The sequence below is a fragment of the Taurulus bubalis genome (assembly GCF_910589615.1).
Source record: "Taurulus bubalis genome assembly, chromosome: 17".
Lineage (NCBI taxonomy): Eukaryota > Metazoa > Chordata > Actinopteri > Perciformes > Cottidae > Taurulus > Taurulus bubalis.
This window is the reverse complement of record NC_136605.1, coordinates 10,705,632-10,762,624: the sequence shown is the minus strand read 5'-3', so window position 1 is coordinate 10,762,624 and position 56,993 is coordinate 10,705,632. Positions and strand designations below refer to the sequence as shown.

At 42.5% G+C, this 56,993-nt stretch overlaps 6 protein-coding genes and 1 long non-coding RNA gene across 7 annotated transcripts; 5 read left to right on the top strand and 2 right to left on the bottom strand.

Moving 5' to 3' along the window:
- Positions 1-2,596: 2,596 nt before the first annotated feature.
- strada (STE20 related adaptor alpha) lies at positions 2,597-5,578 on the top strand (the record flags this gene model as incomplete). The annotated part of the gene is made up of 9 exons (XM_079233455.1): positions 2,597-2,663; positions 3,042-3,163; positions 3,412-3,520; positions 3,644-3,767; positions 4,259-4,430; positions 4,603-4,707; positions 4,880-5,133; positions 5,225-5,267; positions 5,423-5,578. Exons 1-9 carry the CDS (start codon positions 2,612-2,614, stop codon positions 5,576-5,578), a joined length of 1,137 nt encoding a protein of 378 aa, XP_079089581.1. The 5' UTR covers positions 2,597-2,611.
- An 886-nt stretch (positions 5,579-6,464) lies between these two features.
- rnf113a (ring finger protein 113A) lies at positions 6,465-9,529 on the bottom strand. Its single transcript, XM_079233781.1, has 10 exons — positions 9,402-9,529; positions 8,491-8,570; positions 8,315-8,407; positions 7,753-7,860; positions 7,492-7,601; positions 7,265-7,371; positions 7,062-7,151; positions 6,887-6,980; positions 6,706-6,812; positions 6,465-6,611 (listed from the first exon to the last, which is right to left on the bottom strand). The coding sequence occupies exons 1-10, from the start codon at positions 9,505-9,507 to the stop codon at positions 6,544-6,546; spliced, it is 963 nt and encodes a 320-aa protein (XP_079089907.1). The 5' UTR covers positions 9,508-9,529; the 3' UTR covers positions 6,465-6,543.
- A 1,120-nt stretch (positions 9,530-10,649) lies between these two features.
- On the top strand, positions 10,650-23,659 carry rundc3aa (RUN domain containing 3Aa; the record flags this gene model as incomplete). The annotated part of the gene is made up of 11 exons (XM_079233344.1): positions 10,650-10,756; positions 19,467-19,582; positions 19,772-19,905; positions 20,020-20,105; positions 20,353-20,442; positions 20,880-20,960; positions 21,047-21,212; positions 21,328-21,485; positions 21,927-22,043; positions 22,208-22,311; positions 22,701-23,659. 11 exons carry the CDS (start codon positions 10,650-10,652, stop codon positions 22,841-22,843), a joined length of 1,302 nt encoding a protein of 433 aa, XP_079089470.1. The 3' UTR covers positions 22,844-23,659.
- LOC306749977 lies at positions 12,931-17,195 on the bottom strand. Its single transcript, XR_013771190.1, has 2 exons — positions 16,519-17,195; positions 12,931-14,565 (listed from the first exon to the last, which is right to left on the bottom strand). It is a non-coding gene; the product is annotated as an uncharacterized lncRNA (long non-coding RNA).
- A 1,923-nt stretch (positions 23,660-25,582) lies between the features above and the next one.
- On the top strand, positions 25,583-34,455 carry fam117aa (family with sequence similarity 117 member Aa). The gene is made up of 8 exons (XM_079233844.1): positions 25,583-25,757; positions 27,343-27,488; positions 29,824-29,919; positions 30,128-30,241; positions 31,262-31,378; positions 31,843-32,074; positions 32,192-32,366; positions 33,160-34,455. The coding sequence occupies exons 1-8, from the start codon at positions 25,637-25,639 to the stop codon at positions 33,371-33,373; spliced, it is 1,215 nt and encodes a 404-aa protein (XP_079089970.1). The 5' UTR covers positions 25,583-25,636; the 3' UTR covers positions 33,374-34,455.
- Positions 34,456-35,679: 1,224 nt separating this feature from the next.
- On the top strand, positions 35,680-41,145 carry slc35b1 (solute carrier family 35 member B1). The gene is made up of 9 exons (XM_079232604.1): positions 35,680-35,807; positions 36,734-36,837; positions 36,934-37,064; positions 37,168-37,198; positions 37,619-37,779; positions 37,936-38,062; positions 39,623-39,729; positions 39,846-39,999; positions 40,449-41,145. The coding sequence occupies exons 1-9, from the start codon at positions 35,683-35,685 to the stop codon at positions 40,499-40,501; spliced, it is 993 nt and encodes a 330-aa protein (XP_079088730.1). The 5' UTR covers positions 35,680-35,682; the 3' UTR covers positions 40,502-41,145.
- Positions 41,146-42,654: 1,509 nt separating this feature from the next.
- Positions 42,655-44,624, top strand: ndufa4a (NDUFA4 mitochondrial complex associated a). The gene is made up of 4 exons (XM_079233152.1): positions 42,655-42,777; positions 43,503-43,591; positions 43,823-43,883; positions 44,322-44,624. Exons 1-4 carry the CDS (start codon positions 42,736-42,738, stop codon positions 44,376-44,378), a joined length of 249 nt encoding a protein of 82 aa, XP_079089278.1. The 5' UTR covers positions 42,655-42,735; the 3' UTR covers positions 44,379-44,624.
- Positions 44,625-56,993: the final 12,369 nt, after the last annotated feature.

Below are 56,993 nucleotides of genomic sequence, written 5' to 3'. Positions count from 1 at the left end.
GCATTTTCTCTCTTCTCTCCATGTCTGTTATTCCCTCTGTGTCTATCAGCGTTGGGTATCTGAGAAACTGAGTGTGGAGAGCCTGCGAGATTTGGAGTTATTTGGAGGTAAGGTCCAAAGCACACTAAGATACAACAAAATGGTTCAACTTTCCTAAACCACTGCTTATACATTAGGACCTTCATGAGCACAAACTGAAAAGCAACAATCTGCTCTAGTTGAAGCTCTGATCTGGTACTCGGATGGCATCGTCAAATTACAATTATAAAGGTTTTCCATCCAGTCAATTGGTCATCTGTTACCTGTCTTTAGCGTTACTGCCTCAGTATTTCTGTTTGCTACAATGATTTATCAGAGGACAAACAAAATCAGTCTGAAGAGCTTGCATACTTGTTTTTTCTGAAAAGTGTAGGGTGAATCCGAAGACCATCATTATAAACATGTTCATACAAACAGACAATGTCTGACATTGTTTCTGAAAATGTGAATACCACAACTATGCAGATTCTGAAGGTTTAGTGTCTTACATTCTCCCAACTTTTGAAGTATGTGAGGTTCCTTACTTTTTGCCTCATCTTTTTCAAGTAGCCTGTGAATTGAACCATCAACTGTCCAGTCATACATCTGTCCTGTAGACTACTGCAGGGCTGATTTGATTGTTTGTATCTTCATCAAAGTAAAAATTAATAATTATGATGGGCTTGGTCTATATGTTATTAGATATCATGTTTGTTGCTATTTGTTAGTGGTTTGTTTATCCTTTCAAGTGCCGGGTTTCGCCTCTGAACAATACATTTTGGATTTGGGTTGCTATATTTTATTGCCTGATTTTTATTTCCTTGCTGGTGGATCATTGGTCAATGTTGCATGCTTGTTCAAGTGGATCATTTCTGTTTGGGCTGTGCTCTATTTCCATGGCCTTACATAAAATCCGGAAAGATCCTGCAGGGCATCACTTGATTGCTTTTTCCGTTGCAGTGTAGTTTCAGGTTAAACATATTCACAGAAGTTATCATGAAAATCGTTTGTATTTGTAATTATATGTCACTTCGTGGGATGGCCACGGAAAGACAAAGCTGCTTTCGGTAATCTGTCAAATTCTGCAGCCTGCTGCAAACTCCCACTGCCAGATGCTGCGATTCCCAGTTCAAAAGCTGCTTTAAACACAGATCCTTCTCTTGTTTTGTGTTTGTACATGTCTTTATGTCATTGATGTGATTTTTCTACCCCAGAGCAAGCTCAGGGATTCTCTCACAGGAAAGTAAGTGTGGTACTCCTGTCATCATCACCCCCAATTTGCTCTTTGTGTATGTGCGTGCATGCATGTGTATGTGCGCACACAGATTTATATGTAGAGGAATCCATCCCCTCCCTGAGGCTTTGCACATTTACTTATGCATGAGTGTCTAGCTCATGACACGCTGTACACGCGCGTAGTTTAGAAGGTCACCTCCCTCACCACTGCTTCTGTTGGGAATTAGAAAGAACAAACACGTTTAATCGGTGTGTTGTTAACTTGCTTTGCTCCAGGTAACTGCAATGATTTTGGATTTTGGTGTGTCTTTGTCACCTCACTAAGAGCCTAATTTTGTGCTGAGTGTTTTGTGTTTTGACACTGCCTGTCTGTGCTGACGGCCGGTTGTTGTGTTGATGGTGAACTGACGTTTCACACTTTGATGTCAGGCTGGAGACGAAAAGAGTTTCATGTGCTCAGCTTTAGCAAAGGCATGGCAGCCCCTTCGGAATCTGATCACGCTGGCAGTTTGTACAGTGATTGGATCCAAATTTACAGACGTTCCCTTAACTGACGGCTGCCACGGCATGTTTGGCTTTGCTGTCATGCCAGTTTTTATGTCCAGTAAAATTTACACGGAGCAAAAAGCACCGTTTGACTTCACAGCCGGAGAGAACTCCACACATGGAACAACTCTTGGTTTCAGAGTTGTGCATGTCTCAGATCTTGCTCTTAATCTTAAAGCTACCTCTGGCCCGTATGATACAGTTATGCACTAATCTAATTTTAATGTGTCTTCATTCTGGTCACCATAAAAATTATCCAAATATTCATTCAGCTTGCCTTCATTGGCCTCCACAGCTTGCTCCTGCAATCTGTCCATTTACATCTTGGCCAAAAACCGATGTAATTCAGGAGTCCTCACTGCCAGGATTATTGACTTTTCTCATGTGATTCTAAAACATTTTCTTATGTGTAGGCAACACTTTGTCTCCCTGTATTTGCTATTCTGTTTATAATACTGTTTGTATCACTAGACCTTCAGTAGATGCTTGTATTCACAAATAATGTTGCCGGTGAGGGTTTTTGGGCCAGTATGTGTTACCGATGTCTTACAATTCCTCTTTTTTTTTTTTGGCTACTGCTACGGCGGTTCACGCTAACACACCTCAGCCTCTCCTTTGGTGGTCTTTTAACCGTTTTCACACATACTGTATGAACAACCCTCCGGTAGTCACTCACAAGCTCCTTAACACAGTCCTGCACTGTAATGAAGTCAAGTGTCTTCAGTCTTCAGTCGTTCTGTTTCCTCTCCTCTTCCTCCAGGCCCATGAGGACAGCCAGGAGAGTCTGACCTCCCTCCCACGCCGGGACACCATGGGCGGCTTCCTCCCTGACTGCCGCTCCTACGAGCTCCTCGCTGTTATCGGTACGTGAAGACCAACACACGCATGACCTGGCCGCTTCAGTTTCATTCCGTTTGTTTCTCGTATAATTTAGTAGTAGTTATACAATAACGTTGGTTAACGCACAGCTGCTTGTGACGTGACATACTGTCTTTATAAAAATAGTTCACTGCACCTCCACATTAAGAGGAAGGATGCAAAGTGAATGGTCTCCAATTGGTGAAAATGTTATTATTTCACTTTGCAGTGTAGTTTTTGAACAGTGGATAGACGGCACTATTGCCATGTTATGTTTGTTTTTTTGCAACATCTTTCCAACATAAATATTCAGAAATCAAGGACTGGAGGATACTTGTGAAACAATGACACAAACAGCTTGTTAAATGAGGTCTGTGTTTTAGGCCGGGGCTTGGACGAATTGATGACGGTGAACCTGGCTCGATACCGACCCACTGGGGAGCACGTAGCCATCCGACGGATTAACTTGGAGTTGTGCTCTAATGACATGGTTGCCTACCTGCAGGTCTGCACTGGACTCCATCACTACCACGACTCAGCTCCCCGTAGTCTTTCATCTCTCCTGCTTAAAATATAATCTCCCTTCTTTCATCTCACCGACGCACTGGGAATACTTACGTAACCCTTGTGTCTGTGTTCTCATTAACTTTCCTACATTTACTGCTCAGCCTCTGATGCCTAATTAGATCGAGAATCATCTTTTTCTCTCTGCTTGTCGACTTGACTTGTAATTTCCTTTTCTCTGCCTCCCAGTGCGAACTACATGTGTCAAAGTTGTTTCACCACTCCAGTATTGTACCCTACAAGAGCATCTTTATAGCTGACAATGAGCTGTGGGTCATCGCCCCCTTCATGGCTTATGGTAAGAAATATACTTTAATGTCGCTGTGTTTTACCATACGTCATAAACAACAGTTTAGAAGTAGCCAATATTTATAGAGGCCAGCGTTTTCACGGTGGTTGTCTGTGTTTGATGGTCTTTCAGGGTCGGCCAGAGATCTGATCTGCTCACATTTCGCTGATGGAATGACTGAGCTGACCATCGCATACATTTTGCTGGGCATGCTGAAAGCCCTGGAATACATCCACCACATGGGATATGTGCACCGGTAAGATACACTTCCACAGGTTTGAGTTTTTATGCCTTTTTGTATTAAAATAAAACGTTGAAGATGCGTTAAATGTTTCTCGTGGAATGTGTAACACAGAACGTGAGGCATCCCGGGACTCGAAAACTCTCCCCTGAAAGACAAACTAGGGATTTTAATGGAAGCGTTTCTCTGGTCAGCATCAAACACATTCACACAGTTATCAGGAATCTAAAAGAAAAGGCTACATAAGGTCATCAACCATTGTAGTATAACTTAATCATTGACAGTACTAACTGGTATGGGAAGGAGTCATTATGTCATATTTGGAGACAAGACAATACCTCTGTCTTGCATAATGTAGTTTATTATAGTTTTTGTGGTGGTTTCTGGATCTGAGCTTACACTGGGTTTTAATAAATTGACAATATTGATAAACCAACATGCTCCTCTACTTGTAAATACAAGTCAATGTGATGTTTGATGTCTTAAACGTCTTTGGATGTGTGTAGGAGTGTGAAGGCCAGCCATGTGTTGATCTCAGCCGACGGACAGGTCTGTATGTCAGGTCTGCGGAGCATCTTCAGTCTGATCCGTCACGGCCAGAGGGCTAGAGTTGTCCACGACTTTCCCCAGTACAGCGTCAAGGTGCTGCCCTGGCTCAGCCCCGAGGTGCTGCAGCAGGTACCGTACTGCATTCCTCCACATTCAAACATTACATTGTACTTTAGTTAAGAGTTAATTCTGTATGTGCTGCCAAAGGTCAAGCGTAACAGTTTTCCAAGACGCATTTAGCTGCAGAATTGGAAGTAGAATAGTGAAGTAAGTATCATATGTGAATGTTTTTTTTTCTCAGAACCTGCAGGGCTACGACTCTCGGTCAGACATCTACAGCGTCGGCATCACAGCCTGTGAACTGGCCAACGGACACGTACCCTTCAAAGACATGCCAGCTACACAGGTCAGAAGATACCTAGCACCTGTTCCTCTGCATCACAGTATTCGTTTGTAGCAAGAGATTTTAGCCACAAATAAGACAAACTATGATTAAACTTTCTTAGTTTAAACATTTTTTTATATGTAATGGTTTTTCAGATAAACTAACACAGTCCATATCCTCTTCACTCCCACAGATGCTGCTGGAGAAGCTGAATGGGACAGTGCCGTGTTTGCTGGACACCACCACTATCCCACCAGAGGAGCTGTCGATGAAACCGTCTCGCTCCGGGGCCGACTCTGGCATCTGCGAGGGTCCGGTAGCCGGAAGTGTTCGCCACTCCAACGGGGAAGCCTCCTCCTCGACAGGCGGACACCCCTACAACCGGACGTTCTCCCCGCACTTCCACGGCTTTGTCGAGCTGTGTCTGCAGCGAGACGCAGAAAAGAGGTTGGCCTCCCTCTTCCTTTATGCTTAAATATTGTTTGGAACAAATGTTACGTACAAGATATTCATTATTTTTCCTGTTTTTGCTTTTCAGGCCGTCTGCCGCCACCCTCATAGGCCATCCACTGTTCAAACAGGTGACGTATCTGTTCCTTTTTAACTTGCTGTACTTTTATTTGAAACAAGACTTTGTGGCGTTAATACAGAACCGCTTTGTTTTGTATATTTACTGTGTGGCGACATTGGAAAAGTAAGATTGTCCTCAATGTTTTTTTCATTTCCTCCCTCTCAGATCAAACGCCGGCCCTCAGAGGCGCTGCCTGAGCTGTTGCGGCCCGTGTCCCCAATCAGTAGCTTTGAGAGCTCCCAGATGCACGAGTCTACCTCTGGACTGGCCAGTCTGGAGTCGGATCTCAGCCACCTGGAGGTGGACGACTGGGACTTCTGACGGTGGAGGACGAGGTGGAGAGATGCTCATGGGATTGTGATGGAAAACTCTATGTGCATACTGGACAAGATGTGTTTTTGTAATGGTCCCTTTGTAAATAATTTAAACCGCAAACTAAAAAGAGTTGCTGTTCTCAGACAAAAGGTTAAAAAAAAACAGCAGCCATCTTGCCTCTTTTTGGAGTCTCTCACACGCTTCTGTTCTCTAGATAGGCTCAGACTCTTGCATTGCACTGATGGCCTCTCTATTTCTCACACACACACAAAAAACACAACAGGACTCCTTCTTTCCTCGTGCTGCTGCTGCGGTTTCAGAGGAATATCTGTGGGTGTAGATGTAGCCGAGACCTAAAGATTCTCATGAAATGGATCAGTGGGAAGCTGCTACTAAATATTCAGAGAGGACGCTCTACCTCTCTGCACGTGGCCGCTTGCTGTAGCCCATCTGCTCAGTGAGACCACCATAAGGGTGAACACCAGTCTTCACAGCTCACTTTGCCTTCTGCACACCAGATGGAAAGTTTCCTTTTTGTCCTGAGGGTCTGCTAGATTAACAGCATGCATGCGCATTTCTTAACTCTCTGCCTGTGTTGAAGTGTAAACTACATCTCGTGCTTTACACATTCTTTTTGTTGCACAGAGGTTAAATAAGCATGGCATCTGTTTAAATTTAACCTTCAGAGCAGTGTGTGTTTTCTTGAACTTACTCTGGGTGTTATGTTACTTATGTTAGAAGTGAATGTTGCATTGGTGCTTGTTTTGTCTGCATGGACATGTGAAAGTGGGGGCAAATGTTAGTGTTGCAAATGTCATGCTTAACTTTTAACAATAAACGTTGTTCACTTTCATGGTTTAACTTGATGTTACCACACGTTGAGGCACTTAACTGTCTTAAAATAAGTAATTTTATTCCAAATGTACACAGACAAACACATAAGAGGGAGGGGTGAAAGGGTTCTGATTCTGCTAATCTTCCTCATCTGATGGGGGCTGGTCTGCTTCGGCCTTACGTTTCTCCATCTTGACCATCAAATCTGGAATAACAAAATATTAGATTGAAGGGAATCGTCAATGAATTTCTGAGAAGAGGTTTATTCCCCCGTCTCAAAGGTGACGGAGTCGACTTACCCTTCGCAGGGTTGAAGACACCGTTGGTTTGAGTGTTGCACACATAGCAACGCTTGGACTTGCGGTAATGCTGAAGAGCACAAACCTCGCAGAAGTAGTGCTTACACCTGGGAGATAGTTCACTGGTTAGCACATTGCAACTAGTAGTAAACCGTGAAGAAGCAGAGGATGAGAGGCTCACTTTGTGATGATGGGATTCTTAAAGGACTCCCTGCAGATGAAGCACTTGAAGGGCAAATCCTCATCGTCGCTGCTCACCTCGTAGTTCTCCTCATCTACATGATAGCACAGTGTTGTTCAGAGAATGCTGACGCAGACATAAAACAACGGACATGAATCCCCACACCTGAACTCACCATTGGCTCCATATCTGCCCTCTTCCAGTTCCCGCTCAATCTGCCAGCCATGTTTGTAGTCTGATCTGTCGTGGAGGAACTTGCAGCTGTCTGAAAGCAGGAGAAAGAGGCGCTAAAGTTAATGCTCAAGATGGGAAGTTATTAAGTTTGAGCTATTCAACAGATGACTTTGATATTTCAAATGGTACAAGTAGCATGCCCACCTCCAAATCCACAAAAACCAGTCTCCTTGTAGTCTTTGCAGATGTCCGGCTGGTAGTCCCACCTGACTGTGGCTCTCAGGTGTTCAGGGGCTCGGATTGGTCCTTTTCTGTTAAAAAAATATATTTAAAAAAAAGACACGTACCAACACTAACGGATTAAATAACATTCATATGAGGAGTGTCTCATGAAAAGCATGTGTTAAATATTGTCTGGCCTTAGTACTGACCTGACCATGCCAGAGGAGGCATTGCCCATGGTGGTGTCTTTGGGCTTGATGAATTTTTGGTAGTTGTTGATGCCACGGTAGATTTTATCATCTTCTTTACCCTCCTGTTCCTGTTGAATGAAAAAAAAAAAAGAGCAGGAAACATCAATATTTACAATACTGAGCAAAGAAAATATTAAAAAGTAGGAGGAAACACTTTATGAATATTGATTAAACTATAGGTTTTTACAAAAATGTGCCATGAAGAGTAATCTCCTGTACCTCTTGGATTTTCTGACTCCTCTCAAAGATCGCCTGAGCGTCGTTGTCTCTCTCTGTGTCCAGCTCATATGTAGCAGTTGCACCCCTGTCATCGGGTCCCTCTGGTTTCTTTTGTGGGGCAAGATTGAGAGAATGGCAAAGAGTGAGAAAGATTTCTACAGCATTAAAACAAAATGACTGTGATTACACAAAAACAGTCAAATCATCAGCGCTCTGACAAACATGGATGCAGACGGAGAACCAAACATTTCGTCCACTGAGCAGCGCCACATCAGTAGCTGCACAATTAATCAAGACTTCGGCCTACTGCAATTTTGAAATCTCAGGAAGGAGCAATAATTAAAAAAGGCAGAATGTATGTATGCTGTTTAAATATAAATAGTGTGCTACACCAACACATTGTACACAGAGTTAAGAAAATATCGTTGTTTGGTAAATACTTGACAATAGTTACTGAAGGAGAAGTGTGTTTCCCATTGCCTTTCCCTGAGATGGGAATTCAAACCATTGCACTTAATGGTTGCTTCTGCTCTTATAAAATGAAAGAAAAGTCTGTACTCACTGCTGACCGTGTGGACTTGTAGGCAACAGTGACCTTCTTCTCCTCTTTTTCTCCTTCACTGGAAGATGCATCATCTTTCTCCGCCTTATTTGACTGAACAGGGACGAGACCAGGGTCAGGTTCACCTCACTAGTAAACTCAACATGGATTTTTAAATATTATCATTAGCAGGGTACCCTTTGAATCATGGGGTTGACGCGACTGCCCTTCTTTCCTTTTCGGACCACAGAGCTCTGATCCTCATCACTGTTGCCATCTGAAAGAAGGAAGTTTAACTTATTTTGTAGACTTGTTTCTGATAAACTGAGGGATGAAGTATTCCTTTATGTGTTTTCTGATACTTTATAAGCTAAATAGACTACATCAGAATCAGAATCCGTTTATTGCCAGGAATGTTTGCACAAACGAGGAATTTTGTTAGGCGGAAGGTGCATACATTAGACAATAGACGAGACAAACAACAATCAACAGCCAACGACAGATAAAGCACTACATAGAAACCCTCTTGGATCTACAGCAGTAACATGCAACATACACATTAATACAGTGGTAATATTTCAAAAACATTAAAAGTAAAATCCTGAAAGGGAACATTTAACGTTACTGCACAATGAGTATTGCTAACTTTTTTGCTGACTGTACTTAATAAGTAAAGGTTTGAATGCAGGACTTTTACTTGCATTTGAGTAATTTTAAGTGGGTATCATTATTATTTAAAGGATCTGAATGCTACTTTTTTTCCACTACTGCCAATGTATGTAATAATTGGTACTAAGCGCTCAGCAATGGATTCTGCGCGAAAAGGTCGTAACCCCCTGAATTCCGAGGGACCGGGAATGCAGCACACATGAGGAAACTGGTACTTGTATGCGACAACAAAAAAAACAACCTGCATCCAGTTTATAGAGTGACTCTCATTTGTTGACTATTGTGGCTCTTATCGGGTTAATAGCATTGTTGTTTTTAAAGACAAGAACGAAAACAATTAGCAGTTCAGCTTGTTGACAAAGCCGCAGCGTTAACAGCAGCACAGAGATCTCACATCCGGAAAAACACAACAGACACGAGCCAAATGATAAAGCACTACCTTGGTCGCTGTCGCTTGCTTTTCTCTTTCGTCCGGAGAATTTCCTTGTAGATTTTTTGAAAAGAAAAGTGCAAGGACCCGCTTTTGTCTCTTCAGACTCCGCCATCTTCACTCTCACTGCAACATAAATAACCGTGTTCGTCACCACAGCGCCCCCTGGTGTCTGGGAGTCTTAGCAGGTGTCCTCCTGCCGGGCGAGAGGAGAATTACTCCAAAATTAATTCACTCTAAACCCAAAACATGGTCTTAATATTGATACATTTACCATATTCAAAGTACTTCAAATTGAAGGTACTTTTCCTTACAGAAGATGCACACGGTGTATGATGCCTTTACATTCAGTGTGTTCATTTTTTAAATGATTGTACACCTGTCTTCCAAAAATAGGAATGCTCTTTTATATATTTTATGTTTCATACCTGTATAGAAAAAGAATACATAAAATACTGCATATATGTTATGTCTTCTTTTTCTTTTGATTAATATTCAATGAGCATTGTTAAAGGGAGCCTGGCAGCTCCTTTTCTGTAGTTGTTGTGCAAATGACAACAAATAACTTGAAACTTGAATCTTCACTGCCTACAGAAAGTGTATGGTTGTACAATTGTGCTGTTTATTGATGCATTGTATTTCATGTGACACACACGTGTTCAAACTGGTGCTGGGCGTCTGCCATGTGTGGACTATGTTTTTACTGTGTATATTTTATAATGTACGTTTGTGCCCATTTTCCCTTCTGCATACACAATATCATCAATTCATTTGGTGTTCATGTTGGCCCACAACATCTTTTTTGATGAATATCTTTTTGAACATGCTATTTTCGACAGATAAAAGCTTGTTAGCACGAGCGGATAACAACAAAACCAAAAGTGTATACATATTAAAAGCTATTTTGTGCGGGTATACGTGAAGGCGTCATTTCTATCTGCTGTGCCAAGTGCATGACGTATGCTGAATGAAACCGGAAATAAAGATGGAAATAAAAGTATTATCATTGGGCAATCAGCATAGTCAAACGCAAATAAGCGAGGGTGTTTTATTTTGAAATTTCTAACCGGAACCGGTGCATTCAATCATCTCCTAATTGACGCTGTTTGCCGCCGTCCTGTCCTCCTCCTCCAGCAGCAGCAGCAGCATCCGTGGCTCCCCGCAAAGGACAGCGGGTGTTTGTAGGACACAGGGCCCGCGGAGGGAGGGGACCTGGCCTGGGCACGGATCCCGAAGAGGCCCCGGGGCCGCCACTGGATGGAGTCGGGCTGCATTCACACAGCAATGGCTATGGGTCTGACATCGAAAAAGGCGTCTGTTCGGAGCGTCGGTGTGGAGCGAAAAAACCTCATCACGGTTTGCAGGTATATATCACGACACCATCGAGCTACAGCATTATCTGCAAGAAGTCCACCAGTCCCTGCATGCTGTTCAGTTATGTTTTAACAAGCTTACCATCGTGGAGGTTGGTTATTTATTCCTTGGATGAAACAGCCGGAAGCTGGACAAAATCATGCAGAAAAATGTGACTGACATATTTCTAGAAATTCTATGGATGAAGAGGAGGCAGGTGCATTTTCACCTTCACATACCCCTGCCATCACACTCGGCTGTAGACCTACAACATTCCCTTAGTCTTCAATGTGCTCCTTTGCATTTCCTGGCTGCACTTTGCTGTAACATTCATTTGGTGTGTGGCATCCATGCAGGATCTCTCAGAGGAAAGTTCGTTTTATATTTAACATCCTGAGACACCTGCTCGATTCCTGTTTGTGCTGATAGATGCAGCTCCAAAGGGGGAAAAAATGAGACTAGTGGGGATGATGTTGTTTATAATAAAGCCGGAGAGAAAAAACAACAGCAGGTTTCCTCCTCCATCACGCGGAGGTTGAGTGGCTGAATGGGACAAGGGCATTGGGAGCAGTGCAAGGACTCCTCCCTCCATCAGTGTCTCCAGCCTCCACATTGCAGCGAGTGCTATGGACTGGGATGTGCAGTCTCATAAATCTCTCTCTCTCTTCGGGCTGTAAACTCATGTGCATCAGTGAACTCATCTGATGTCCAGTTAATATTATCTCTTGAATTTAGTGTTCAAATGTTACCCAGCGAGTAATGAGGCTTCTTTCACATGGGTGTCCGTTTTATGCCCATCATTTATATTTAAAGTAATCTGTTGTGTATCTCAGTGTGGTCTAAATAAGTATAGTCTTCTACCTTTTTTTTTTGTCTTCTGACCCCCTAAAATTTAGGGTTGTCTATTTAATTGCAGGTTGGGTCCGTAATGTGAACACAATTGGTGTGTAGTTTGGCCAAAGATATATATATATATATATATATATATATATTTATTTATTCATTTTATTTTATTTTAATGATTTTTAGGGGCCCAGAGGATGTGAATGTGTTAGTAGGGCTGGGCGATATGGCCAATATATCTTTTTGCCCGATAAGGGTAATTTCATATCTCGTAAACAATATGTATCATGATATAGCTTGTTTTCTGTTAATTCAATAAACAAATAGTCTATTTGCAATTACCACATAGCTTTGTTTACTCTTAAATTGTAAGTGTAAATTAAATACTAGTATTTTCTCATTTAATTAAGAATGATAATCAGATTTTCTGAGAAATTTGAGTTAGTATGTATGTATTACTCTTATCATTTTAGATGATATAATGGTGTATATTGATGAATGATTTCATCAAAATACAATTCCATTGAAATAAGATAAATTATATTGATATATTATTATTATATATTGTTTTCTTTCTGGTCCCTTTTATCATCTTGTGACCTTCACATTTATTGTGGGACCCCTGAGGTTGAATATAGAGTAAGTGTACTTAAAAATGATTCATATATGTAATATGTCATGAATGTCATGAATTAATATGAAACCAGTCATGCAGTAAAGTTAGCATTGTAGGACATTCAGGTTTTAGATTGATAATAACTCTTAAATTAATAATGGGCTATTCTAGGATAGGATGAGTAGCTGTTATGTTTTGAGAATGACCCTTTGGTATTATTTGCAGGATAAATATTATATTGAACTGGGAATTAGATTGGTAATTGATGCACTGTTCAGTCTTCAAAATGTATGACAAATATGTATCGTCATATAGCCTGAGGTGACATCAGCAAATAGCTTGTTTTATCCAACCAACTGCCCAAAAGCAGATAGAGCTATTTTATTGTGACTTCTTCTGTTCTACAGTATTCTACATTGTATGATTTCACCATGAGGCTTGTCGGAAAGTTTCAGCTTTACGTCAATACTTTTTGTAGTGCTCTCATAAAGGTTATTACAGCATTGCTATCGACTTTAGCCATAAATGCTGCTGCAGACAGAGACATAACTATTTGTGTCGATGGTGCAGGCGTCCTGCCAATTTGACGTCATGCATCCACATCTTGGTCTTACCTCGTTTTTTTGGTTTTATTTTCTAAGAACTTAAACTGTCTTTGGCCTTATTCACAGTGAAACTAAATGAAGAAATTCTTTAGAAAAAAAAGACAAAGTTTGGACTTTCAAATAGACACACAATCAAGCCTTTTTATTCCAGTACCTTTCTGTTCAAGGTCCTGTCTGCATGTTTAGTGTAACGTACACAGTGAAGCAAAACAACACAACATCACACAGAGCATGCCTGCAAAGAAAGAAAAGTTCTCACGACTGACTCACAACACAGAGAAAGATTAGCGAGGGAACAAAAACACAGTTGTTTTCGGGTTGGCGTGACCGTTGCTAAGGCCAATTTAATCATTTAATCATTTTAATAATGACAAACGCACAGGACGAGACAGAAATAAATCTCAAACAGCTTTCAGTCAGTAATGCTAACTACACAGTTTCTTTCCATTCTCTAATTAACAACATGACATTGATTAAGCTCAGTTGGAGGGCAACGTCTTCCAGGCTGTCAGATCTGCATCTCTGCATTTTTTTTCTCTAAAATGTTTTTTCTTCTCGATGCCATTCTGGCGAGAGTTGATTCAAGTAGTCAAAGGTGGTTGTGTGTACGTGCAGTCTCGTTGGAGAGAGATCCTGAATCAGCAGGGGACCCCCAGGCTGTGTATTGAAGCCGGCTGGGCGTCATGTTGGTGCAGGATACAGGATACAGGATCCAGGCTCTGAGACGCAGCTATACTTCCACAGCCTGAACGGCTGCCCGGCTCCATTCACTAAGCTGACGTTAGTGCAACATTAGTACACCAAGGCCAAGCCTTTAATACAGATATGTATAAAGTTTGACCTACTCTCCTTCACTGTCACATCATACACGTTTAAGATACAATCGGCACACACAGAGATTAACGGTTTCAACTCCCAACAAGTCGTTTGACGAAGTTATGTCTTTTTGTGGGACTTCAGAAAAGGAGGGCTTGGGATCAAGAAATTCACTTGTTGTTCCCGTCTGTTACCGGGTGGGGGGGCATAGCAAAGACAAACTGGCATCACAGTCCTTTGAAAAAAAAAAAAGAAGTGTATTCACATGATCTGGCATAATGTGGTGGACCAGTACCAGGTCTGCTCAATGTTTCAGTGCCCTGTATACAGTGTCACGCTTAACTGAAGGAGCCCATTTGAATTAGAAACACATGTACAGCAATAAACATTTGTGTATAATTAAGGAAAACCTGATCAAACATTTGCACCACCACAGGGAACAGTTTCTGCAAGAGGCCTGCGTCGGGCACTTGAAGGCGTTACAGTAAAGACTTTAAAATTAAGAATAATACTAACATAAAATAATGAAAGAGTCTGCCATGGTCAGGTGAAAGAATACTTGTTAGATGTCCTCCTCCCTCCGTGGCTTGTACCAGCCTGCAGACTGAGGGGATGCATGGAAATAACCGTCGTCTTATTGGCTGTGAGGACACTCTGTGATGTTTATCATGTCCACAGTGACAACAGTGTCATCATGATCTATGTCTCTGCTGTTGCCACTAGCAACAGGTTTTATTTTAACATGGCAGGTCTGAGGCTTTCCACAGTCAGTGGGGATTTTCATACAACTCCAGTTTGTTTATCTGAGCCCAAATATTGTTAAACAGTCACGAGGCAATTTGTTTACAGGCGACATCGTAGTGTTTAACATTTACTGTGTCGTCGCTCTTGTGCCGTCATCCGCGACTGCCGGAGCGGTGATGCCGTGGTCACGGTGAACCTGAGGAAACATAGATAGGATGAGTGAGACTGGACAGGTCTGATGTGAGGTGCCATCCCTCCAGCTGCCTCCTGTAAACAAAAGGCTCAGGGAGGGAGAGGAGGGAGTCTGCGGCGCGTCTTGGCTGAGGCTCGAGCTCTTCCGGGGCGCGGCTCGGGAGTGGAGAATAAAATGTCCTGCGCTGTAGTAAACACAACCGCGTATTCATGTCTCGTGGACATGCTTCTGCAAGTGGGTGTCTCTTTGTGCGTTTAAAACATTCTGAACAATAGCAGAGAGCGGCCCGCTTTCTACTTATCTTGGTTGCATTGTTAAGGAATAATAGGAGATGTCAACACATCTTTGCATGTCTGAACCAGAAAACATTGTTTTCTGGTTCAGTTTCTATTTAACGTTTTCCTTCATTTTCAAATCTTTTTTGTGTGAAATTACAGCAGAGGTTTCTGTAGTTTTGACTAAACATTTAGGCGTCTCTCTTCTGCGGATCAGTCTACTCTCTCACCACGCTGTTCACTCTTCATTTTAACCCCCTGTCCTGTTCAAACATCTGCTTTACACTCTCAGCGCTTCTCAGCCCAACACCCTCGTTGTCCATCTTGCACACTAATCCCTCTACACCTCCTCTGACCACGAAACACTTTGCCTGGACGCTTATTCACAGATGGGGCCGGTGAGAGAGAGAGAGAGAGAGAGAGAGAGAGAGACACGCCCTGCTGTTGTTGCATTTTCACGTCTTTTTGGTCTATTCTGATTTGGCCCAAATTGTCATATTTTGTTTCTTAATATTTATCAAAGTGCGCGGCTTTCTTTATCTTGGCTGTTTGTGCAGATCCAGCACAGGACAGGACGTCTTCCCCCGACAGTCGTGGACGATAAACAACAGCACTGGCTGGTGGTTACACAATGCTTCGGCCAGTGAGGAGTCTGCCTGTGTCATCTGATCCTGCTGGTTATGCCAAGACTAAGGAGAGGGGCAGAAAGAGGAGGAGGGAGAGAGAGATAGGAGTCAGGGAAAAAAAGAAAGCTGAGAGGGTTAATATGAAATGCTTTGCGTTTAGATTCTGTGTACTGCTGATAAATGTAGTTTGGGTTTCCTAGGTGGTGCTGAGGATCAACACACACTTGTGTAAGTACAGTAGAGGGGTGAGAAAGGAGAACAAGAGGGCCTTTAGAGAGAGCTGAGAGGTGGCTTGGCGGCGATCCAGCCTGAGTGAGAGGGGGCACAAAAGAAGCTTGTCAGAAGGCCTTGCAGTTGTTTTTCAGTGTCAAATCGTACCAAGAGCATTTTGAGATTCCACTCCATTCATTTGCATTTGAGGCACGCCAGCAATTCCCCTTCAGATCAAAGGACTTCAGTTAATTTAAAAAGAATCTGCTGTAATGTTTCTCTTGAGATAACGCTGCCACTCTATGGGGTCAGAGAGGCCCTTTGCAACAGTCAACCTTCTGCTCCTATGATGATAAATGCTGTTACATCAACACACAGGTAGCTGTTGATCAGTGGTTCTCATACTGGGCCCTGGAAACCAATGGGGGGTCTTGGTGGTCTTCCAAGGGCTTGGTACTCATAATGATGGTATCGCTTGGTTTCATAAATGCTTCTGTCATCGGATGTCTTCACAAATTTGAGCAGATTTTGCGTTTCTCTACGCACTCTTCATCTTACATTTTAGACAGAATAGAACAATTCTCCACAAAATCACATCCAACAAAACTTTCTGAAGACAAAGTCGTGTAAAAGGAGCGCCTGCACTCTATAGCTTTCTCTCCGAGAAGGTCACATGTGCTTACTGGCAAACTGGCATCACCTGTCTAGTGGATTTGTTTGTTTGTTTGTGGGCTGATAGAGTGTAGAGCACACACAATCCTGGAGCTCTAATATACCTTGAAACCTAACTGGCCTACGTGGTTTTTGCAGATAACAATATGAGATAGAATTTTGATGCCACTGACCTGTTTCCTTGATAAATCCGGCATGACCACAAAGCAGTCAACGGTCCATCGGTAAATCTAATCCAGTTTTGGCTCTCAGTCGGAACAGACCCTGTGCAGATGCTGTAGTGGTGTCCAAATGTTCTCTGTGATGGTGCTTCTTTCTTCTTCTTTCTTGCGACATTTTGTGCCAGTTGCCCCACCCTTTGACGAGGTCCCCTCTCATCTAGAGCGTCTTGCGTTTGGGGAAGAGGGCTTTCCGAAAAGAGGTGGTGGTGGAGCCTCTGCTGAACGAGGCGCCCCCCAGGGCGATCTTGGTCTTTCCACTGGTGATGGTGGAGGAGCCCAACGAGGTTGTGCTCTTTCCCCTGGTGATGGAGGAACCCCCCATGGCATACTTGGACTTTCCCCTCTTTATAGTGGTGTTGCCCAAGGTCATGGCCGTCTTCCCCTCGGTGATACTGGTGTTGCCCATTGAGGAGAGGCTCGTCTTCCTGACCCAGATTCGACGACGAGATTCGGGGCTCACTCGACGCAAAGCATCGCACACTCATGCAGCACGTCCTGCTCTGCCCTTCGGGGATAATAGTACAATCTGCTACAATCCAGAAAAGACCAGAATGCTAAGCGTGGAGAGCACGACCCCCGTGTCGCATAATGCCTTCGTTGAGATGATCGACGTGGGATCTGGAAGGCCACATACCACCCATGTGTCCCTGTGAATGGACAGAGGCAGTCGTAGGTGGCCACAGCCTATCTGGGGGGACGGGGACAGTGAGGCGATTGTCCCATCTCCACGACGACACCGGACGGTTGAAGGACACATTGTTGCAAAGGGGGCAATCTGTGGTGACATCATTTTCTTCTGAGCCATTGTTCCCTATAGCCTCTGATTGTAGGACATAGCCTCTGTGTACGACTGTATATACCATATGTAATAGGAGTGGCACACTGTCAGATTTGAGAGGAGAAAAGATAAATGTTTGAGTGTTTGTTTAGTTTAGGCTTTGATGTCACCTCTCCTATATTTGTATCATGCCTCCATTGGAAATATGGGTGTGGTTCAGTTAGTTGGTGTTTACCACCCAAATGTGTCCTTGCTGAATGGTTTGCAACTACAGCAATTAAGTCTTTAATTTCTACCGTTTATGTCGTTTAGATCCTATAGTATCTCACAAAACCTCTATTTACAAAACAATCAAGCCGAGCAGTGTTTAGGCATGTTACTTTTATAAGCACTTTTACATCAACCCGCTTTACAGTTTTCTAGTTTAAAACTGTGTTTTCTGGTGGACATACGGCAGCATAGTTATGGAAACGCAGGCAATTAACAAATTTTATCGGCATGCAAAAACCCCCACATTTGTACCAAAGATGTAGACATGGTGATGACTGTACATGCACAACATACAGGAGAACAGTGCTGGTGAAAAACACACACTCTCTTGTGTCCCTCCACATACATCCCACACAGCTGTTTCACACTTTCCCTCCCTGCCAAGGAGACACACCATACACTGTCATCTCATTTGCATAACATGCTCAGCGTGGCTCTGGAACATCTCACTCCTGATTAGAAACCCATTAGATGTGCAACTCACTTTGCACGTTCTTACTTGGGCATCCACCTTGGCCCAACCGGTAACAGATGGATGTCATTGCCACGTTAACATGCACGCACGTTGATCACAAAAATAGCAGCTCTTTTTTTCTTTTTTTTTGACTCATACTACTACTGACCTGCTAAAACTGACCGGATAGAAATGTCCTTGGGTTTTTAAGTGTGTGCAGGAATCATGTGTGAAAATCCCAGTAGACGTTGCTGTGCGTCTCTGTGCCCCTGATGAGGGTGGCTTTGACCACGGACACAGACTTGGTCCCATGGGTGAAGGTCAGCGTGGCGAGAGAGCTGGTGGTCTCCCCTCGTGTAACAGAGGTTTTGCCCAACGCTATGCTGATGTTGCCCAAAGTTACAGTGGTTCTGCTCCAGGAGATGGAGAATTTACCCCAGGAGATGGCGTACTTAGTCCTCAGGATCGAAACCCTGCCTTTGGTGAAGGAGGTCTTGCTTGACAGGAATGTGGTTTTCCACTCATTGTTAGCGTCTTTTTTGGGCTGCTTGGCGTCCTTGGGTGTCTTAGCCCTCTCTTCTGGGTTCTTTTCCATCTAGGTGGTCCTGCGCTTGGACATCAAGGCTTTGCCAAACGAGGTGGTTGTGGTTCCCCGGCTGAAGCTGGCCCGTCCCATAGCCAATGTCGTCTTTTGCCTTTGGATGGTGGAATCTCCCATGGAGGTGGTGGTCACTCCCCTGAAGATGGAGGAGTTGCCCACAGCTACAGTCGTCTTTCCCCTGGCTATGGAGGTTTTTCCCACTGCCAGGGCAGTCTTGCCCTCGGTGATGCTAGTGTTGCCCATTGCTTCGCAGTCAGCCCGAGCCCGTGCCTGGATGCCGGCTCCTAACATGCAAGCTGCATTACTGCCTGGGGTGCTGCAGGGTCAAAAGCCAAACTAAAGCTGCGACAGCGGTTGCCCTAAATAGTTCAGACCACCATGTATAGACGAGGGAGGAGGGAATTATTTGATCATTCTTTGATGCTGGCCGGTCCCTCAGAGAGACGAGACCCAAAGGGACCTTGAAGCACAGCATGCACAAAGGCTGAGAGGACAGGGGGTTAATTGTATTGTTTTCATGATAACACTGCCAAAGCACTGAAGGGGTACATTGTGCAGGACACAAGACAATTGGGGTGACCTCAGTATGATAAGATGGCGTGGTTCCTAAAAAAAAAAGGAAAAAAAGCCCCTCCTCGCTATTGTTGCAGGGTTCAATTACAGTAGTACATTTGTCTGCGTGGGTACAGTGCACAGCGGCAAATCAGCGGCTTGTCAAGAATAGACATGCAAAGTTGAATGTTTTTTCCATTGCATTGCTTTTCTAATTCCTCCTTCTCTGTGTGTTTCTGTTTCAGATTCTCTGTAAAGACTCTCCTAGAAAAGTACACAGCAGAGCCCATAGATGACTCATCTGAGGAGTTTATTAACTTTGCCTCCATTTTAGAGCACATCCTCAGCCACCGCTTCAAAGGTAACACTGCAGGTAACATACAGCACAGGACAAGATGGACAGTTACAATTACTTTGAGTTAGCACAGATTACACTGCAAACATTAAGCATGGAAAGAAAAAGCTTGCATGAATACACAGTTAGCTGCACTGTGACGAGTCGTTGCTCTAGCAGAAGTGCTTCATTGCTGTGTTTTAATCTTGGACTCAGGTTCAGGAAGCTGGTTCAGCTCAGATGGACAGCGGAGCTTCTGGGAATATATCCGGCTGGCGTGCAGCAAGGTGCAGAACAACTGCATCGCCAGCATTGAAAACATAGAGAACATCAGCACATCCCGAGCAAAGGCAAGGATATTTGTATGCATAATTGTGTGAGAGTGTGTATGTGTGTGGGAAATTGCAGGCGAGAGCAGCAAAGAAAGCCCTCTGTTCCTACTCACTTCTTACGTTGTCCTACAGGGGCGCGCATGGATCCGAGTGGCGCTGATGGAGAAACGTCTGTCTGAATATGTGTCCACTGCTCTGAGGGACCCAAGAACTACCAGGTCACACTAATGACTTTAAAGGGATGATAACCAAAACATTTAAGTGATTTGTTGTTTATTCTAAGCTACACCTTCACGTTGTCTTAATCACTTAGTTTCAATATTAAAGTTTGCCCCAGAGGAACGTACCGGCCTCCTACAGATGTAGTGCATTCATGTACTGTAATGTACTTTAAAATGCAGGTAGAATCACAGTTGTGTCAGTAATATATCTTAAAGAGACGATAACCACCTCTTCACCTGACAGGAGGTTCTATGATGATGGGGCCATTATGCTGAGAGAGGAGGCCCAAGTCCTGACTGGCATGCTGATTGGACTGAGTGCCATTGACTTCAGGTGAAGACACACACACAGCCTGTAATATACAGAGGTTTTAAATATATAAGCACATAACCCAAATCAACACAGTTAGGTGGTATATACTTGTAAGTTAGGTGGTATATACTTGTAAGCTATTTTAAGAAACCTTTCTGTCCTGTTCCGATTTTTTTAGTGGATTGGAGTATAGCATCTTTACCTTAACAGATTATATATAAATATTTTGAATCAGAATAATATTTAATAGCCAAGTAAGTGTGAACACATACAATACATTTGCTTTAGTATGTTGCTGCTCTCAATGTACATGCACATAAATACATATGACCATCAAACAGGGACAACAAAGCTGAACAAGAAAATCATGTTTCATTTTATTACTATAGAATATATATGTAACTGTCTTATTATTATTGATTTTTAGAAGTATATATTTTGTTGTTGTCTCTATGCAGTTTTTGCCTGAAGGGGGAGACTCTGGATGGGAAATCCTCAGCTGTGATTGACTACACACCCTACCTGAAGTTCACTCAGAGGTGAGACTGATGCTGTCACTGCAAGCTTCGCATCACATTTGCGTGCACGTGTGACGCTGCAACACTGTCGCCTCTCTGCTGCGTAGCTACGACTACCTGAGCGATGAGGACGACCGTCGCAGTGTGGACAGCAGCAACAGCGAGGAGAGCGTCCCCGAGCACCCCTACATTCCTCTGGTGACCGACGAGGAGAGCTGGAGCAACAAGTGCCGCAAGATGGAGCAGAGGTTTAAGATCGTCTATGCCCAGAAGGTGACATGCAACAGCTGCTAAAACCAAGTTCATGCTGTTTAAATTCACTTCTCTTTTTTTTTTTAACTCTGGGCTTCAACACACAACTCCCCGTCTCCTGACTGTCATGTTTCAGGGTTATCTGGAGGAGCTGGTGCGTCTGCGAGAGTCGCAGCTGAAGAACGTGGAGACGGAGAACAAGCGTCTGCGAGCAAAGGTGGAGGAGCAGACGGTCCAGAGCCAACAGGAGAAGGAGGAGCTGGAGGCCGTCGTGCTCGAGCTGCAGGCACAACTGTGAGAAGCGCTCACAGCCTTTAGATTGCGTTTATCAAATGAATAAGCTTCACTTGTAGGATTCATACACGGATTCAGGGATCATTTATTGTCATTATGCAACACAGAGATGCACAAAGACATTCAGTTGTAGCCCATTTGTAACACAATATACAAAAACAAAGTATATTCCTGTGGTTTATTTATTTTTTATTTGCATCATAAGAAATGTAAACGGCTGCAACAAAAGCAATTCTCTGTGAAGATAATATGGCCGACATCTTCACATTAAAAATCCAGCATGAACACATAGAGACGGTGTTTCAGGAAGTAGACTGATATTAATGTCTTTAAAAAGAGATGGGGGATTTTCTTTCTTTGGATGTTTAGGTTCATATTTGTTTGCTACAATGAAAAGTATCCCTTCTGAACTGACTTATTTGCTCTCTGTGCTTCATGAAGCTCTGCCCTCATGCCCTGTGATTCCTCCCATCTGGCTAAAGATCTTTCCATCCCACTAGTCAACCAGTGGTCCGCCATCTCAAACAACAAACAGGGCGATGTCAAGCTCTTCCGCAGGTAAACTTGCGTGAACAGCATGTTTCTATTTTATTTGTATTTGTTTATATTCATATGGTCCATATTGGTTAATAACATACAGGACAAATAAGCAGATGTTTATAGATGCAATTGATGTAAAGAACTTTATTATCTGTGCCATGATGATGTTTTTTACCTTTCAGGAGGAGTTTCCACAGTTTGGAGCAACTTTCTGCTGACATCAGTCTGAACTCCGATGGGAGGGCCGATGGGAGACAGAACGGAAGTATTGCTTGGACTTCAGAAGGTACAAATTCTTTTCACTGCAACTACATTCATCCCAACATCTTCACCCCAACATTTAAACCTGCAGTGATTTATAGTATACTGTTGTTTTTTGTTGAGCTTCAGCCATTTTATGCACTATTCCTGAGTAACTAAGTACATTTTGAATGAGCTACATTTGACTTGAACGCAGTAGTAAAGTAACAACATTTCTGCTTGAGTAGGAATAGATTTGCTCTCTCTCCACTGCTGCATAAAAGCCTTTCAGCGGGAGCCACCCCTGCACATGTACATACATACTCATACAAAGGCAGGCTTCATAGCTGTTCATGGTGTTTCATGTGGGCAGCTTGAAGTATGCACGATCAGAGGCTCATTTTGTTGTGCTTTTTCTCTGTTTTGTCCCCGTAGGAAAAGACAATACTCCCTCCATGCTGGGTCTGTGTGGCTCTCTGGCGTCTCTACCAAGCTCCAAGTCCCTAGCCAGCCTCAAGTCCAGCGAGTGTTTGGTCAACATCAGCACTGATCCCAGCCCTGCGCTTACTCCCAGCTAGGAGCCCCAGACCAACAACAGAGATTGAACCCCCAGCCCGTCTGCCTGGTGATGCTGCGTTGAACCCGACGAAAACCCTGCTTCCACAATCCACTAAGGCCATCCACAGCTCCATGAGAACAGGGAAGTCATGACACCATCTCTGGATTTTTGTACACATGTGAAGTCATCATGAAGCTGAAAGAATCCATCAGTTTTTTGGTTCTTTCCTTCTCATGGCCTTACCCGCTCAACTCTGCTCAATCACTCCGCCACACTTTGTACTATCTGTGAATCCCTTTATCTAAGATCATGCAATCCCTCTGCAAACTTCCGTCAGACCTTGTTCCAAAGCATACATTCATCTCCTTAAATAGTACTCCCATTATGCTCCTTATTTGAATATCAGCATTCTTCCCCATGGCGTGCGTCGTCCGTGTGTTTGTGCGCCTGTTTTATTTGATTTTCTTGTCAAAAAGTGACCAAAACAGCACGCACAGCTCTTTGGATGCAGCCACTTGCAAAGAGAGATGTGATGATCATTTTAAGAGATACAGATTACCCAATAAGGTAGAGAATGGGTTTTTAAAGACGGTCTCCACAGTGACATAGCACTGAGAAGTAATTTTTATGGGAGTGACTGATCTGGGATCATTCCTGCTTGAGTAATCAAACACTGTTTAAATCTGTGCAGCTATTTATTGAAACAATCCAATCTTAAGCTACCGCATATGTTCACTTATCTGATTTGAGCCAATTCAGCAGTACGTTCTTTTTACATGTATACTCGGAGTTATTTCTTTTTGGTTTGTGTTGCAATAAACTGCCTTTTTTCCATGATGAGTGTCTGTTTGTGTAGATCACAGCGTTGCATGGAGAGTCACAGGAAGACCAGGCCAAAAGCTAGGATAAAAGAAAAAGCAAAAAAAGTTTCAAAACAGGAAGTTAATGAAAGATTTTTCAGCCGGTTGCATGGGACACATGTGCTCTGGCTCCATCTTGTGGTTTGATGTTATCAGGAGGAACATTTGCATAAATGCCCCAAATCCTTGTTAATTCTTAAGAACAACCTGAGGGTCTCACAGGGAAACATATGGGTGGCTAAATTATAGAGATAAGATCAATATTATTTTAACAAACTAGGCCAGGATTGACAAATTATTCCTCTAGGTGGATAAAACAATATTCTTTTCACCCGTCCTGCTGAAGTCTCTTCAAGTGCTCTGTATAGTTTTATTGCAGTGTGATGGCTCCCCTGTTTGGTTCCTATGCTGTGTCTGTGCTTTCTATCTCCAAGGCTGCAGACCTGATTGGAGACTAATCAGCGACATTGGACACACCTGGGCTCGATGTGGCAGAAGCATAAAGAGCCTGAGCAGCAGCAGTCGCCGTGTTCCTCGCACTACACGTTGCGGCGTTTGGGTTATTTGCCGTTATTACAGCACATTCGCCTGCATCCACACGGTGACACGGCTGACCTTAAAGAGCCCTCCCATCCTTTTGTTTGACTTATTTGTATGTACTTTTTCATTAATAAATCACCTTATTTGTTAAGGTTATGTATGACCACGGACCTCCTTGTGAAGAAGATTATGAGAACATCCTGATAGAAACAGAATCAGGATGTTTGGGGATTTTTAATGAAATACTTTTTCAATTTATTATGTTCATGTTCTTGCACTTGTTGCTGCTGGTTGATCACGATCCCTCCACTTAGCCACAGCGCCTTTCAAAGAGCACCAAATCCCCTCAACAGTCAACAGAGCAACAGATAGTGTCTTCACGCTACTAAAAAATGTCAGTTGCATACATAGCCGTATGCCTTTTATGAGAACAATAAAAAAAAATACAAACATGGGGCATGATATAAAATTGTGTAAACCGTTTCTCTATCTATACAGTTTGTTTATTTCTTTTGTTTGTGGCTCATGTAGTTAATAAATAACTAATATACATCAAAGTTATATTGAATCATGTGGATGAGGTTTGTTTCATTGCACTCAAACGTTTTTTTTCTTCAATTATGCTAGTAACTTTGACTACAGTTTGTAGGTCTTTTTGGTGATTATTTTGCAGCAATGGTAATGAATATTTAAAAAAAGTTTGGACCCTCAGAGCCCCTGTAGTGACCTTTAGTGGTCCCTGAACCACACTTTTAAGACACCACACACACACACACACACACACACACACACACACACACACACACACACACACACACACACACACACACACACACACCCACCCCATGGTTTGGACGTAGGTTTTAAGGATAGGATAGGGGAGGGGCCGTGAAAAAAGTTGATGGGAGCTTTAAGTTTTTTCTCAGGAGGGGGGGGGTCCCCCTTCAGGAGACAGATGGGTGTGAACACCAATGCGTGCTCAGCAGTACTATGCAGCAACCAACCAGATCGCCCTCCCTTGGAATCATAACGTGCACGAGATAGTTGCTTCAGGTTGAGCCGAGCTGTGGTGTTGTCACTTTGCAGAGTAGCGAGCATCGATGTGCGCGAGCGCCTCGTCTCCTCCGGTGTCCTCTCCAGCCTGCATGCAGCGTGACGGATTACTTATGAGGATGCGTCTCTCTGTCTCTGTCTTTCTATCTCTCTCTGCGCCTTCAGCACGAAAGTAAAGCAAGAAAAAAAACATGGTCATCATCCCAAGCTGGGTGCCCAACAAGAGGCCCATTCGGAGTTTTGGATCATCACCGTGGATGAACTGAATGTGGAAGAGTTGCAGTGAAAGAAGTGAAGAAGAAAAAGAAGAGCACAGTGTGTGTTGTGTGTGTTTTCACAAGCGGAGCTCTGAGTGGGGGATGTCGGGTAGAAGTGCAGGAGCGCCTCGGGGGTGCAGCAACCCCAGCCTGCAGCCCCTCAGAGCCACAATCCCATACCAGCTTCAGAGGGGCTCAGCTCTCCTCTGCAGGGTCAAGACGGGTAAATACACACTCAGGGGGGGGGGGGGCATTCACCTCCATGTGGTCCAGCGTGTCAAAGTTGTACTTCATGATCAATATCTGACTCAGAAAAGTATGTTTATGTTTATTTCTAGGATTGCCCTGACCAGTAATCAGCCTGTTTGGTCATTAACATTTCTTCATTTAATTACTATTATCCAATTATTTGTATGTTTGTTTGTTTTTGTCATGCTGAATTACTTATTTTCAAGAACTTTATAAGCTCTGGTAAACCAATATGTAAAGTGATGCTTTTTGTGTGATTATCACTGGGGAAAGCACACTATTTCTTTTCTTTTTTTTAAACTCTGTCGATCAAATCGACTAATTGGTTAGTCCACAATAACGTGCACGTGTCAGTCGACTAAGCATTTTTTTTGGTCGAGGACTGTCCCATTTCCTTCCATATAACTTCTATTTTTCTGTAATGCATTACAAAACAAAGTAGAGTCTAAGCGATTAATTGACACAGCAAATTAAGCAGCCACTCTTTTGACAACCCATTAATCGCTGAAGTAAACTTTTGCTTGTTCCAGCTTGAGGATGTGCTGCTTTTCCCTGTGTAATATCGTTGTTAATGCAAAAATGTTTAGGTTTTGGACAAAAACTACTGCGGCTAGGAAAAACTGTGATGACATGAATTGATAATTTGATAAATTGACCAGCAGATGAATCAATAATGCAAATAATAGTTAGTTAGTTGCAGCCCTAAAGGAAAGCTATGCAGCATCAGCCCTCATACTCACAACTTGAAATGGAAAAGTGTTGATGAGGCCATTTTTGAATGAATAAGTCCTTACAGTTGAACTTAATTCATTCGCAACTTATCATTTTAGAAAAGTTAAGCAACTATTTGATCAAATAAACCAACTGTAGGAAGGAAAGGGTCCTGCTTCTCGTACTAATTCATGGCACTATCGACGAACTGAACAATGGAGGCCTTTAGCCCTGAAACATAACGCTGCTCTCAAAATGTTTTTGGACCCTCAGTCGCCTCTTTGCACTCTGACCTGAGGGATCTCTGCTTCACACTAACACAGCAGCAGCTTTAGGAGCCTCTCTATTTTACTTTAACTGTGCCAGTCACATCTGCATGTATTGGTGTTTATTTATACATCCAGTCTGCCCTGCAACATGACAACATACCGTGTGTGTGTGTGTGTGTTGTAGATGTACTTGTAGCCTGTGGTGACTGTTGCCAGTGTTGGGGTAGTTGGATGGCTTTGCTCCAGGTCAAAGGCATGGTCCACACCTGCCAGAGATTACAACGAGCTGCCAACATGCACACACCCACACCTCTACACACTGCATGCTGACTGGTGGGGAAGAAGCCTGGGAGCAATTTTGTGAACAACTAGCTAGCACTGGTGTTGAAATACTGTTTAGCCTCTTTTTAAAAACATCTTTTATAACACATGCAGTGTTGTGAGCTCAACATGATCACACAGGCATGAGTTTGTAAAACTACTGCAAGACTGACATTGTTCTGACAAGTGCTGAGTTAAGGCTTGCGAGGCACAAACATAATCACTGACTTAATTTTCTTTTATTTATGTTCCCAAAAGCTGACAGGACCGCGGCTCGCCCGCCAAAACCCACCATCCGCCGAACTCTGTCTCTGGACGCCATCGTCGGACCCTATCTGCAGGGCCAGTGGCCCAAAGAGGCGGAGAGCCCGGCTGTTACATGTGTCAATGACAAAGCCACGCAGGTGAAAATTACTATATTACCACGCTGTCAAATGAGTGGCAACACCTTGGTGTAATTACTGTGATTCAACAAAACTGGGCCTCGATGAGTGACAGTATGTTACACCAGCGCTACTGAGAACACTTTCCCCATAAAACCTGTTGCTTCATGTTGCAAGAAGAAAAAAGCAAACAGGAGACCAAATGTTTTCTCTGCTTTGCTCGTCTTGTATGTTAAGGATTTGTATAGAGGACAAGATATCTGATGTTGGCTCTGCAGGTGTCTGGTGGTTCCAGTACGACGCTGTGGGTAGAAGGCAGCCAACTGGAAATAGTCGTTTTTTTGTTCTTCTTTAAACTCCACTGTTATTCCCTCGCTCCCCCCTCGACTGTATCTGCTCCTAACTAGTGCACAAAGCCCCGACTAACATCACCAAGCTCTGCAGCTTCGTCTTCGCCTATGACACAGTTTAAACCCAAAAGAAGCCCCTTTGCCTCCATTGTAAGGAACAAACCCCTCCTGACCTCATTATACAGACACCCCATCCCCCAGCACTCTTCTTAACCACACACACACACACACACCCAACCACCCAGCACCTCCTTCTGCATTAGTCCCTCACCAGTATTTCAGATGATATAGCTCATTGTTTGTTTCCTTCCCTTATTGAACATGATTTTTCTGCACACAAAAAAGGTTCTGTAATGTGGATTTATATATAGATTTTAAAATCAGTAGGTTATAGTCAGTTAGTTTGTCATGTCAAACATGTGGTCAATCGCACAAGGCACAAACATGATTACACTTACATTAGCACAATAAATAACGTGAAAGATTTCTAATAAATTGTATACTGAATAACAATAATAAATGTAATTAACCACCTTGACTATGCTGTAATTCTACAGATATGTGCTACAGATGGGCATACGTGTGTGTGTGGACAAATAACCTTTTATAATACAAAGCAAACCAGAAACAACACCTAACTATGATAACAATAATTTGGATCAATGAAAAATAAGTGTATTGTTGGTTTCAAAGTCAGTAGATTACATTTCAATGTAAGTTGTCAATCAGTTTGTCAAGCGAATAGAAAATAATTGCCAACATCTTGCCGATTATAATAGTATATGATGTTTATCAAGCAAAACTTTCTAAATATTCTTCCAAATGTGAGGATTCTCTATTTGATATCATTGTAAGTTGAATATTATTTGATTTTGGACTGTTGATCCTAAAAAATGAACACTGAGTCGTCCAAGCTGGAAACCCCAGCCAGACCAAATGTTCTGCTACAGTTGAGCCTTTTTATAGGTTCGCGTCCCATGTCTCCCCCCCCCCCCCACTATTCATGTTTTGGGCAGTAGGGTTGTTGGTGTTGGATGATTGGGGGGGTTGGCAGCTGTAACTCTACACCGATGTCACTGTACGACTGACTCATGCCGCGTTCTGACTTATTTAACCAGGCGATGCTCGACGTATGAGTGGACGGGACCGGACAAAATGGTGTCTGTGTTTTCCTACCGGCAGTTATGGCACCAGTGAGATTTATCTGAGTTGGGAGGCAGACCCCTGAAGAACAGGTCAGGTATTTTGGGGACAGAAAAACATGACATAGCCGTACTGCAGACAGAGAAAGCTAAATGTGTAACAGGAGCTGCCCTATGAATGGCATGGATGCCAGCGAGGGGCCAGTTAGAGTGTGAAGCAGTTGACTAGAAGCACCAGAGCTGTGATTATCTGATCCTGTGGGCCAACTCAACCTGGGTTTCACCTAGTGATGATGAGCTGCCAATCGCCTGCTCCCAACCAGCAGCCGGGAGCCGTCAACCCGGCGCCCTCTGGTCGAAAATCAAGAGTCAAAGTGAAGAAATTGGTACGGACATATGAGTGAACGTTTGACGTTAAGAAGTTGTGACTGACAAAAGGGTCCTGTTGTTTTCTCCTTGTCTTAGTTGTGTTTCCTCTACAGTATGTGACTTTGTGAATAACAAGATTAGTTGATGTGTCTGTGTAAGTGCACTGAGGTGTTAAAGGCTGATACTTGCACTGTATTTATAGTCTTCACCGTGATGTGGTTTGGATTTGGAAGCGTAGCTGTTTTGCAGCTCTGGGTGGTTTTCTCGTCGCCTTTCTCCGTACAGCTGTTGTGGGGACAGGTGTGCAAGACAGCTGTGGGGCTTAACTTCTGTGATGCACAAGTTGTAGTGTTTATTGGAAGTGCACTGGGTTTAAATAACATGTAAGAGGCCTCCAAAAAGGCTTCATTGCTGCCCCAAAATATTTAAAATACAAATAAAAAAATACTGGACTCTTTATTCACCCCACTGTAATCATATATATATTTTTTAAAGACTCCAAGTTCCTGGGCAGAGGAGACCCGAGGAAGGAGAAGCTCCGGCGGACACAAGCGCTCGGCCTCATGGGGCAGTGCAGAGCACCTGAGGGAGGCAAGTATCAGTTCATCACAATAGCAGTTCATTAATTAGCTTTCCTGTTTTTCTCTCTTGCTCACGCCCCTTTATTCTGCGCCCTACCACTGACGGCATGAAACATGATCAGGGCCCCGGAGGGGACAGCGAGTTACCGCTCTCCTTTCAGAATGAATCGTAGCGACTCATAAATCTCTTTTTGTTTTTTACTCCACTCTGCCCTCAGGTCGCCAAACTGAGGAACCAGTTGCAGAAGCGCTCCCGCCATGTTCCTCCCCCAGCAGGGTACGAGTTCCCCCAGCACCCCCTGCCAGCAGGTCATGCAGCGGGCATCACTCAGGTAGCCATTGCTCTTTTGTCTTGTGATGACAAACTGCCTTCCACAGGCAGACTAGGACGCGCTTGGTGACAGGGATGTAAAAAAACAAACAGCGGGGCTTTTCTTAGTAACGGCTGTCATCACGCCTCCTGCGTTACTGCCATGCTGTCGCAGAAAGACCATCTGAAACCAGCACATCACAGCACGTCACACGGATGAAATCTTCAGTCTCGTATATGTTGTGTATTTTTATATTGCCCTTGGTCCAAGGGTTAAAAATGACCGCTTGAATTTTTAACTCCAGATTTATTTTACATGAAGAAACAACCTGCAAATCTGGGTTTTCTCTCTTCACAGTTCAGACAAATGTATAATTCTTACATGAGAATTTCAACGACAAAATACTGGTCTTCTGCTATTTTTTTAATAATTTCCTCCACCCACAAGGTGTCTAAATAAGAATAGAATAAGATGTACAAAAACATGAAGAGCATAAATCAATGAACTCTAATTAGCAAATAATATTAACTTTATAATAATAATAACGTTATTTATACAGCACCAACCATTAAAAGTAAAGTCATACATAACGTCAATACCGGTAAACAAAAAAGAACAAAAACTGCAGAAGTTATTGATTCTGCAAGCCTTGTCTCCTCAAATGAAGGACAGTATGATGTCATGGACTTTACATATGTATCTCTTACATGTGCAGGTCACAGTCTTTTTACATCTGGAATAATCAGGTGTAGAACGTGTTGGTTCTGAAACATGCACTCATGGCTTCAGCAAAGAGAGAACAGAGGGTACTGTCATCTGATGCATCTTTACAGCAGATGATGGGGGGGTTAGCTTCCTTATGGCGCATTTGGTGAATGGTTGTTTTAAACAATTTGGTGGGTTATTTCCATGTCTTCATAAATCGTCCCCTGTGGCGGTTACTCGCCTGTACTGTACAAATGTAACGCAGGCAGTGTAGAAGTGAAGGAGCTGTTGCCCACTCCCTCTTCATTTGCATGTATTTGACTTGTTTTTCTGCAGACGCTACCTCTGGCGCCGCTGAACAGACTCGCCCCGCGGCTGCGTCGCAGTGTTGAAGGCCTCAACTTGGAGCTGGAGGAGGTGTTTGTCTCTGAGAAACCTGACAATCAGCATGAGGTGAGGCCACGGAGCTACACTTCCAACCACCGAGGGTTAAGATTAGGAAAAGTGCCTTTTCCCTTGTGCACTATCAAGTTCACTTCTGTCGCAATGACAAAATAATTACTTTTTGATCTCAGTTTTGATACTGAGATTGTTTTTATAACACGCCTCAGGTGCCGACGGAGCAAATCGAGCGTCGCATCATCAAAGCGCCAATAGTAAAGCGGTTTAATTTTCAAAACTAAAACGATTTTGACCTCATGTCTAAGCGGCTGCAAAGCACAGATTGGCAATCACAAGATAACGAGCTTGTTATCATGAAACCACTTTTATTATCGTGAGGAAATTAAGTCAAAAAGTAATCTGTACCCACATCCATTCTTGACGTTTTGCAGTAAACCCCGGTTCCCAGAAGGGAAAGCCTACCACACTATATTGTGTCTTTAGCTACTCTTACTCCTTCACTCTGAATATTTCAGATTTTGGACATCCCAGATGGCCGCAGGGCCCCTGTCCCTGTCCAGAGATGCAGCAGTGGCTCTCAGAGTGAGCCCTCCCCCGGCCCCTTGGATCTGGATCCTTCCCTCCTCTCTCCTTCTCAGTCCCCTTGTCCTCTGGATCCATCGCTTCTGTCTCCATCAAATTCCCCTTTTCCGTTGCACCCATCTCTTTTGTCTCCGTCACAGTCTCCCTGTGCCATGGGAGAGCCAGGTTAGACAACTCTTCAAGTTTTGTGGTGTACTTTTAAACTCCACGCTGATGTTTCAAACCACAAAGTATCGTTTTTATATAAACAAAGGTTTGGATATTTCCGTCCTTTCCTCGCAGAGCCGGTGGACTGTGAGACGCCGTGTCCCGCCATGTCGACGCCACTCCCTTCATTTGCATTGGATCCTCCCTTGCTGCAGCTCTGCTCCTCCGCTCCTCGTCCCAACAAAACCTACTCCTTCCAGCGCGAGCCGCCAGAAGGCTGCGAGCGAGTACGAGTGTGTGAGGAGGGAATGTAAGTTGCCGTTGATCATATATTCATGAATTCCCTTGTAGTCCCTGTGGCTGGCCACTAGAGGGCCTCGGGGCAAAAGGTTCTGTTGGGACCCCACTCATATACCAACAGATCAAAAGAGCAGATCATTAAATCTATGAAATCAATCAAGATCAAACCAAAATGTCACACACAGGTTAACCTGTGTTTAACCAGTTGAATAGCATAGGTTGTTTAAAGATCGCTGTTATCGAGTTAAAAATGTCCAAGCTGGTTCCAGCTTCTCAAATGTGAGGATTTGCTGCTGTTCTCTGTTCTTTTTGTAATTTTTATTCTCCATTTAATCTCTTTGGGTTTTTAACTGTTGGTTGCCCAAAACAAGACATTTGAAGACACTATTTTTTAAAATATTTTATAGAGCAATTCATTCATTCATGAAAAATGTTTTTTACTCAGACTATCCAACAATAGATTACAGGTCAACTTAATATCATGTGCAAATAAAAATAAAAAACAGAGCAAATACTTCTCTCCAGTCACAGTATCCATGTAATCTCACAAAAAAACCGTTATCCTCTTATACACTAATACACCGAGGGCTACGTTCTCGACTTATGGGAACTATATTATATTTTTAACTATACTCTGACATTTCATAACTCAAATCAATTATAATAAAATTATTTAAAAAAAAAGGATTGTTAGTTGCAGACTTAATTGTTATTATGATGTTAGAAATGTGCAAAATGGTGGCTTTTGGAGACTTTGATGACCCAGTACCCTGCGGTACGTACCGTCTACTCTTCACCTCCAGATCTGCCCGTCAGGATAAGCCTCTCCTCCAGCCTTCTTGCCCTGACCCCAATAAAGTCAACTTTACCCCCCATGGAGGCTCCGCTTTCTGCCCTGTCAGTCTTATGAAGCCCCTTCTCCCCTCCATGGACCTCCTCTTCCGCGGCCTGTCAGTCTCTCCGGTCACCGGCTGCCCAGGTCAGGCCTCTCCCACCAGGCACCTGGGCCTGCAGTAGGTGGCGGTCTGAGCAGAGCCTCCTCTCAGGACGGATCCACGCTGTACTGCCAGAGCCTACGGAAACTGGATACACCATCAGTTTATATGCCATCAGATACCTGTGGTCACATGGCTCATCAGTGCTGTACGCCGCCATGATCACTGTGATCAAAATAAGAGACATTGTGACTCATACTTTAGATTAACTTTGGCCTAAATCCGGCTGCTTTACGGATTTATTTCCACCGTCAGGAAACAATTTAGCTGATATTTACATAATCAGCACTTCCTCCATATGGACTATGGATTAATAACAGGAAGAAAGTCCTGGAAATGTTGGAAAATGCTGAAAAGGTTTTACAGCTATATGAGTTTTGATGTTATTTTTTTATAAAACATTTTTGTTTTAGTTGTGCGTCAGCGGTTCAAACATAGACATTGGTCTTCTCTGGATGTTTTTTTTGTAATGTCCAAATAAGTAAAAAACCCAAGCACTTACAACAAGTATTACTTTCTTACTACATTCTGAAGAAAGAATTGTGAAGTTTAGTTTAACTTGATTGTTTGTTCTTTAAATTTCAGAAAATCTGTTTGTTGGAAAGATATATTTTTGGTCCAAGGTTTAATGATGGCCTGCTTTTCTACAAGGAAGATATATTTGTGTCTTCATTAGGAGGCTGCACTGTTTTTGTATTTACTGGGAAAATCTAAATCAACTTGTATGAGCAGGAATGGAGGTTTTAGTAGCTTTACCTGCCCACAGCGGGCATTGTTCTAACATAACATAAGCAAGTTTGGGAACTTTTTAAGAATTTGAGCGGGCAAAACAGTCTTCGGTCCAATCTGAGCCGCTTTGTCCCATGAGGGTCTGGCCAGAAAGCCTTAATGTGTCAATATTCTCTTGGGATAAGGAAGAGGTTGATTCCCTCTGCTTGAGTTAAATTGATCAAACACTTTGTTAGCATAATCATATGCAACACTGAATTAAAAAGACATACCTACATTTAGGTATGATTTGTCAGCCTTGTATTTTCTCTGAACCGAATATGTACCATTTTAATACATTAAATGTTTAGTGTGCCGCTGCGAGGGAAATAAAATAACCAGATTTTTAAAAACCTTTATAATATACTTTTTGTAATTGCTGTGGTACTGTTGTTGTTGTTCCCTCTGACACGTGGTTTTGCGGTTTTTAAATCTAAGCACCGCCCTTTAAACCCAAATCCGTGTTGCGATTGGTCGAGAGGAAAAATGTTCTCTATTGCCTTACATGGGACCAATGGATTCAATCCACATCCTAGGACGACAAAAAGGCAAGCGACGTTTTCAAGAAAGGACCTCATAATTTTGTAATAGCAGCCTTAGCAACTGCCACACGACATAACACGGCCAATGAAAGTTAATTACAATGTAACAAGAACAATATGCGTTTCTGCGCTGGTGAAAGTAGATTTACTCAATTAATGTACTTAAGTACAATGTTGTGGTACCTGTGTAAATTTATAATGTTTAATTATTCCGAAAGTTAATGTATAATTGAGAATAACTTATAAATAATAATAAACTAATTCAGAGGCTACCCACCAGATGGAATATAGAAAGTAACGAAAAGAGCTCCATCTATGCAACATTAAAGTGATGAACACAATAATGCACCAGTACAAATAATCCAGTAATATGATACACTAATCTAAATTGGGCCATTCTGCATAATACATGTTTTCACTTTTCCATACTTTATTTGCATTGCAAGTTTATTTTTATTTTGTTTACATTGCATCGACGTGGCTACCTTTACCACACTATTATGTGTGTGTGCTCCAGACTTAATTTATTAAACTAACGATCTTATTGCTCAGGCATAGCTGTTGACACCACTGGGGTCTTTTCATAAAACCCATTTCCCTGACGCGACCGCTTTTTCCTCTTTTTCAGTAATTACAGTCTGTCGTTTCTCAATAATAACACGAGCTGTACTCTGCTGACAGCATCGTGACAGACAGCCCGGTGGCAATGGGATGTTTCTAATTAACTTTGAGGAGAAATTGAGATATATTAGACTGAAATCAAACAAATGACATGACATCCGACTGCGGCTGCAGACAATTCAAGGTACCGTTAGCGAGCTTTGGGGAATTGACAGTCGATGTGCACAAGCGGGTCAGAAGAGGAAACATTTGACGTTACACCGCAGACAGACACGACACCTAAGTTGAAAACGTGAGCACCATTTCCGGGCTCGTCACGTCGGCTATAGTGGAGCGGGACGTGCGGGGCGCGGGCAGCGGAGCGGTGTCGGTTAGCATACCGGGGCTGTTGGCGGACAGCATGGCTGCGGGAAAGGGAGCTGGGAAGCCCGCCTCGATGTGGGACAACATGCGGATACGGTTCATGGTTTGCTTCCTCGGAGTCTTCGTGTGTTACTTTTACTACGGGATATTACAAGAGATTATGTAAGTAACTGGCGTTTAGTTCATCTGTGTGGTTTATGTAACGGCTGTCTGTCCTGTATCAAACTCTATTTAAAAATCGTCCGGTTAAAATGTTTGCTTGCTTGACCACGCATCAATACGAGCTATTATTCCAATGTGATACTGATACAGATAATGCACAACCAAGTACAGCACATGTAGTTGTGTGTTCTTTGTGTGTGTTTGTGCACTCGTTACAGATTGCCATTACCAATGCGAGAGGTAACTGACGTTAAATCGTCTGCTTTTTAAATTGAGTTTGGCGTGACATTCTGTTCATATTACAAAATGCCAAGTATTGACCCTTACACCATTGAGCAGGCTGTCTCTAACGGTAATTTAGTTATTATTCCTCATAGATGGTTTTATTGTATGTTTACGGCAAATATAATGTTCACACTTTATTAAATCTCTGTGAACAAAAAAAACCCCAAAGTGGTTATTTGTGGTTCTCTAGCAAAAGGAGATGAAGTCCATGGAGTCCAGTTTCATTTGCATGTCACATACTGAGGCATGGCACAGGTGTGAGTCACTAAAGGGGACAGGGATCATATCCGGTTACAAAATGATAGCTCAAAAAAACTGTTATTGTGCCCCAGATGCAGCCCTTTTACAAACATAAAGGATTGCCCTCATAAAGATATTAAACAATATTGACATTGTTGCCCATTGAAACCAAGAAGCAAGTGACACTGCTGCTCAACATTCTTGGTCCCCGAACAAAAGGTCACTACCACGAGCTCGCCCTGTCAGTTATAATTGAATGCATTTGGGTTTCTCCTTTCTGAAGGGCGTTGTCATAACTTTGGGACTCATGAAAACACTCTCGTCTCTACTCTTCAGTCTCCAGTTCAAATTGTCTGTGATCTGTTGCACTCACTACCCTGTCGTCTCTTTGACTCTTCCAGCACTCGAGGTGATTATGGTCAGGGAGACCAAAAGGAGAAGTTCAGATTCGCCCGGACATTGGTCTTCATCCAGTGCGTTGTCAGTGCTCTGTTTGCTAAGATCTGTGAGTATGTGCTGTACAGAAAATACACAAAAAACATTAAAAAAGAAGGTTAATATGAAAACTAAAACAATCAAAATCTTCCTCCTTTATCATCAGTGATCTTTTTTTTTGAGGGCTCCAAACCGGATCACACCAAGAGCTGGCTCTATGGCCTGTGCTCCCTCTCTTACCTTGGAGCCATGGTGTCCAGTAACTCTGCCCTTCAGTATATCAACTACCCCACACAGGTGAGTCTGCCCTTTGAGATTGGGCGACGCTATTTGGTTAACATGATTGTTTATTACTGCTTGGTGCTATTGTATCCTGAAGCTATGCTTTTTTTTGTGATAGGTGTTGGGTAAATCCTGCAAGCCCATACCAGGTAAATATCTGATAGTTAAGCCTTCTGCTGTCCACCTTCATATCACCTGCTTACCTGAATGTCACATACATAATTGTTTTATTATAGTTAGCTATACAATTCCTTGTCACTAGTATCATATCATGGCAGCCTGCATATTTGGGGTCCACATGTGTGGAGTAGATCAAACATATGGCAGCTTTCATTATGTTCTGTTTGTACATGAAGGTTGTTTCTCACTGCTCACAGATTAGTTATCTCGTGACACAGAAAAACACACACACATACGTGCACACTCTCTTTCACAATCCATAATTTCCACTCTCTGGGGCACATCTCTCCCTGACATTTTTGTATCCAGCGTAGGATTACCACAAAGATGTCACCCTGGTGGCCATGGCTAAAAAAAACGTCCATCATGCTTTTATTGTGTTGTTGCAGTGATGATCCTTGGTGTAACAATACTGAGGAAGAAGTACCCGCTGGCTAAGTATCTGTGTGTGCTGCTTATTGTGAGCGGTGTAGCACTGTTCCTCTACAAACCCAACAAGAGCTCAGCTGTTGCAGATGACCATGTTTTTGGGTTTGGAGAGATTCTGTTGGTGAGTTAAAACAAAAGCTTTCTGTTCCATCCATTTCACCAAGAGTATATTTATTGCAACATGTTGACGATTGATCTGCATCTCCCTACTGCAGCCACATGGTGACATTTTTTATGACCGTCGTCTCATGGCGGTGTGTGTTTCTCTGTGTCGCAGCTGGTCTCTCTGACATTGGACGGTTTGACTGGTGTGGCCCAAGACCACATGAGGTCTCGCTTCCAGACGAGTGCCAACCACATGATGCTGAACATCAACTTGTGGTCCACTCTGGTGCTGGGGCTAGGTGAGTCCACTGTGCTCTCTGCCAAACTATTTTCTAACCCAATATGTGCCGTGAAGGGCCAGGACTGGAGCATGGCGGGTTTCAGTCCAACCAAAACTACGCCAGGCGGTGGGCCCGCCTCCAGCCAGAGGAGAAACTAATCAGCAAAATCACCTTGATATGGTTCAGCACTGCCAAAATATGAGAGAATGAAACGGCAACACTGGTGCACTGAACATCCTGTTGCAAAGCGATCGCAAATTGTCAGAGAAGGATGAAAACACAGGTTTCAAGTATTTGTTGCTACATGAATGGCTTTTTGTCACACTACAATGTTAATTTATAGACTTTCACTACACAAAATGTCCAACCAGAAACAATTTGCTCGTTGTCTTTGTATAAAACTGCTGTGGCGTTTGTATCTAAGGCACACAGCTGCGTGTCCTTGAGCTAAAATGTGTCATATTTTGTTAACATGCTCACCAGAGCCACATTATACAGGATACTTTAGTTTTCTGTAGTTTTGCACATATTCTGTAAAATGTCTGACAGGACTGAACAAAAGTCTAAATGATCTGAACTGAAGGCTCAGATTAATTAGCTTGTCTTTTATTACCATGCTGGTCTCCATGAGCTGCGTGTCCACTCAGCAGTTTATTAAACAGCAGCTATATGTCCCCTCACTTTAACAAGCTTTAGTATCAACAGCTCAATTATGTTAATACTGTTGGTGTAAGGTGCTGTAAAATGTAATTATTAGTCGTGTTCATTTGTAGTCCCAATACATTCAGGATGGATATCTGCTGGGATAAAGTAGCTAATGGCAATCCAAATAAGTCAAAAAGTGCTGCGTTAGACGCTCTTTAAGGAAAACGTGAACACTATTCTCCCAGGAGCCAAAACTCATTAATTCAGTCAAAGCGAAGTGTTCGGTGTTATCTTTATAGATAAGGAATCCTGCACCTCAAAGGCCGCAGTTCTGTGAGGAGGTTTCTGTAATATACTGAAGAGTAAGGCACATGAAACAAATGCTACATAATGAGAGGCATTCTAAGGTGAGGCACTAATGGGCTGTAAGATAAAGATCTAAAGGTCAAAGCCAGTATGAGGAGTGAGGGACTGTTATCATTCCCACTAAACTAATTGGCAGTGTCTGCTATCTCTTTGTATGTGTCCATCTCTCCTACACGTTCATATTACAGGCCATATCACATTGAAAGAAAATCTATATTGTTGTTTTAAAAGTAATAAATTCCGTTCCAGGCTGCATTAAAATGTCTTCAGAGGGCTTCAGGTTTAGTTTGTTTGCGTAACCTAAGACACTCTTTGAAGTGCTGGTATTTTCCAATATATAACATATATTCTTATACCTCTACTATTACAAATCCATAACTCTCCGACGCCAAGGCTTCATCTGAACGCGGTTGCTGTATTCCACCACTAGGTGGTGCCGTATGCCCACACCATGAACGCGATCATCTGATTTCCTCAGCACACGTGGCATTATGTTCAATTACTGAGTTGTTTAAAAAAAAATACATTTTATTTTCCTATTGACACTTTCTTCCTCTTTGCTCTCAGCTGTATTGTCGACGGGGGAGATATGGGAGTTCCTCAGTTTCACCGAACGCCACCCGAGCATCATCTATAACATTCTTCTGTTTGGAGTGACCAGTGCTTTAGGCCAGGTGGGTGGATGCTTTTATGAGATTATGAGTTATGTTGTGTTGATCCTTTACTTTGATGAAAACCTTGGAATAAAGGCTCCAAATTACATATCATAATGTGTGTGTCTTTTTTACAGACCTTCATCTTCATGACGGTGGTGTATTTTGGGCCTCTGACCTGCTCCATCGTCACCACCACAAGGAAATTCTTCACCATCCTCGGCTCTGTTATTCTGTTCGGCAACGTCATGAGTATGATGCAGTGGTCGGGCACCATCCTCGTCTTCCTCGGTGAGAGTCAATTCTGGTTAACTACTCTGTCGCCCTCATGGTCGATCCCTCACGTGCTTCTTCGGCCTGCATTTTTCTCCTTAACATCTTTTCTCACTGTAACATCTATGACAGCCGATAACGCTAACAGAGGCTTGAATAAACACGGTCGAAGCCTTCAGCTGTAGCCTGAGACGGTTACTGTATGTGTTTGTTATAACAAACAATTAGGTCCAATTGGGGAATACTTAGGCTTCCCACGCAAACCATTTGGTTGAGTGGTAAATTATGCATTGGGAGTATAGCTGAAGGGGAGTCAGTAAATGTAGTAGAGACATAGTTTGAGAAGAAGTAGGAGAGCTCAGTTTAATATTTTTTGGGGTTAAACTGGTCATTTTATTGGTTGAATGGAGAGTGTCAAATTATTTCTGTTCGGCTGCTTAATCACCTCTTTGCTTTTCTCTCTTTAGGTCTCGGATTTGATGCTAAATTTGGCAAAGTCCCCAAGAAGACGACACACTAACACATCTGGAGCGCCCAAGAGAAAGACAAAACGATTGCAAATGGAAACTAACTCTAGCCAGTATCTTATTTTCATAAGACGTCCTTTACAGGCACACTGTATGTGCCTATGAATTGTTTAAGTATGGTCAGATATTTAACTTAACTGTATTTAAAAGAGAGTCCAGCTTCTGTTATATATTGTTGATGTATCAAAGAGACACGTTTTACTTGAGATCAAGTCCTGAATGAACTATGACGAGACATTAACATTTTTTTGTTTTTACAAATCTTTTGAGAAAGACAAAGGGTACAAAAGAAAAAGGGGGGAAATACTGTATTTACACAAATCTTTTAAGTTTCTGAAACCAGCTCACCTTCCTTGGATGGATATTGAAACCAAACGGGGCCTAAAACATACGTTTCCAGCATTTAACTCATGAACTTGCCACCAAGTAAGGTTTTGTTTACAAACTATTGCTTGAATATGTGTAATCATCACATATGTAGTTTATTTCTTGGCAAGCAATCAACCATGTATCATTTATAAAATATAAATGGTTGTCTGTAGCCTGTTGTGTTATATCCAATCTTACTATTTAATTGTTTTTATGCTTTATTTTCTACAAGGTGAAAATAACTTACCATTAAAGGGAAATTGTGATATTTTTTGGTAACTTTTATTACAGACTTCACTTCATTGGTTCACATCAGTCAGTTGAGGTACTCCTCTCTGATTGGTGCCGCTTGTTGGAAAATGGCTGTAAAATAGCCCAAACCACTCAAAGTCCACCAACAAGTTATGTATCTCTTAGCCAACAAATAAAAAATGTTACCAACTTGTTTTCCACATTACACTTACATTATGGGGTATTGTACTTAAGTATAATTTTGTGGTAGTTGTACTTCCATTTTCTGCTTCTATGTACTTTGACATTAATTTATCGGTACTTCTACTACTTTGACATTAATACAAAATCAAATTAACAAATACATTCTGATATATTATTATTGATCAAGCTATCTAGCAGTATTAATTAAAACTAGCTTCACCTTTACCAGCTAAAAACATTAGTGATAAACATAACAATGCATCAATATTATATTATTCTGTAATTAGTTTTACATATTGAGTACTTTTACTATTGGTACTATATCATTTTATGCTAATGTATATACTTGTCCTTAAAGAATGTTTTAATCAAAAGGACTTAAACGTTTAACAAAGTTTTTTTTTACACTGTTATTACTACTTTAAGAGGAAATGAAACTGCTAAGACAATGTGTTGATGTCCTTTAAAAAAAAAAGCAATGTCTGTATTTACTGCTTACAATAATAGTATTTAAAATGATATTAGGAACTAGGAAAGCGCCAAAGCACACTGGATTTAGAAAGTTAATCTTTGCCCAAATAGCTAGATTGCAGGGAATCCGAGTTTAAGTTATCACCAGAAAACAAGAAAAGCAAACTCCTGATTATGAGGCACCTCAAAATGGAGGATTTCTAAATTCATGATTTAGCACAAAACTCATTGAGAAAACTAAAACTAATCGACTTTCTTGAAATGTTTCCTTCTCGTCTGATGGAGACAAACAGCGCCCCCTGCTGTCACACTGTGACACAGGCAGCCTGCTGCACGAGACGGGAGCAACGTCTCCTGTTATCTCCATCACGTCACTGACTGATTAATCAAATCGACTTGTTCATTAAAATGTTGGCATTTCAATCATCAAAATATAATTAAACTAATGCACGAGGTAGAGCTAATCAATACAATGACTAAACATAGCCACAATTACGTAATGTGAAACAGGATTAAATAGACATTATACATTATATACATTCAGTCCGAAAACCTCAGCGCATGAGAGAGAAGAATATAAACTCAATACAGATGTAGCTTCTGCATTTGATTTTGTTTCCGGATTGAAACTGGTGGTTTCGGCATCAACATGATGAACATGTCATAGATTTGCCAGAATAAAATGCAGCGAGGAAATAAAAACGGAAGCGACAGAGCAATATATTCATGAAACTCCACGAGCTATATCTGTATTCACTAAATCCAGTTGTCCATAAACTATCTACATGCTATACATAATAATCAATAATTGTTTGATTTGCCCACCGTCGGTCAGGCACTCTGTAGAGCCACCTTTTTTATCCGACCGGACCCTGCGGATTAAATCACTATTTTGGCAAGACTCACCGTAAACCGTTTATTTCTGTACGTCCTCCGCTAGCTAACGTGAAACATGCTCGCTGTAATGCGCAAACAGCTCAAGAGCCACCCGGCTGTAAGTCTATCTTATTTATTTACAGTAATGTGAAATGTTTTATTCGTTAATCGTCTGTCGCTAACGTAGCGGAGCTAAACTAGTTGGCTTTAGTTTAGCTTTAGCTAGCCCTCTGACTTTGACCGCGCTGACTTTGAGAAGTTGTATAACTATTAGATGATGTTTTACTTTGTATTGTCTTCTGTAACAATCATGGACTGCTGCACGTTTCCCTCGTGTAGCGAGTGACACGGCTATTATTAGGAGATGTTTTGGAGTCAAAGCAGGTCACGGATTCACCCAAAAGACTATTGTTAGCTCAGACTAGCTTAGTTAGTTAGCGGGCGAGGTAGCGACAGCACTTCTCGATTTTACTAAAACTTCACCTTCAAACAGCACGTACTGTTTATGTGCAGCTTGGTATTTGACTTGAGTTCACTTAAGTTAGTCAGGAAGTGGGGACTTTAGTAACTATAGTTGTAAACATAACAAGTGACTCTATTAAGCTAAACTATCGTATCTCAATATCTGTTTTTTTGTCAGGGCAAAATAAATATATGGAGGCAGAGTGATAATAATCAAGTTAATATTTTATATGTAACATTTAAAGTCGTGTTGCCCTGACCAGTCGTAGTGGGACATGTTTAGTGTTGATACAAGCTGTCAGCAAGCTCGGTGTGTTGAGCTGTGACATTCAGCCCTTATGTCGATGAAGGTTTCTCATCTTCCTCATCTGTCACCTTCAGCTGATCCCCCTTCTGTTCTTCATCGGCGGAGGGGCAGCCATGTCCATGATGTACTTGGCTCGTCTGGCCTTGAGAAACCCTGATGTGTGGTGAGGACTTCAGTTAACTTCTTGTGTAGTTTATTTTTTTTCCAAATAGCGGGTGAAACTCTGTTGTACACATGCCATTTGCATCTATTGAGATTTGCAGATGAGAAAAAAGGTAAAGAAGCTGACTGTTACTGTAACTAAATGTATTCCTACTCGCCTACAAATGTGTGTGTCAAGTTACAGTCCCTCTTGATTAATCATTCACAATGTGTACCTGATTCTCCTCTGCAGCTGGGATCGCAAGAACAACCCCGAGCCCTGGAACAAGATGGCCCCAACGGATCAGTACAAGGTGTGCCTCCGTCTCCTGCGGGAATCTTAATAATCATACTGAGTCTTTCTGTGCTGGAGACTGTCGGTGGTTATATTCGGTGATCATAGTATGGATCTTTGCCAGACTTCTGGCTGAGCCGTGGATAATGCGTTATGTTGGATTAATCAAATGACATAATCTGGTTAACGTTGACTTGTAGAAACAAATCTGATGAAGTCATTAACTGTGCACACTTAATCAAAAGTAATCGTGGAAGTTTTCTGGAGACGACAAGAATGTTGATGTATTTAACTCTATTAACAGACGGTTTTCTAATCACCTTTTTAAATGGCATTATGCTGTGCTACACATCCTAAAACAAACTATAAGTCACCTGAACTCACTTTTTGTTGCCATGGCATTTTTATATGAAGTGCTTGTTCTGATAAATGCTTAAGCTAATATTTGTATTTTCAGTTCTACGCCGTTAACTTGGACTACAGCAAGCTGAAGAAGGAAGGCCCTGATTTCTAAAGAACCCATCCGCTGGACCAAAAGCACAAAGACAAGTTGATCCGCACAGCCCCGCTTGGAGCTTCTTCTGGGAGCTCAAGGGATGCAGAGGCTAAACCCGCACAGTGAATCATATTTAAGTTTCCTCATTGCATCAGATTGGCATTTGTAAAACAAACATGTCTCTTATTTCTCATTTTCAGTGGTTGTCAATAAAGTGAAGGAGACTTTTCTCCTCCATACAGAGAAAAGAACTCGTTTCATTCATACCGACTCCATTTTTCTGCCACTTTGCTTTCCATGTTTTTGAGCTTTGGTCATGTTTTTATTTGGTATTGCCACTTTAAGATATATTCTAGATACATATTTGCATTACCACCCACAACACCCTCCACTCTCTGTTTACAATGACGTCATGCTTTGCTGTTACTTTATGGGCTGTGCGTTCACCTCATTTCACCTTGTCCTGCCGTAACCGACTGCGGGTAAGTTACGTGCCACAATGTTCCTGGCTGCCATCCAGGGCCTTATTGGTATGGCATGGGCAGACTTTAACCTTTACATTTGAGCTGTGGGCTCCCTCTGGTGGTAGCGGTAGCAGTCCAGAGAATGAGGGTAATAAAACCTCATCAGTATTTAGTTCTATGCATGAGGCCTGGCAGGAGCTTCTGATGAAGAAGTCTCCAACCTTTCAGAAGATGCTGCGTAAAGGGAAGAGTAAGACGACATGGCTCGCTCCCTTAAAAGGTTGACTTCTATTTCTCTAAAGCAATAACGTGTTCTCGTGCGACACTGAGCCGTTGCAAGACACGCGGAGGTGTTCCTCCTTTTATAGAATGCCATCGCTCTCTTAGCCAGATGAGATTGTAAATGTCAACAGGTCGCGCTGCCCTATATGCAGCTCAGGGAAAATTGCGACAAAGATGAGCAGCCAACGCAGTGCAGAAAATGTCAAGGACACCTTTATATTTGAATAGAAGCCCACGTCTAAATCTTCACCCACCCTCTCGGCGGCTGAGGCGCTCGCGTATCTCTCTTTCTTCACCTGGGGAAGTGAGAATTAACTTCAGGCACAGCATGTAAGGTGCTGCGGTTTGGATCAACATTTTAATTGTTCTAGCACAATCAGTTCAGTTGTTCATGAAGATGGAAATAACACAATGTTCCTTTACTTTCCTCAGCTCATTTCTTTCTTCATGGAATCTGTGGTTTTCATCTTAAAGAAAGCAAAATAAAAGTAAGTGACATGCTGTGGCTGTGCTGAGGAGAGACTTAAGCACGTATATATGGCCATAAACCAAAGGCTTTGGGAGGAGATGGAAAGTTAAGGGATCACTGAGAGGGGAGTGTAATGTTTGATGGCGATCCATCCGGTATTTGTCAAGACATTAAACTCAAAACCACAAATCAAAATTGCGGTGTCACTCAAGGAAACGTATGGGGATCACCAAAGTCAGCAGTATTCAACCATGAATGTCTGTAGAAGATTTTGTATTAATTTCAATAATTGGATTGGTAATTTGATTAACGTTTTGTGTCGACGGTTGCAATGAATTAGAGGAGCCATGAGGACCTTATTTATTAGTGTTTAATACCTGAGATGTCGATTCAGGATGGTAACGCAGCACAGAGAAAATATGGTCCGTGCTGAAGTTCCGTGTTTTGTTGCCCCACATTAAAACTCTGTAGCCGGAGCCCGGCCCATTACTGCTGGCTGAGGAGTGAAAGTCAACACTAAGGGTCAGCTTTTGACAGCCAGCCAGAGGTTCAGAGGTCAAATGGCTTCGTGGTGGTGAATTCTCTGAGCACACCGGCTGCACACAACTGTAGAGCCAATCTGACCCGCAGCTTTACCTTTCTCCTCCTGACCCCTGACCCCTCTGTTGAATCCAGCCCTTTTCTTCCATGCTACAAAGGCAACAGTGAACAAATAATGAGGGGAAATAATGTGAGGCGAGGCGCAAGGCGCTTGCTGCTGCAAATTGTCTTCTAAAGGTCAAGCCAAAGGTCAGGCAGTAGGAACAGGGGGAATGCAGCGGATCCTGCACCATTCATACGACCAAAGTCCTTACTAAAGCATTTTCACAGGGACTGTGTGAGTTTCAAAGTGTGTGCAAGAGAAGGAGTGATAAATACACTTGTGTCATCTTACACCCACATCCATGCACAGATGTCTTGGTCGAGCAGTAATATTGTGCAGTTATAAAAAGCCCTATTACATAATTCAAATTGTTTTACTGGAATTTCCATGCATACGATGGCAGTTGAGATGTTCTCTTCTATATTGAAGTTCACAAACAGCAAGTATTTCTGTCTCGAGTATTCTCATTTGATCACTCTGATCAGGAAAGTTCAGCTGTGGAGATTATGCAGAAATACAGATGACATTTAGCTCGCTTTTTTTTAATTTCACCAACTAGTTACTAACGTTACTGACTTTATACTCATTGTTGCTTACATTTTCTGCTTTAAACATGAATATATTATTGATCTCGCCCACTTGGGGGCAGCACAACAATCTGCAACAAAATTCACATATTATCATCTTGTAATATTGTTGTGGTCACCGCGCTAGCAAATAGTTGCCTCCAACAAATACGAGGCAACACTATCAATGATTATGAGTCATGTGTCTGACCATCTGGTGAATGTAAGTCCAATATTCACTTTTTATTTCGCTCTGTTTGGCTCTCCACCAACTCATGAGGGAAATATCTGCCTCTTTAGAGATAAAACGCTCCACGATGTTCAGCAGCTAGTCGCTAACTTTGTCCGTCTGTTGTTACGCTGTGCGTCCTTTCATCATACAGTCTGGACCGTTACTGATATCTCCTCCACTTTACGGCTCTTCTGGTCGCAAAGCACTAAAAGATGATGATGATTATCTTCAACAGTGTCGAAAAGTCCAACATCATGGCCACACATTAACACACCCTCTTCAGTTTATTATTTGACTGGTATTCTGAACCAAAGAGACAAAAACAAGTTCTTGCTTCCATCCACTTTGATCTTGGTGTCAATATTGCCTCTGTAATGCCTTAGTTACCTCTCGATTTCCCCTCAGTCATAGACACACACAGACGTACACACTCACAGATGCATTATGGAGGGAATAAACTGCTTTCCCTCCCCTGCTGTGAGCTGTCTGGAGTAATGAGTGAAAACCTTTCTCCTTCTGATTCTCGCAGAGAGAGTGTCTCTCATTTTTTGCCATTTGGGGTTCAACTCTGAGCTGCTCTCCACTCGTACTCGCTGTGTTTCACCGCTGCCTCGCCCTTTTGTTTTTCTTTCTTCATCGTCCCTTCTCTTTCAAGAGTCTTCCATTTTCAAGAAGCCCAGACATGGACGCGCACTTCTTCTTTTTCTTCTGCGTCGTAGAAGTTTTATTCCAACCAAATCACATTGATCCTTGAGCTTGCTCACACAGGATGACAAAGTGCCATTTGCAGCAGATGTACGAAAAGGTCAGGGTTGTCGATGTATTTTTGCATGAGGGATTGAGTAAGGACACTGCAATTTAACAGCCATTTCAACAGGAATACCAAAGGAATTAATCATCCCCGATATCTCAGGGACAGAGAAGCTGTGCGGGCATGCTTTATGTGGTGTTTCAAAACACGCATCACTCACTTTGGAGCCAATATAGCGCTGGGCAGGCTGGATGGTTTGAGATTGTCTCATAAATACAAGGTCTCAGGTTTGTTCCCTAAAACAGCAGTTTGTCTCTTGTTAAAGTGTCCTTGATCAAGACAGTGGATGCTTCAGGATAGATTGTCAACCAAATGAAAAGGGATTTGTAAGTTAAAGAGCAACATCCTCCTCTGGATGGAAAGACATGAAGAATGGTCCCAAAAACTAGCAGTCACGCCAGATGCAAGTTCCCATCATCATTGGCATCTGTGTTTAGATGAAATCAGTTTTTTTCTTCTTCTTTCTTTCTGCATCCATGGAAGGAAAGCAGGTCAAAATTTAAATAGCTGAAAATAGAACATCTGGCTGGGCCTTGTCAGTCAGCCGTGCGTAATGAAATATGGAAATTGGGGCGCTCTTCAAAGAGATACGGGCCTCTGGGTGCCGTCCTGGGTCTCCAGCAGGCCCCTCAACAGCCCCGGTGGAGCCCCGCCCATCTGAAACGTGTGCTACATTTCCAGGTGCTGCCGCCGCGGCCTAGTCCGCCGCCAGTGCCAGCTCGTTAGCGCTCACAGCCTGGTGGAGCTGGCAGCTGGCATCATTAAACTTCAAACCGGCTTTCGACCCGGGGTGCCGCCGTTGGGAGAGACCGCCCGCTCATCCGCCTGCCAACAGCTGATTAGAGCCACGCTGACACCAGCAACCAGACTCCAGCCACACGCTATCCAAACAGCATATCCACACACCACCAACCACACCACAAACAAACTAAGCACCATCCAAACATCAACCTCTGAGGTGACCGAGTGTCACGCAGGCTTCCAGAAACGAGCCTGATTAGAAACTATTTTAATTTGACAGTTTAGATTTTTTTAAAGATGATCCCATTGTATTCTAACTCAATGTGCATCTGTAAAAAAGGCATGTTTGGTGACGCAGTATAAGCAAAACTGTCCCATAACCAAAAGCGTCCATGTTCAGGCTATGTGTAGCGACCAGGGACTGGTGAGTCGGGCAGGTGGGACCAAGTGGTTGAACTCTACACCGAAATAACTGCCTGGACATATAAACACAGGCATAGTTACAGCAAGCTTGTGTTGTCTTGGGTCTGACCACTTCCTGGTTTGTGGTGTATGCTGATATATTAGGCTCTAACCTAACAACTGAAACTGGTAGGCGTTAAACAGATTTAATATTTGTAGATTTGTAGACTTTAATTAAGGACTACAATTTAAGCCTTTGGTTCTCCATGAATCTTCTTTTGTGTATCTCCACACAGCTACCTGTGTGTGTCATCTGAAAGTGTAGATTCCCTGCATGTTACCAATATTATAATATGCTCGCCTTATGTATTTGAAGTTGTATATCACAAGGATCTATACCTACCCCTGGTTCAGTTAATATCATGCATGAAAACTAAACAGCCTATTATTGAAAAACGCTGATAAAAGACAAGCTCCTGCTCTCCAAGTGTCTTTATTTGTCATGAAAGAAACTGTGATTCACTCAAAGCTTATTATACATGCAACAGTAAACAAAACATATTGACACATAGCAAACATGTGCTTTTAAATGGATGATAAGAGTCAACGGTTCAAGTTAGAGTTAGAGAAGATCAGGTAGCTTAGCACAAAGACTGGGGAGACGGAGCCTGGCTGTAAAGCAACAGCTCTAAAACTCACGAATTAAAACATTTTACCTTGTTTGTTTAGTTTTGTTGAAAAGCCAAAGAGTAAAAACGTTGTGTCGTAGTTCTTACAGGGGTTTGCGCCCATGTGCTAAACATTCCTTGACTTGTAGCAATCAACCTTCTGAAGTCTGATGACAAGACTTTAGGAAGTCGCTGCTTTGAGTTGAGAAAAAAAAAAACATGACGTCTTATTTTCCAACTGCCCGATTTTTTGTTTTCCCCTGTTACTGTCTTTGTGCTAAACTAAGCTAATTGACATATTTAACAGTATGAAAGTGCGATCCGTATTCTCATCCAACTAGTCTGGAAGGAGTCTGTCTTTCTCAACAACCGTTCATCCAATCGACTTCACACTCGGCGGGTGTATTGCTGAGGAGAACCCAAGGAGGTGCAGTGTCGAGTGTGAGCTCTTGCGAATTGCAAGACATATTTAAAGTAGTCCGTTGTGTACACACTGTGTAGTGCATTTAGAGGAATCCTTTATTAACCTATGTTGAGTGTGAAGTTGTTAAAATGAGAGGTTCTCGAGAAAGCTCCAAGCAATCGGCCCGTTCTGAACAGGCCCGCTTGGAATGGGCACCGCACTCGTTTCCCAAAATGCATAATTAACATTTTGGGACACTGAACCCTTTCCCTTCCTGGAAATTGGCTGATAAAATTTGGATTGGAAGAACATGCAGGACCTTTTCCATAATTACATTTTAATTTCGTCTCTATTCTCCATAAGCGGGTCCCCATCGTCTCTCTGTCCTTGAAACCAGCTCTGCAACGTTATCCACGTTTTTGCAAATGTCGCTTTTAGGGGCATCAGTTCACGAAACCGTATGACATCATTCCTCGCCAAAATGTCCAAATACGGCTTTATCGACTTCCTAATAGGAACAAAGCGGAAACGACTTGCATGATGTTTTGTCATTTTGATAAAATATTAGACGTAACTCCCCTAATGCACTCGACTCAGAGGGAACATGGGCCCTGAATGTTCTTTTGATATGATTTCCTTTACAGATATTGCCTCCAAATAGATTGTTGGCTATTTTCGCTCATTCCTTGCCTTTCATTTAAATGATGAAACAAGATTTAATTTGCACTCAATCAGGTTCAGGAATGGCAGAGCGCCCGTATCTTGCCAAACCTCAGTGACGCACATCAACACTGGTCCCATTGGAGCCACAAACTGGTTTGAGCTCCATTATGGTCCCTTTGTTTCCTCACATGTCTGTTCTTTTTTTCTTCCCCACTGCTGGGCACAGGCAGAGACTTTGCAATTTCCACTGCGATTGAGTCATGAATGATAATAGCTTGATTATTTGGCTAAAATTGGTCTCTTTAGATTCATTTCATGTACGGTGATAATTGAGAAGCTTCGTCAGTCTGGATTATATCAAACCGTTGGATTGTTTTGTTTTTTTACACATCCCTCAGTCAATTCTTTGGGCCAGTGGAAAACTAATTTCATTTTTTTAGTGCAGTGGGAAAATCTCCAGGTAATTTCTTTTACATCAATGTATTACAATGCTGCAAGGCTTGGCAAGAAACCTCTAAATCCATACTCTCCTATGATTAAAGACCGATCTCCCATGATACCGTGTGGTTCCTCAGAGAGCTCTCGAGAAATTTTGTCCACCCCTTTGTGCTCCGGGTCGACGTTGAAGCGTCCACTATGTCACTCGCTAGAGCAACAGCCTTTACAGTCAAACACGGGATCTAAGAAGCCTATTTAAATATTGATAACTACCTTGGGAATTGCTCCGATTTGTTTATTGTTGAAAGGAAGATTTTGCTACAACCATAACTTTCTTCCTGAATGGCAGATAATCCATTAATGTGCTCTAAAGGCTCCCCTGGGAGCCGGATGGGATGCTGGGAGGAGAGACAGACCAGCTATGCTGCTTTGGAGAGAAGACTTTAGTCAGAATTCAGCTCTACTGAAAATGAAACAGGCGCTCACAAATATCAAGGCTAATTCTGGTAAAGACTTTATTAATTTGCAGAGAGATAATAGGGAACAGGTACGAGGTCTGAAGCAGCTACTTTAACGACAGCATTTCTCTCTCATGTGGACCACCTCCTTTTAACGAGAGCCGCGTGCATCGTTAAAAACAAATGAGCGGCAGGTTAATAGGAGGTCCAGTAGAACAACTGGTGTGGGTGGCTCTCCTCTTAAAGGATCCCTAATGAGCTGTCTGCGCTTTTTCAGAGACCATGCATTGATTTATCACAAAAGCAACGACCCAAAGGTCACCAAACCACCCTGTGATGGACTTCAGTACTTCTGGGTTTTGACACAACCTTTTTGACCTCCACCGTGCATCACGATGCTCACCTTATCGTGCTGCCTCACAGTCCACATGCATCACCATACGGCCAAAGCACCCCTTAGGGACAACACAGCCTCACATCAATTTGGCACCTTTCCCTCTCTATCCCATTAAAAAAAACGAGCCGCTTTCGTGAAGCACCCAGTCGTGATCGTCTCAAAGCTGGCATTGTTGATGGACCTTGAGAGGGCATGTTTTGTCTGTATAGAGAAATGCTTTTCGCAAAGCCGGGGCTTCAAAGCAAAGCTGTAGTTGTTGCTTCCGCCCACGGGGAGGCAGCACAGTGTCTGTGGGAGAGAGAAGCGTGGGGGCAAGCCCTCTCTGTAAGCAGTTGACCCTCGTGGAGGGTTTGGTGTCGGTCTCCCCTGGCACGGTGCCTTCAGGCCGGGGCGGAAGGGAGCCGGACAGATCGAAGAAGCAGCGTTGGGACCGGAGCAGAACCTTCCGACTCCATCTGTCGCTTTCTCCACCGTGGAGAAGAGGGAGACGGGGAGAGCCAGAGACAGGTGGGCCCACCCTCCACCAGCTGGCACTGCAACCAGCATCTGCCCACAGCCAAGGCAACTTTCTTTTCTCCTCGTCATCACTGATCAGACAGCTCACAGCCTCCTTTCTCCCTCACTCATCCCTCCACCTTCCACAGTCCTCGTATATAGTATGGCCCAGCAAAAATTACGAGCTCATAATTTTCAGCACACTTTTACAAATATTCTGATCAAAGATTTTTACTCCAATATTGTTCTTCTACTGCTGTTGCCGTCTTCAGTCTGCAGGTTCATGATTTAAAACTAAATCAATGAGAGCAAGTATGGAGACGTGTGTTGTGAAAAATAGGGCTGCCAGTTACGTTAGACAGATATACAATATTTTTCGAAAGTCTATTCAGCAAACAGGCGCAGAGAGAAATCTGACCATTGGATGCAGATGACACAGATGTGTCCCTATACAATTCCATATAGGGTTCTCTGTTCTTCCAGGAAGTTTATTTTGAAAAGTGCTTTTAATAAAGATGTTAGTGAGGTGGTGAAAAATGATGGAGAATAACATACAGGTCTCCAGCCAGTCAATGGTTAGTGCCTCAGACCTCCAATAGCCGGTTACTGAGCCTGCTTATCAGTGGCTGTACATTTTACGGTTTGTACAAATATTTCATGCTAATTATATTTCCTTATTCACGGCTGTGGCTCATTTTTGATCATAATTGATTCTTGACTGTGATGGAAATGCTAATTCCTTTTCCCCTTTTTTTCAATGAAAAATGCTGTAATGTGGCATATTCTTAAGATACAATTCTAAGAAACCAATGCCAAAGCCCTTTGTGAACAAGCACATTGAATATTGGGAACAGGCATTATTATTTTTAAAGAATGATTTAGAAGAGATAAACACTGTTTTACAATCCACCCTTTTAAAGTATCTCTTCACGTGTTATTTGATCTACTTTGAAAGATATTTTAAAAGATAATTCAGCCCCTCTTTATTTTCCCAGTGTGTGCTTGCAAACACATTTAAAATGTCATAGCTTACTTCACTGTAGAGCTTTGCAGGGCACCAAGTCTGGGTGACGTCCTCCCACACACACACAATTTGGAGAGGGGTCCACTTAGGGCCCCCAAAACCTTAGTCCGGGTCCAGGAATGTACTGTGCATCACAATGGGCCGAGCCTACAGGGGGCGGTATCACCTCTCTGAATGTGTCACTGAAGTAATGCAGAACAACAGTGCTCATTTGACACATTAATGACATGTAACGCAGGACATATGGCCTCAGTGTTTCCTCCTTTGCCTCTGAAGGACGTGAGGCACACCATGCAGCCGTCACTGTGGCAGACTGAATACTGTGATGGCGAAGTGCTGTGAAGGCAGCCCCTCCTCTCCCCCCTGCCTAATTCTGCTACATCTCTGGTGGACCGGGCTAATTTAGTTGAAAATTGATACAAGGATGGGGATAAAATGTTAAGCAAGACAATCCAGCAAGACTGATTAGGCTGTGTGTAGCCAATTAGGCCTACTGGCTCCCATCTGAAGTCGAGCAGGCAGCAACCACAGGCACATTAGCCTACTGGAGGGCTTTTTGTCATTCCCATAATACAATTATACCCACACTGTAACATTTAATCAGATTCATGTCAGATTTAACGTTCTTTTCAAGAGCAGAAAAACAATAAAACCAAAAGGGCAAAATATATCTTCAAGGTCTATTATTTCAGTGACCGTCATAACATAGGAGGATTTGGTGGTGTTGTTTTTGCTTTATGTCTCACATTACATAGAGGCCTAAAATCTTTACTTAATGGTGATGTAACCACTTGTTTACAAACTAATGTGCAAATATAAAATGGTTGGGGTGTAGTCGAGAATTAGAACTTTTTTTCAAGCTCTGCCACAAACAGACAAACAGTATAGACGTAGAGTATATAAGGTTTACAAGTTTAAGGGGAAACCAGATTAACTGAATTGAATTGTCTTGTTTGCACGGCCCACACTGCACGCTTTAGCATTTTAAAACAGAACTAAACAATGCAGAATGTATTAAAATCTTGCTTATTATTCCTGAACTGACATTTTCCTCTTGAATGTTTTGTACTAACTTATTTTGTTTGTAGTCTTTATCACTTTGCTGGTGACTATCGTCCCTTGAGTTCCTTTCCAACGAAGAGGAGTCCAATTTAAAAGCTTGCTCCATATTTCCTGAATGAGCTTTAAAGGGAACAGGAGTTGGTGGATGCATGGCTTACCAAAATATAACATGCAAATTACGTCCTATGTTGCTTTCATGTTAAATGCAAACTTGCTTCCACAACACAACTGGAAATTTAAAAAAGAATTGAGAAGACATGCTTGAATTCTTTTATTCAGAGTGAAGACATTGTGTACTTTTGTGTACCACCTGTGTAATAAACAGATTGACTGTGCAAATGTAACTTCATCATCTGAACACATCACTGGTCACGTAGAGAGACGAACGAGTGATCAGTGCAAAAAATAAATAAAAAGATTGCTTCTATTTTCTTGTTCTCTGCATATTAACTCCAGTGCCACAAATTACTTGTCTCTGGCGCCTGCAGGGTTTAATCTCAGCTCTCCATGGACCTCAATGTCCATCTATTCACGATGATTAGCCTTAATAGATGTGCGGTTGGGTTCTGTTTGATGGCCCAGGTTGTTTGTTGACAAACGTTTTTATATTAAATGCATTAACTGCAATAAGATGGTTTCCTTCCATGAGGACTCAAGTCTATGCAGAAGGACCAGAAGGTGTGTATGCGCTCCTCATATATATATATATATATATATATATATATATATATATATATATATATATATATATATATACTGTATTTATGCATTCTTCTTCTTCACCGCTCATTATAGTGCATTTCATTGCAATTTGGTGAGATAAGACTTATAGACCTTATTTATAGCAACAGCAGTTTAAAAAGTCTAAAGTAAATGTTCATAGCACTGAGTGTGATGAGTACAATGCACTTGCATGTATCGTAAAGAAATCAATGGCTCAAAAACAATCTGATTATTTTGTTCACTCTCACAATTAACCATAAGGTTTTCAAAAACCTTGGATAATATTCACCGCGTTTCCACACCCTAAAATCAGTGGAAGTTTAATGAGGTGGAAATAGGTATTTCAAGCTGTGATGAACACCTCTATGAGCACATGATACTATTGTAGATGCTCTCAACCATCTGATCTCTCCTGTAGGTAACGGCAAGCACAGAAAGAACAAATTACATGGTTCGAAAATAGGCTGTTGATCAGATCGAAACGTTTGCTTCAAAAACCAGAGAACATTTCAGATAATACGGATATATGTTATAACTATAGGTCTCTGTGCGACAACAGCTGATACGTATATTAACACTAGAGGCTCACATGGACAATTCTTGGGTCAGGTAAGCTCAAATGTTTGGATGAAATATTAATGTTTGATTTCCTAGACAGACATCCTATAGAAAGTAACTGACTGATCTAGATTTGATTGAGATTCCAAATGTTGACTCTCTTGACCTCAAGCTCAAACGGTGAAACTTTACATTTTCTCTCTGCTTTGAGTTTGCTAAATAAACGTACTGTTTAAAGATGTCAGCTAAATATGGCGCATTATAAACAGCCTCACCCTTGCTGTCACTGCACTGCCCTATTTGCACTGTGGTGGAGCAGACACATCTCCCTCTTGCACACTTTTTATAAGAGGTCTAATCCCATTGCTAGTTATTGCCTTCATTTATCTCCGGTATTATCATTACTAGAGGTGATTGGCAGTCCCAGGGGATGCTTTTTGGCGGGCCCTGTCTTCACTTGAAATGTGTGAGCCAAGCGTGATGGAGGCGCCTCTTGGCACCACGTAGTACCTATCTTCTGATCATCTGTTATCTCTGACTGAACATATTGGATTATTGATTCGAAGAGGGAATGGGGTATTGTAGGCGTTCAAAGACCAACGTTTGTCTGTCAGAGCCTAACATGCTCATTTCAGCCTCACTATAACCCAATAAAATGCACAAATTCTCTTTGTATGCTGGCGTTTGACAATTTCCAGACTGGAGCTGTCCGTGGTGCCGGATCTGATTTAAGTTCCATTTCAGATTGAAAACAGCTAGGAAGAAATGTGCTTTAGTTTGAGCCTTAAAAGAGAACTCCACCAATTTAGTATTGCACTCCTATAAGATTTTCAGAGCCAAATGGATCAAAATCAGTGCGGCAGAACCAGAGATATCAACTTTTTGATTCCACGTGATCTTTTACAGCGTTAAACCTTGACTCTTACATTACCCACAGTGCAACCTGACGACCGACAGTTCAGTCTGAGAATGCAGCCTGCAGGCAACAGAGTTCTGGTAAACTCACTACGCTTTCAAATTGTACACGTCCAGAAGTCTTCCACTCCATCTGACGCTGACTCAAGTGATCACTTAAGGCAAATCTACCAGATTTTCTTTACTTTTTCATGCAGTAGTGCTTCCTAAAACCTGAAA

Coding starts and splice junctions, on each gene's coding strand:
- rnf113a (XM_079233781.1), bottom strand. CDS start 9,507: ATGGCGGAGTCTGAAGAGACAAAAGCGGGTCCTTGCACTTTTCTTTTC. Junction 7,861..8,314: donor ACAAGTCCACACGGTCAGCA/GTGAGTACAGAC, acceptor GCCCCACAAAAG/AAACCAGAGGGACCCGATGA. Junction 7,152..7,264: donor TGGTTTTTGTGGATTTGGAG/GTGGGCATGCTA, acceptor TCCTGCTTTCAG/ACAGCTGCAAGTTCCTCCAC.
- fam117aa (XM_079233844.1), top strand. CDS start 25,637: ATGTCGGGTAGAAGTGCAGGAGCGCCTCGGGGGTGCAGCAACCCCAGC. Junction 32,075..32,191: donor CTGTGCCATGGGAGAGCCAG/GTTAGACAACTC, acceptor CTTTCCTCGCAG/AGCCGGTGGACTGTGAGACG. Junction 32,367..33,159: donor CGAGTGTGTGAGGAGGGAAT/GTAAGTTGCCGT, acceptor CTTCACCTCCAG/ATCTGCCCGTCAGGATAAGC.
- slc35b1 (XM_079232604.1), top strand. CDS start 35,683: ATGGCTGCGGGAAAGGGAGCTGGGAAGCCCGCCTCGATGTGGGACAAC. Junction 36,838..36,933: donor TGCTCTGTTTGCTAAGATCT/GTGAGTATGTGC, acceptor CTTTATCATCAG/TGATCTTTTTTTTTGAGGGC. Junction 38,063..39,622: donor CACTCTGGTGCTGGGGCTAG/GTGAGTCCACTG, acceptor CTTTGCTCTCAG/CTGTATTGTCGACGGGGGAG.
- ndufa4a (XM_079233152.1), top strand. CDS start 42,736: ATGCTCGCTGTAATGCGCAAACAGCTCAAGAGCCACCCGGCT. Junction 42,778..43,502: donor AGCTCAAGAGCCACCCGGCT/GTAAGTCTATCT, acceptor TGTCACCTTCAG/CTGATCCCCCTTCTGTTCTT. Junction 43,884..44,321: donor CCCCAACGGATCAGTACAAG/GTGTGCCTCCGT, acceptor TTGTATTTTCAG/TTCTACGCCGTTAACTTGGA.